At 52.0% G+C, this 65,392-nt stretch overlaps 1 protein-coding gene across 2 annotated transcripts; it reads left to right on the top strand.

The window, feature by feature from the left end:
* The first annotated feature begins 20,799 nt into the window (after positions 1-20,799).
* FGD3 (FYVE, RhoGEF and PH domain containing 3) lies at positions 20,800-63,874 on the top strand. Of its 2 annotated transcripts, XM_036302403.1 has the most exons (16): positions 20,801-21,233; positions 24,617-25,105; positions 36,069-36,158; positions 36,828-36,964; positions 38,609-38,765; positions 42,411-42,549; positions 43,019-43,077; positions 46,368-46,514; positions 46,634-46,726; positions 47,727-47,806; positions 48,772-48,802; positions 49,764-49,871; positions 50,570-50,632; positions 55,744-55,866; positions 59,924-60,064; positions 63,088-63,874. In XM_036302403.1, exons 2-16 carry the CDS (start codon positions 24,668-24,670, stop codon positions 63,211-63,213), a joined length of 1,932 nt encoding a protein of 643 aa, XP_036158296.1. In that variant the 5' UTR covers positions 20,801-21,233; positions 24,617-24,667; the 3' UTR covers positions 63,214-63,874. The 2 variants fall into 2 exon arrangements, with proteins under 2 accessions (XP_036158297.1, XP_036158296.1); XM_036302404.1 differs by lacking the exon at positions 46,634-46,726 and having other exon boundaries at positions 20,800-21,233.
* Positions 63,875-65,392: the final 1,518 nt, after the last annotated feature.

The raw sequence follows: 65,392 nt of genomic DNA, 5'->3' as shown, positions 1-65,392 counted from the left end.
CATGCCAATGGAACAAACTTTTCACTCTGCGCATAAAAGTTAATGGCTTTTAGAACTCCATGAGTTTCAATCAGATAGTTTTGTAGCTAACATTAAGTTGGCTTCTTGGATGGTTGACTTAGAATGCCGGCTACCCAACAGGATGATGCCAGTTCAAGTAGAAAACTGAAGTGATAATTACATTCATCAATAGCTACCTATGAATAAACTATAATTACAGAAAAAGGTATGATCTTTCTCTATCCTAGATGTATACTGAATGGGAAATATAAAAGTGTTATTGTTTCACAGTGGCTATTAATTTTATGAGCTATATTAATGTTTGAAAATATTACAGAGATAAATATAAAAAAGAAAAGGGTGTTTTTTTAATTTTTAAAGAAACTAAATAAAACATTTACTATTAAAATGTTTTAAAGAATATAACTTTATATTTTATAGCTTCTGTCTGTTCTAAAGCTTTTACTTTATTTTTTTCAATGACTTTAATGATAATTACATCTGATCTCATCAAATAACTTTATGAGAATCACATAGTCAATTTCCATCATACTTCCCAAAGGAGTTGTAAAACTTAGGCATCAGGTATTGTTGTTTCCACAGAAAACTGTTGAGCTGGTTTCTTTGTAACCCAAATGGCAAAAACAAGATACTGTGCAATTACTAACCTGTTTTAGAAGACAGTAAAGGACAGGCACTCAGAGTTAATCAACAGAAATATGACTAGATAAATACCATTTTAAAGAAACAAACTTAGGCAAAGTGGTGACTTGGTCATTCTGACACTGGATTAGGTGCCTGGAGGGTATAGAGAAACTTTAATAGGGACTAATAAAATAAAAATAAAAATGTGATATGACCAATACATGTTTTGTGTTTGTTTAAAATCAGTCTCTTTAATGCATAACATAAATTTTTTTAAAAAAAGACTACAATTTATAGGTGAGTTCTTTTGTTCTTGGATGGGTTGTTGGTACTTAACAAAAGAACAATCTCAGAAAATTATTTAATTTTTCAGTCAAACAAATTTTATTTTAGTATACATTTTATGTGTTGTGGAATCAGAAATGAGATTGTTAAATTAGTTGATAATATTTTTTTAAAAACCTGTTAAAAATAAAGCAAAAGTACTTCAAGAAAATGGCATTAAAATTATTTTATGTTACTTTTTTTTACTATCAATCAGTGCTCTACAATACTATTATTTACTTATATTTTTTTCTTTTTTTATTTATAAACAAAAGCTTTACATGATTAATCCTAAAAGAGGTAGGTTTCTATTAAAATTTAGTATCAGGATGGATGAGGATAGGACCCAGGGATAAATTACCCGTGATGAAAAGAAGGGGAAGATGGGCAAGAATCCCAGCAAAAGGAGTCAATGGGCCAGTAGGCCATTTTGAGGAGGACTGTGTGAAAAGCAGTAGAGTGGATCACATAAAACATTCTATAGTCAGATGAGTCGCTAGTAAGTGGAAGTCAGATTGAGATGTGCACTAAGGTTCAAAACCATCTGAGAGAAAGAGGAAGAGGAAGAAAAAGGAAAAGAGAGAGGGAGAGAAGGAGGGGAAGAAATGGAGAGAGAAGGAAAAGAGAGAAAGAAACCAGAATGTCACAAAAGCTAAACCACTAGAAAATCTCATTGATCCATGATTCTCTGACTAAGTGAGAAAAAAACAAATTGGGGGTTCAGGAGGTTGCCAACAGTTGCTATATGGAGCTGCTAGTACATTCATGATTTAGTGTAAATTATCTAGCCTAATTCTCAGACAGCCATGGGCCTTGATGTGTCTTCTTTAAGTAAAGAGCTTATTTTTCCTGGTCTATCTGAACATCAGATATTCAACTGTGTCACCTGGATTCCCCCATTCTAGGTTAACAATACCTTCAGACTTTACAGTCAAAGGGAAGCTTCACTGAGAATGGCTAAAACAATGTTTTGGAAGGAATTGTAAACACAATACCATGGAGGTAAAACACAATGAGCTGGGTTCCTTGGAGCAACAATTCATCACCGGCAATATAGCAAATATCCTAGAGAAGTGCTGGCAGGCAGTTGTTCCAGAGGAAGCTGCTGGTAGACTTGGGGCACATGAAGAGTAGGGGCAGTATGATTTGAAGGGCCAATTTCAGTGGTGTAGCAAACTATATGCAGACTCATATACATACACTGTATGTGTAGACTGCATTCACGTGGTGGACAAAAGTAGGTTTACAGTTGTGAGTACGTGACACACAGACTTTATTCTTATAGTATTATTATTATTTATTAATTATTGTATTATTTGCATATGAACCACTATAAACCAACTTTTGTGCACCTTTGTATAATCATAAACTGAAAATATATACATTTAAATTTGGCTATTAATTTTAACCCCTAGCCAAAATGGGATAACAAAATTCTTTCTATCATCTCCCTATTTAAATCACTTTTTCATCACCTTGGTTTTGCATTATTCATGTATCTGCTTCAATAATCCATATAGTTCCAACTTGTATTCTAATCATTACTATTTTGTTATCTCAGCTTTTATATATATATAACTTTTAGTGTCTTTGCCATCACTTGTTCATGATCACATTTTCACTGATCAACTAAATATCTGTAGCATTAGTTACCATTATTCTTAGGTTTCTACTGCACAGAACACTAATATTCCAGAAAGTGTGTATTCTTCTGATGTCTCTGCAAATACCAGCTATGTATATCAAAGAAATGATTGCCCAGCTACATTTGAAAACTCTCCTGTGTTTTATTTAAAACTAGTGACCCAGTGCACGGATTCATGCACATTGAAAGGAAATTAATTAGAAGGTGGCTGGCAGGGCGGTACGGGCAAGATGGGCCTGATGTGCCCTAGAGCCAACCTCCCACGGTCTCTCCCCTGCCGACCGTACCTGGGGTGGTGCCATGGCTCAAAGGGTGTCTGCAGAACAAGCAGGGTCCCTCCAGCAGGCGGGGTCCCTTGGCCTGGTCTGTGGGGATCGGGCCAAAGCCGGCTCTCCCAACATCCCCCGAGGGATCGCAGAGTGCAAGAATGCACTCTGCAAAGTTGCTGTGGTACAGGGTGTGGAACACAAACATAAGTGTGCGGTAAACCAGATTCGGGGCCGACAGTGCCCCAGCAACAACATAACCCACGACAAAGGTGGAATCACGTGGCCCTGCAAGGCATCAGGCTCCCTCCTCTCTGGTTTCAGGGTGAGACACCTGCGAACCACCACTGCCCAGTCACTGCAGCTCTGCAGCTCCTGCGTTGAGCATCTACCCCCTGGTGGTCAGTGTGCATCATAGCAACTGGTCAGATGAGCAGAGGGGCACTTAGCATATTAGCCTTTTATATATATCGACAATAGGGATGGATTTGCAGATCCTACTGCTGTCAACTAAACAACAACTATCTGATTGAGTACAATTCACAAAATGAAAAAATTCATTTGTACTGTGCAGGCATCATTAATTCTGTTTTTGCTCTTTGGCACTATAACACCTTCCATGCCTGCCACAAGATCAGGAGTCCTTAGGTTCCCCCCAACTTCTGACCAACTTGCTACGTATTTAGGAGTTCCCACAATTCCCTCAGGTTTGGATAGCACTGGAATGACTCACAGAACTCAGGAAAGTGCTATGGTTTTGACTACAGTTTTATTATGAAGGATACAAATCAGCACCAGCCAAAGAAAACACACATAAGGAGAGGCCTGGGGAAGCCCTGAGGGTCCTCTTCATGGAATCAGGACATGTCACCTGCACAGCATCCTGATATGTTCGCCAAGCAAAGAGCTCCCCTGAGCCTCGGTTTCCAGAGATTATATTGGAGTTTTATTATGTAGGCACCATTGATTGAATCACTGACCACATGATTGAACTCAATCTCTAGCCTCTCTCTTCTTCCCAGTGGTTGGGGTGATAGCAAAGCCCCAATCCTCTAGTCACAGGATTGGTCTTTCTGCCATGACCCCATCCTGAGTCAACTTGATAGCATAAACTAAGAATCCACCATAAATCATCTCATATGTAAAAACTCAGTAGTCATCCTGGGGACCCATCATGAACAACAAAGATATTCCTATCACTCAGAAAATTCTAAGGGTTTAGAGCCTCTATTCCGAGAATCTGGAACAAAGACCAGACAAATTCTTTCTTACACAATACACACACATATATGTATACATGTATGTGCTTATAGACATATTTGTTTAAATGTCAAACAGCTAAGTACTTGATACATTATATATACTTTTGTAGATACTGAGAAAATAAGAAATGGGCCCTGAACTTGAACTTGGAGTTTGATTACTGAGCTGAGTGAGTGCAGCATGATGCCAAGACTTCCAGTAATGTTAGGTTCTGGGAGGAAAAGGCAGGCATCGGAGACCATGAGCAACACAGCAGGAGCCACTGGTCTCGTCCTCACTCTTTCTCTAGCAGAAACCTACTCACAAAGGAGAATGAGGACAGAATTTCATTTTCCCGGTAGGTTTGCTCTCTTTAACTTAGTTTTTCTGCATAAGGCCAGAGAAATGATAACTCTTTGAAAATTTTGATTCACTTAGAAGACTGTATTATGATATAATTAATAGTTAGGAGGAACTTTACTAGACATTTTGGAATGAATAAGCTATTACCTAATTATCAGACTAAGAAATTCCTTTTTAAAAAAAAAAAAAAAACGCTTGGGTCTCCAAATCACTTAGGAAACTTAAAAAATACCATTTTAAATGAATTGTCGTGGTGTTTATATGTGGAAGCACTCCAAAAGATGTAAACTGGAAACAATAAGCCTAAAATGAATATTTTAAAACCATTAGCACAATGAGTTCCTTGTTAATTGTGCAATTTTATATATAGTGAAAATTTAGAACAGCTTATGTTTTGCATGAGATAAGCCCTTTTAAATTTAAAATTCGATTTTATTTCATTGCACTTTTAATTTATTGGTTAGTACTTTGTTAATATATCCATTTAGCTTTCAACATTTTTTGCAAATGCCTTTTATTTTTTAGTTCCCCAAGAATCTCTAAAACAAATGATGGTGCATAGGCAAGGCACTCCAGCGCCACTTGTCTAAGCACAGATGATAAAAGGCATTCAGCAGAGAAAATAATCATTAAAGGATCTTTTACAGTTGGCTGAGGGATTGTTATGATTGGGATGGGAGGGACATTAACTTACACATTACTCACAGCAAAGTATAATGACACGTTTACAAGTTAAAGAGGCTTTGCATTCTGACAAGATCATTTTCAACAATATGGGAGAAACAGCTGAGCAGTTGCAGAGTATCTCTTTTTAAAAACCTGTGTTGGATTTAAGCAAAACTGATTTCTAATGGGTGTTAGGTGGTAGACACAAATGTCCACCATCAATGCAGAACTTATTCAAATATGCCAGAACTGCAACCGCATGCCTCTGCTTGAATTGACCTGAGTCCTTAGACCAAAAGTCCTTACAGAGACACCTCCTTGATATTCTGGCACAGGGCAGCCCCAGTCAGTGGTAACAATCCCATCATAATCTCTTGGGGGGAGGAGGCTGAACAAGTAGGTGAGCAGTCAGGTGACTTATTGTTAAACCCCTCTTTGAATCCTGTTCGGTTCTCCAAAGCCACAAACAGAAAAGATGTATCGTCACAGTAAGTGGTTTTTGGCACATAATCCTTAAAAATATTGGGATAATTCAAACTTGGCAACTTCTTTTTTTTTCTGGTTCAAGAATATCCAGGGCTTCTCAAATATGATTGCTCATGGCCCTTGCAGTGCTCTTTTACACCTGCGTCACTCAAATATCCTGCTGGTTTATTTAGGAAATCAAAGTTCAGAGAGATAAAAGAAACCTGTTCAGTCATGGTTCCAGGAATGAATGAAGCTAGAAATTTAATTCACATTTTCTAACACCAAAGCCACTGTTCTTTCTCCTACACTAAGTTTCCATCCTGAAAGATTCACAGAATTGCACCTCATCTAAGGTTAATCTAACTTTGCAACCAGCAGACAAATGGGATCATCTTGCTTTATCTCTCAAGGTTCATTCTATTCTGATTGTGTTGTGGTTGGAAGGTTTTTATTACAGCTCTCCTGCTAGTTTCCCCCAGTTTGAAATAACTCAAGAAATCAGCCCTATATTCAGTTAATGAGCAAAGTTAAAGGAGTGCTTATTACATGCAAAACTCTACTCATTCTCAGTGGAGAGAAAGACATATTTATGAACAGAACCATCAATCTTACACTCATGCACAAGTCACATATACAAGGATGTCAGGCGTGGCACTGTAGTAGCATAGATTTGGAAGCACTTCAATAATTTCCTATGTACCAGCAGTCCTTTCCAATTCATCCTATAAGTTGTTGCAATTTTAATTTCTGAAAGCCTAGCTGTAGTCATTCCTAAACACGAAAACTGTGATTCTTTAATTCCTTTCCTCCTTTGATTCTCATCTTTTATTAAATAAGTATAAAACTCCTCATTTACCACCCAATGGGCAGTTGTTTGGGCCTTTAGAGATGTATGTACGTATGTCTATATCTCAATCCTGGATGAGGAGGAGGGTGATAATAGGCCAGTGATGTTTTGCATGGCCCCTCCCTATGGTTCAAGTTTCAAATATGTATCACTTTCCTGCCCAGGCAATTTAGGACCTATCAGAGAGGGTTAAAATATAGTTTATGTTTTAATCAGGAGCTTGTGGGGTTTTTTAATCCTCACCTGAGGATATGCTTACAGATGGAAAAGAGAGAGAATGAGAGAGGGACACCAATCAGAGGCCTCTCTTCCAAGCCCTGACCTGGGATAAAACCAAAAACCTAGACGTGCATGTGCCCTGACCAGGAATTAAACTCACAGGTGTACAGGACAATGCTCCAAACAACTGAGCCAGCCAGCCAGGGCAGGAGCTTCTTTGTAGTATGCCTTCTCAGATTTATTTTTCAAGATGGGTCAACAGATGAGAAAAAAATTCTAATTATGGTGATTTCTTTATGGGAGTTATGAAGTGGGAGAAAAAGTGGAACAGGCATTGCCCTCATTTAAACCTGGATTTTTAATGTTAATCATATATCCTCATTTTCAGCCCATAAGTCATGTTTCATTTGTCTGAATCACAACTGTGGCCAGGGATTCTATCCATGGTAATTCTGGGACCCACAGAAATCAGGGGATGTATACAGATCAACAGGTCAGGATTAGTATGTCCAGAACAAACGAAAATATTTGATGGTTCCATTTTCCGTACACAGGAGTAAGAGCCTGACTTTGAACTACAAAAGTGCCATCTTTTTATATCAAAATAACAAAGTCATGGAAATAGGCAAGTCATTAGAGGCCCAGAAGGAGGAGAGGAGAAAGGCATGTGACCTAACTCTATATCCCTGCATAGTCAAACCAGAGCAACCTGCTACCATAACACCTTACATTAGCATTACCCTTTATATTTCGCAAAGTATTTTATAGACATTATCTCACTTAGTCTGAATTTTTTTGTTTTTTGCAGTTTGATAGCACTATGATTTCAGAGAAGTCAGAATCCTAATTTCCAGAACCTGTGGCTACTTTCGGTCACACAGAAAAGGGCAATTTGTATTGCCAAAGGAACTGAGAAAGCTTACTTTGGATTATCCAGATGGGCTCAATGTGATTCCAAGGGTCCTTAAAAGTGGAAAAGGAAGGCAGAACAAGAGAGTCAGAGGGAAATAAGACGCTAATATAAGAGCATAAGAAACTGTAATGTCGATGGCTTTCAACATGGTAAAAGCTGGCAACAAGCCTAGAAATGTGGGTAGATATAGAAGTTAGGTAAGGTCAGCAAACATCCTCTATAGCCTCCGTGAGGGCACACAGCCCTGGCAGTGCCTTGATCATAATTCAGTGAGACTGACGTCACACTTCTGAACCATAGCCTGTAAATAATAAATGTGAGTTGTTTTGAGACAATACACTTATGGTCTTTGTTACAGGATTAATAGGAAACGCATACAACAGCCTTAAGAAATATTCCATCCACACCCCTTTTTATAGCATCTGTATTCACACCTTCTCCCCTCCACTGCATGAGTATTCCTTGAAGGCAGGGCTGCCTTAATCATTTGACATCTTTAAAGCTATAACATTTAGCACAGTATTTAATAAAGAAGCATATAATTGATATTACCTCATGCTTTTTAGTTTGTGAGTCAAACTTTCAGGATTTTGGTATTGTGCTTTGGTGTTTACATATCAACTCCCAATTTCTGTGAGTTCTGAGATGACCAAGTCCATGTTTCATTCGTCTAGTGCCTGGCATATAAAACAAACTTAAAATACATTTGATAAGGAAGAAAGATGAAGGAAGGAAGGGAAGAAGGAAGGAAGGAAGGAAGGAAGGAAGGAAGGAAGGAAGGAAGGAAGGAAGGAAGGAAGGAAGGAAGGGATTGTAAATATTTAAATTCAAGTTTAAGCTTCATAAAACAAGCAATGCCTGCCTAATTCACAGTAGATGTTCTTCATATATTTTTGTTAATAATGAACTAAATTTTAGTTTTTATTAAGTGAATGTATATCAAACTTTCTTAAGTTTATTTGATCAGCACATTCAGGAGTATGGCATATATTCAAAGTAGGAAATCACCTATGAGTTGTCAATTTGAGCATGAAAAATCCCAATAAAATGTGAATGATATGATGCCCTAAGATTTTGCGAGTAATTGCTTGTTTTTAACTTAACTTTAATATTATTAGCAATGATTAATAATGACCAAACTATTTTTAGACTTGGTACCTGAACTCCTTCCTGCCCCCTGACTTTACCACAGATGCTGATAAAAATACTTCAGGAAACTTAACTTAATAGGAGATTATGGAACCAAGTTGTTCCATTACTTGAAATTTTCCTGTTAGCCTCACTTCTTCTTGGGTGTGTTTTTTGTTCTGTTTTATTTTGTTTAGCATGCAACACTGATTTGTTCCTTTAAATCACTGATGTTTTTCACAAGATGATCTTACAACCAAGTTTTAAGATGTGTTTTAAAAATATTTTTATTGATTTTTGGAGAGAGAGGAAGGGAGAATGAGAGAGAAAAAGAGAAACATTGATATGAGAGTGAAACATCAATCGACTGCCTCCTGCATGCCTCCTGGATGCCTCCTACAGGACCTAGGAATGTGCCAAGATGGGAATTGAACCAGTCACTTTTCAGTGCCTGGGTTGATGCCCAACCAACTGAACCATACAAGCCAGGGCTGATCTAATGTTTTCATGAAACACAACTAGTTATTCACTAGCTGCTACTATATTTTCCTTTCTTAGTGGTTAAAAAAAACAAACAAATGTTGAGAGCCGTATATTCATTCTTGTCTAAGTTGTAATCTTTTGGGTTTTGGCCTTAGTCTCCTTGCTTCCAAACAAAAGGGAATGCTTCCAATATGTAGGTTTCCCTTCTAGTGAACCCTATAAAACCAAAGGGGACACTCACTTTTACAGGTGAATTTAGTTTAAAATTACCTTTCCAAAGTAGATAATTCTCCAGGCTTCCCCTTTAAATGATCTGCCAAGCCAGCCACTTTGTTAGCATCAGCATGGCATCTTGAATTTGAGAACTACAGATGCTGAAGGCATATAAACTTAGTGGTAGGAAAATCTGGCTCCTATCAGGATCACTAACCAGCAGGTAGGTATTATAAAAGTATTGCTCACTTGCTTTTTAATTGCAGGCACAACGTGCGACTTAAATGATTTACTAAAAGAAATCAACTCCTAGTTATACTTGTCCATTCTTGTCTGTTCAGCAGGTTCTGAACACTAAAAGAGAAAGTCTTTTTCTTTCTAAGTAGGTCACAGATCTGAATACTATTAATGAGTTGAGCATAAGGTATTTTCTATTAATAATTTATTTTATCACTGAGTTCCTTCATTCTTTTTACATCTCTGTTCTAGTTTCCCCTTTACAACTGTATTTACAGTACTCATAAGCAAAATTCTGCCTACCTACCTTCTTCTGTTTATAAGTCACAGTTTCCTGATTTTGCTATCTCTTGATTGAGCAGAAATAATCAATTGACCCTAAAAATGTTTAAATATTGGCTTCTAACACAACAATGAAAAAGAACTTTCTTATTAGGTTTGGAATTATGATTTCCATTTTTTTATTTTTTCCTATCTAATATTAGTTGCCAAACAAATGGTTTGACCTTCCTTAGTCTGTAACATTTTTAAAATAAACATAATATTTATTTTCATGTATTGCAAAAGAATTTAAAAAATAAATGTTGTCTAATTAACTAAGAATTAATTTATATTTTTTCATAAAATCAGTTTCTTCTAATGGGCATTTTCCCCCTCAAGGTTTAAAGCCAGTCACACTAAGATCTGAATATTTACTACAATGGGCATTTTTAGACCATCACTATTTATTTGAGAAAGTCAGTAAATCTTTTTGAATGGAGAAATTCATGCACGGGTAGGGTCCCTAGTGGCTGCCAGCTACCAGTCAGGGCCTCCCTTCCCTGGCTGCCAGATGCTGGCCGGGGCCTTCCTTCATTCCACACTACCCCCTGGTGGTCAGCACACATCATAGCGAGTGATCAAACTCCTGGTCAGTCGAGCTCCTGAGGGGACACTTTGCATATTAGATATATATTAAATCCTACTAATGACAGAGAAAAACATTCCAATAGAAAGTAGATTTTGTCACCAAGTTGATCTTTACTGTCACTTGCATGTTACTTTCCCCAGAATGGATTATATGGGGATGGGGGAAGGAGTGGAATAAATACCATGTTACAATATTGTTCAAAGACCTAAATATTTAAAAATCATTGTACCCCAGATGCACAAGCCCATAAATTCATGGGAGAATTAAATATGTAAACCACTTAGCATACCCTCCAAACATCTATATGCTTCTTTAAATTAAATAAAACAAAACACCTTTTAGATTTTAACAGTAAAACATGTCCATTTTAGAAATGCTGAGAGAATTTCATCCTCATAAAAACCCTAGAAATTAGGTACTTTAATTATTCCCAATTTATCTATGATTACGCTCCAGTACAAATGGAAAAGATAATTGGCTCAAAGTAAAAAGCCATAACTGGTAGAGTCATGGAACCTGAATTGTTATCACATTGTTCATTGCATTGTTTAAGATATCAAACAAAAGATACATATTTTGTCAGTCTGAATCTTGCTTTTACTTGGTAATATGTTCAATCCCATTATTAAATTTAAAATGAACTTTACTGTCCATAGTGCCTTACATCTCACCACTCACCATTTCCATCCCCATCAAGTAATCTTCTTCAATCTTTATGAACACATAGATAATTTTTTCCCATACACTATCTTTGCAATTCTCCTTCATTGAGCTCACCCTGGCATCTTCAGCACTTTGAAATGATATTTAAGTAGACAAAAATAATAGATACACAAGTACCATCTTATTTTACTTCATTTCGCCTTGTTAACAAGAGCTGTATTTTCAAATTTTAATTTATGAACATTTCATGTACAGTTGGATACGTCATGTAAAAACAACTAGTGGAGTATATTTCTACACTTCATTCAGACTGGCCATTTGCAGGTCATTTTACTTTTTAGTTAAGCTTACTGTCTTTATGGTTAGACAAATATGAATTAAAATACTGTTCTACACCTTAATAACTCTGAAACATTCTGTGTATTATTTAATCTCTCTCTGAAGTTGTGACCTTGCCCTTAAAATGGGGATATTTTATTCCCTCTGGGGTTTCTTGGGAGCATTAAATGATATAATGGACAGAAAGCACTGAATTCAATACCCAGTTCATGGGTCTAGTTCAATTATCATATTATGTCATACATATAGCTTAAACGTTCCTAAATAAAGACTTCTTCCTACCAGGGAGATCATCGCTTACTTTAGATGGTGCCATTTAATGCAAAGAACACAAATGTCTAGATTTGAAAGGCCTCTCATCACTCCCAAGATGGATAACCTTAGATAAAACACATAGCCTTCGCTCTAAGTGCTGCTAAAGCTTTTTCAGATAAAGGCCCACAGAAATTAATGGAGTTTTTATGGCTCACTAGGGTAAAAAGAAGAAACTATTTGTAGCCAGCCAGCCAAGTCTTACCTTGCTGCTCCCTCTGAGGATGGAAATCAGCATCTCAGCACACTGTTAGCCTGTCTGCATGGGCTGCAACATGACCATAAGAAAGAGCTACAATCTATCACAAATCCTGGCATGTAATGGGCATTCTCTATATACTGGTAAAATGAAGCTGAATTCGTTTTTGCCTACCTCTCTCAATTATATTGCTCTTTTACTTAATCTCTTGAGGCCTCCTGCTTTTCAGAACTCAGGACCTAGTTGACTTTCCCTAGCCATTTTGCTACCTATCTGGCTAGCTGTTGGTCAGTGCATGTCATAGCCACTGGTCAACTGGTTGTTCTGGTTGTTCTGTCATAACGGTTGCTTAGGCTTTTATATATAGACTATGGCCCCGTGCACGAAATTTGTGCATGGGGCTGGGGGGTGTCCCTCAGCCCGGCCTGCACCCTCTCCAATCTGGAACACCGGCAGTCATACATCCCTCTCGCAATCCAGGACCCCTGGCTCCTAACCACTCACCTGCCTGCCTGCCTGATCGCCTCTAACCACTCTGCCTGCCAGCCTGATCACCCCCAACTGTCCCCCCTGCCAGCCTGATTGCCTCCAACTGCCCCCGCTGCCAGTCTGATTACCCCCAACTGGCCCCCCCCCACCACCGGCCTGCTCACTCCCAACTGCCCCCCTGCTGGCCTGCTTGCCCCAACTGGCCCCCCTGCCAGCCTGCTCACCCCCAAGTGCCCCCCACCCCCGGGTTGATCACCCCCAACTGCCTGCCCCTCCTGGCCTGATTGCCCCTAACTGCCTCTGCCTCAGCCCCACCACCATGGCTTTGTCTGGAAGGACATCCGGAAGGTCTCCCAGTCTAATTAGCATATTACACTTTTATTAGTATAGATAGATTATATTATTTTTCATACAAACAACTGTAAACCTACTTTTGCCCTATCTTGTATAGTCAATGGAATATTATGCCATGATTAAAAAAAAAAAGAAAGAAAGAAAGAAAGAAATCTTAAGCCCTGACCAGGTGGCTCAGTCAGTTGGAGCATTATCACATACACCAAAAGGGGTTTTGAATCCAGGTCAGGGCACATACCTAGGTTTTGGGTTCAATCCCTGGTCCCAGCATATATGGGAGGCAACTGACTGATGTTTCTCTCTCGCTCGCTCAAAAAAAAAAAAAATCAATAAACACATGCTGGGGTGAAGATAAGAAAAAAGAAATCTTGCCATTTGCAACAACATGGATGAATCTGAGCAGCGGTTCTGAACCTGTGGGTCGCGACCCCTTTGGCGGTCGAACGACCCTTTCACAGGGGTCGCCTAAGACCATCCTGCATATCAGATATTTACATGACGATTCATAACAGTAGCAACATTACAGTTATGAAGTAGCAACGAAAATAATGTTATGGTTGGGTCACAACATGAGGAACTGTATTTAAAGGGCCAGAAGGTTGAGAACCACTGAATTCTAGAGGGTATTATACTAAATGAAATAAGTCAGGCAGAGAAAGACAAATTTTGCATGGTTTTACTTATGTAAAATCTAAAAACAAAACAAAAACAGAATCATAGAATCAGAGACCAAGGGATGGTTACCAAAAGAGAGGGGTTGGGGAATTGGTGAAAAGTTTATATAGTGACTAGAGGCCCGGTGCACAAAGTTCATGCACAGAGGGGAGGGGTGTCCCTCAGCCCAGCCTGCACCCTCTCCAACCTGGGACCCACTGGGATCGGGCCTAAACGGGCAGCTGGACATCCCTCTCACAATCCAGGACTGCTGGCTCCCAACCACTTGCCTAGCTTCCTTCCAGATTGCCCCTAACCCCTCCCCTGCCAGCCTGATCAATGCCTAACTACTCCCCTGCCAGTCCAATTGCCCCTAACTGCCCTCACCTGCCAGCCCGGTCACCCCTAACTGCCCTCGCCTGCCAGCCCGGTCACCCCTAACTGCCCTCCCCTGCTGGCCTGATTTCCCCTAACTGCCCTCCCTTGCTGGCCTGATTTCCCCTAACTGCCCTCCCCTGCTGGCCTGATTTCCCCTAACTGCCCTCGCCTGCTGGCCTGATTTCCCCTAACTGCCCTCCCCTGCTGGCCTGATTTCCCCTAACTGCCCTCCCCTGCTGGCCTGATTTCCCCTAACTGCCCTTGCCTGCCAGCCCGGTCACCCCTAACTGCCCTCGCCTGCCAGCCCGGTCACCCCTAACTGCCCTCCCCTGCTGGCCTGATTTCCCCTAACTGCCCTCCCTTGCTGGCCTGATTTCCCCTAACTGCCCTCCCCTGCTGGCCTGATTTCCCCTAACTGCCCTCGCCTGCCAGCCCGGTCACCCCTAACTGCCCTCCCCTGCTGGCCTGATTTCCCCTAACTGCCCTCCCTTGCTGGCCTGATTTCCCCTAACTGCCCTCCCCTGCTGGCCTGATTTCCCCTAACTGCCCTCGCCTGCCAGCCCGGTCACCCCTAACTGCCCTCCCCTGCTGGCCATCTTGTGTCCACATGGGGGCGGCCACCTTGTGTGTTGGAGTGATGGTTAATTTGCATACTACTCTTTTATTAGATAGGATGGCTGGTTGCTGAAATTAGTGGGGTGATCTTGCAAGGCATAGAGATGTTGGATCACTATGTTGTACACCTGAAACTAATGTAACCAATATAAAATTGTATGCCAACTACACTTAAACAATTTTTAAAAAATTTTAAGAAAGAGGAGAGAATGACTCCAAAGAAATTTTCATGGTCAGCTGTTCTGAAATTGAGAAGTTTCTAAAAGAAATTGTTGTAGTGTGCCAAAATTCAGAGAATAGGGGGTACAGTACATATTCCAGATGAAGGCAAAATATGCTGTAATGGTGTCCATAAGAATCGGCTTAAGAAAGAGTGCACCTTTGCCCTGGCTGGGTGTCTCAGTTGGTTGGAGTATCATCCTGTACACCAAATGTTGAGTCAAATGTTGACCCATTCTGGGTCAGGACACATATCTAGGTTTCAGGTTAAGTCCCTGGTCAATCCCTGGTCATGGCACATGGGGGAGGCAAATGATTGATGCTTGATGCTTCTCTCCCCCCCCCCACCCCGCTCTTTCTCTCTCTCCTCCCCCCTCCCCTCCCTCCCTTCCTTCCTTTTTAAAATTCAATAAAAACATATCCTCCTGTGAGGATTAAAAAAAAGAGAGAGAGTACAGCTCTGGCATTAAATTCTGGCATAAACCCCACACAGTTACAGAGACTTATCAGAATGCCTTTATTCATTAGTCCAACAGAGAGAGAACAAAATATCCACTAGCCATCCATTTTTGCAAACAGAGCTTAAGTGTTTTTCAACAAAGTTCTTTTTCTATGCATAATGTCAACTAGAGACATTTTGGCTCCTATCACAACATTGTCACAAAATGCTTTCAGTTAAACATTTTTTCTTTCTCTTGGCTAAAAATAGTTTTAGTTCCTAAAAAGTAGAATTTCTTTTAAAATATGTCTCCAAATTGTTGAAATCTTTATACATAGAAATTTTTAAATGTCAATGATTCTGAAGCCAGAAATCAGAGCCCATGAGATTTTTCTGTGTTCTTAAGAAAGACTCAAGTCCATGTGAATGCCTCATATTTCAATAAAGTTATAGTTCCTTCAATTTCCCTTTAGGCTTTAGTGGATGGGATAGAATAATTGTAACTAAGAAGAAAAAGATCAGTGAGCTTGATTCACTGGTAGCTGAATAAGTCTTAGCCAGAAAGTTATTTTTCTAAACTTTGAATAAACATTCTATAAAATACCAAATAATCTATACCTATACTAATAAAAGGATAATATGCTAATTAGACCAGACATCTTCCGAACGACCTTCTGGACATCCTTCCTAACAAAGCCGGGCCCGGGTGAAGTTGCTCTGCCCCCATTCCTGGTCCCGGGCACCTGCAGCTGCAGCTCGGGGAATACTGTCCCTCCCCTGGTCCCAGTCCAGGTCCCAGACCTGGGCTCCTGTGGCTGTGGCCCAGGCAAAGTTGCCCCACCCATGGTCCTGGTCCCGGATCCCAGGCACCTGTGGCTGTGGCTGCAGCTGGGCGAAGCCGCCCCACCCCCCATCCCGGTCCCAATCCTGATCCCAGTCCTGGTCCCGGTCCCTGGCACCTGTGACTGTGGCCTGGGTGAAGCCACCCCAGTCCGGATTGTGAGAAGCATGTCCAACTGCCGGTTTAGGCCCGATCCCTGTGGGGTCCTGGACTGGAGACATCCCCTGAGAGGTCCCAGATTGGAGAGGGTGCAGGCCAGGTTGAGAGACACCCCTCCCCCCCCCCCCCCCCCCCGCCGCACAAATTTCATGCACTGGGCCTTTAGTATATATATAAAAGCCTAAGTGACTGTCCAACAATCTGATCATTCAACCTTTTGACTGTTCAGCTGGTAGCTATGATGCACACTGACCACCAGGGGACAAATGCTCAATGCACAGGCATGGAAATATGGAAAAGACTGATGAATCTCACAGGGAAGCGGGGAGGGGAAGGGCGGGAAGAGATTAACCAAAGATCTTATATACATACTAGAGGCCAGGTGCATGGATTCATGCACGGGTGAGGTCCCTCAGCCTGGACTGCGGGGAAAGGGCAGAAACTGGCAGTCTGACATCCCCCAAGGGGTCCCAGATTGCAAGAGGGCGCAGGCCAGGCCAAGGGACCCCACACCGGGCCTCTTGTGTTCTTATAAAGACCAGATACTTCTTCCTAAGAAGCTCATGGTATCTACGAGAAAAGTTTCTATATTGACAATTATCAAAAGACAATGAAATGGTGATCACAAATCACTCTTCTGGGTATTCCAAAATGAGTGTATCTACTGTTATATGACTAGTGGTCAGGGCCGAGATCAGGATGTCAAGAAGAGCCACTGTTTGGGGTCAAAGTGATTATAGAACTGACTGTTCAGGAGCTAATTTACAGGCAAACATGTCTTTTTACTGCAGTGGGCTATTTCTGAGTTCTCTGCATTCCTAAAGTTCCTCTTGGTCACAGTATTGGCTACATGAGGGAAGCAAAAAGGGGAAAAATTAGGTTAGGGGAACAAGGACCTATCACCTCATACTCCAAAAGCATGAGTGCTCACTCATATAGTTATATATTGGGCTCCTATATGATTCCTTTTCTTAAAAATATAGTTTTGATTGCAGAGAGGATGGGAGAGGGAGAGAGAGAGAGAGAGAGATAGAAACATCAATGATGAGAAGGAATCATTGATCAGCTGCCTCCTGCATGCCCCCTCACTGGGGATCAAACCCACAACTTGGGCAAGTGCCCTGACTGGGAATCGAACTGATGACCTCCTGGTTCATAGGTCTATGCCTAACCACTGAGCCAGGCCAGCCAGGCCCATATGATTCTGTTAAAAAGGGCTTCCACTAGCCGGAAGAGTGAGGGTGAGTATATAGGATCAATGTTAAAACTTTGGCTCTGCAACACAGCTCCCATTCAGCTTGTCATCCCCAGATTCGGCCTCCCCACCTCACTGCAATCAGATAATGGACCTGCTTTCACATCTCAAATGACTCAACAGGTCTCCTCCACTCTGAACATGCAGTGGAACTTACATGCCCCTACCGGCCCCAATCTTCAGGCAAGGTAGAAAAGACAAATTCCTTAATTCAGTTTCACCTAAATTAACTAAATTAACTCACAAAACTAAAGAGCCTTAAACTACTCTCCTACCTCTAGCCCTTATGCACATCAAGGCAACCCGCCCCCCCACACACACACACACACACACATCATGCACCCTCCTTTCTTAGTCCCTTCGAACTCATGTATGGAAGACCCTCCTATTAGGAAACTTCCCTTCCACAGGGACCCTTCTAAGGGCTATGTCCCCATTTTAAACCTCATCATACAATTACTGAAGGACATGCTGGCCGGGCCTTCCTTCGGAGACCCTGACAGAGGGGCACGCACCCCGAGGGAAAGTAGGCTGTGCTCGCCGGACACCTGCTCTCCAGAGCATATTAAAAGTCTCATTCTCACCACACGTCTGCTTCTGAGTCTGTTATTTGAATTCAGACAGGCGAGCATTTCTCACAGTCATAGAGCATTCCATGAACTTGAACCTGAGTTCAGCTGAGGCGTCCCTGTGTCTGTTTCTCTGTTTTTAGCCGATGGTGCAGAGAAATTACAGTTTCTACCTTGAGAGGAGCCCAAAGCTGACAGAGTGGCCCGGCGGGGGGGGGGGGGGGGGGGGGGCGGGCCTGGTAGAGCAGGGCTGGAAGGGCATTGGTGTCCAAGGGATGGGCATCTAAAATGGGGTGCGGGTGACACTGTACCTGGTTGGGTGTGGCTGCCACAAGCTGGCTATTTGGCTCAGATAGTCTGGCTAATCCTGGTCACTGGGTGAAATTAGGGTTGCTTAGTACAATATAGGGTGCCCAGTTAGATCAGAATTTCAGATACACATTCAATAATTTTGTTAACCTAAGAATGCCCCAAATGTTGCCCTGGCCAGGGGGCTCAGTGATTGGGCATCATCCCATGCACCGAAAGGTCACATTTCATTCCCAGTCAGGGCACATGCCTGGGTTTTGGGCTTGATCCCCCGGAGGGGACGTGCAGGAGGCAGCCGATAGACATTTCTCTCTATCATTGATGTTTCTCTCTCTCTTCCTCTCCCACGTCCTCCCCTGTGAGGCTGAGCTGGGCAGGAGCCTCCCCTTGGGATGTGGGCTCCCCTGGCTCAGCCTTCTCCTGCCCAGGGTTTCTTGCCTGTCCGGGCCCTCCCGTCGGGTCAGTGCTAAGTGGAGCGACTGGCGCCCCCAGTTGAAGGGCCGCTGTGCACCTGCTTTTCCGGCTCTGGCCCCACACAGGCGTTGAGGCCTGCAGGAGGGGGCTGGCCGGACAAGGCCGCCTGCCCGCCCGCGGGAGGTCCCTCTCCAGCGGAGCTGCCGCCCCGCAGCAGGCTGGGGAGGAGGAAGCAGCCCCGCAGCTGGCGCTGAGCGGGCGGGGGCAGAACAGGGGGGAGACCTTATCGAGAGCGAACAGCACAAGTGGACCTTCACCATTGTCACCAGGAAACCCTTCAGGGATGAGGACCCGGTTTGGACCAGTGAGTCAGCGATGAAGTAATTGGACAGAGAAATAGGAATGTGTGCCAGTAATTCCCTGTGGACACTTCTCCACTGTGGGCTGATGCTCCCCCGTCCTTAGATCACCCCTTGCTCCTTTTTTTTCTGATAACCATGTTATATCACCTACCACTGCATAACAAATTATCCAAGATTTAGTAAACACTTATCAACTCAGTTAGTTTGGGCAGGTCAGGAATTTGGGTGCAGAGTGGCTCTAACTCGAGGTCTCCCTTAGGCTGGGGTCCAATGTTGGCCCGGGGCTGAGAGCTCATCTGAAGTTTGACTGAGGCCAGGGATCCACTTCCACATGATTCACTCCCTCATGGCCAGCAGGTGCAGGCTGGGGGCCTCCTCACACGGGGCTCTCCTCACAACAAGGCAGCTGGCTCCCTAGAACGAGTGACTCAGGAGAGAAAGGTTGAAGCTGCAATGTGATGCCTGGCCTGGTCTTGGAGGTCACCACTCGTTTCTGCAGTGTCCTACTGGCTCCATTCCAGGTCAGCCGTATTCGAGGTGGGCATGGCTTCACTGGTTCGGGTCACCAGCTCTTCTTGGAAAGCGTCGCCTCCCTGGTGGAGACACCCCACAGGCTGAGAGGACTTTCGAGCCCAGTCTGCTTTCCAGCCACACCCCTCATTTAACTCCACCTTCTGTAGTCACTGCCAAGACCCCTCACCTTCCAGGTCATTACACCAGGCCTGCTTTCGTGCTGCCAACACTCCCATCTGCCTTCTTAGGCCATTTTAAAAAGTATTTTACTGTTTAAAATTGTTACTGATTTTAAAGAGAGAGCGAGAGAAACGTCAACTTGTTGTTCCGCTTACTTATGCCTTCATTGGTTGATTCTAGGATGTGTCCTGACCAGGACTGGAACCCACAACCTTGGCCTATCAGGATGACGCTCTAACCAACTGTGCTGCCCGGCCGGGGCCTCCAGGCCGTTTCTGATCGGTAGGTCCTGCGGCCGGCCTCCGGCTCAGCAGTGTTCGTGGGCCCTTGCGGGATGGCTGCGGTGCTGTGCTCCCACAGGCCGGGCGCCGCGTTCTCTCCGTTTCACAGAGCGACCGGGCCAAGAGGCTCAGTGCTGTGCATGTTGGAAGCTCTGGAAGGTGGACTCAGGGGCCTCTGAGACGCGGCCACAGTCCGCTGCTGCCCGCTGTGGGTGGTCTGAGTCCCCAGCGATGGTGGCGGCCAGCGGGCCAGGAGACGTGTCCGCACTCTGTCCTGCGGATTCCTGGGTGAAGTCCCACGGAGAGCTGGTTCCGGGTGGGTGGTGGGGCTCACTGACCGGCTAGGAGGGCACAGCGACCTGTTTGCGGAACCCTTCAGGTCTTGGGATGGAGGGAAGTCTGTCGGGAGGGGAGCGGGCCGCATCTCCCAGCGCACAGCCTCGGCACCATTGGTCAATATTTGGAGGAACCGAGGGAGGGAGCAGCCGCCCAGCTGCTGTGAGCCTCACTCAGGATGTGGGGGAACTGGGGCCCCAGGGAGCCCGAAGCGGTGAAGGAACCGGCGAGGCCCTTGTGGACTTCAGCTGTCACTCAGTTCCCTGTGTGCGGCGCTGGGGGGGGCGGGGGGGCCTCCACGTGACCCGTGACCCGTGTGACATGAGGAAGCCGGAGCGCAGGAAATGACTGTGTTTTGTGAAAGGCCTGTGAGGCTGGGTGACGAAACCACCGTTCCAGCTGGGTAGGGGTTTGTGGCCTAAGCCTCGCAGGCCCGGGTGGTTCTGTGCGCGTACTGGCTCCCAGTGGGCGCTGGGAGGCAAGTCTGGCTGGAGGGCTGGCGTCACCCCTGGAAATAAGCATTTTCAGGGGCCTCTCGAGTTCCCACCCCTCTGTGCATGGTCACCGTTCCTGCCCAGAAGGGCCCTGTGTCCGGCCCTCGCGCCACGCGGCCGGCGCCCTGCGGGCCGTGCTGAGTGCCCCCGGGGCGGTCTGCTAGGAAATGAAGCCCTCGGGCGGCGGGCGGGCCTGGGTGTGACCGCGGAAACGCACCCTTGTCGCCGTGACGGCACCGGAACCACAGGAGGAAGTGCCCTTCCCGAGGCCGGAGCAGCCGCCCAGGCAGGTGAGTGGTGGGGGCTCGGGTCCGGCAGGGCGCTTCGGGCCGGGAGCATTCGGAGCAGGACGGGGGCGCCTCGCAGCGGGCGCGGCCCCTGGTGAAGGTGTCCCTAGTGGAAGCTTTGTCTGGCCAGGTTGGGGCTGACTTCCTCCTCCCAGGCCACACTGCTCCCCTGAGAAACGTCCCGTCTCAAACACTGACCAGCTCCCAGCTCGCGCCGCATCGGGGCGCTGCCAGGGAGGCACTGTGGTGTCCGGCTGTGTCCGTGCGCCCAGGCCACTGCGCCTGAGTGGACAGTCGCGTCACTGTGCAGAGGCGAGCGTGCGGGTCCCTGGGGGACGCCGAGAGCGGGGACAGCGCTGGGCCGTCGGGTGTCTCCGTCTCCAGGAAAGGTGATCTGAGCCCAGGAGCGGCCAGCCCCACTCCCGCCGGGCTTCCAGGCCTGAGCCAGAAACGGGGGGGGGGGGGGGGGGTCCCCACACACAGTTCTGGGGCTGGGCCCTCCACACCCTTGGCCCGGAGCCTGCAGCTTTGTCTGGGTGGTGCCTCGGGAAGAGGGTGAGCCGCAGGCCTCCCAGGGCCCACGGTGTGCGGACATGGGGACGTGGAGCGGGCAGCAGGCCCGGTGAGCAGCTGGCTCTGGGGTGGGGCCGCGGGGCCAGCCCCGCTGTGAGCCAGGGCAAGGCCAGCGCTCAGACCCTGCAGTTCTTGCCGGAGAGAAGGCGCGCACACAGCACCCCACTGCCTGCTCCTGACCCCCCACTCCAAGCCTCCCGAGTCTGACAGCTCGCAGGGCTGGGTGGGACGGGCGCAGAGGAAGTGGTTGTCCCCAGCTGGGGAGTCGCAGGGGCCCAAGGCCCTGGTTCCGCTCAGAGGGAGGGGTCGGGGCGGGGGCGGGGCTGACAGGCCTCTGACCACAACCAGCCCCTCCTCACGCAGCGGCTCCTCAAGCTGCCCAGGCTGCACCCGCACCCGCACCTGCACCCACACCCGGAGGCCTGGGTCGCGGGTCCTTCCAGCTGGGAGTGGAGAGGCGGAGCTCCGTGAGTCCGCAGGGCCAGGCCGGCCTTGCTGTCCTGCGCCCACTGTGAGCCCAGGCCCCCGCATCCCCACTGCAGAATAGTGACCACAGCGCGGGGCACCCACCTCCTGCAGCCTCTCCACCTGCACCAGGTGGGCTCTGGCGGCCACCACACGGCATTTGAAGAAACAGAGGCTCCGACATAAAGGGGATGAGCTTGGGGCAGCCCTGACCGCAGGGCAGATGTGAGACACAGACCTGCGTCTGCTGGTCTGAATGAAATGTCACTCAGCTCACATCCTGTCTGCCTGGGACACCGTTCCCTCTGCCTGGCACCCCGTCCCCTCTGCCTGGGACACCGTTCCCTCTGCCTGGGACGCCGTGCCCTCTGCCTGGGACGCCGTGCCCTCTGCCTGGGATGCCATTCCCTCTGCCTGGGACGCCGTGCCCTCTGCCTGGGACGCCGTGCCCTCTGCCTGGGACGCCATTCCCTCTGCCTGGGATGCCGTCCCCTCTGCCTGGGACGCCGTGCCCTCTGCCTGGGACGCCGTTCCCTCTGCCTGGGACAAGATCCCTTGGGCGCTGTGTATGCATGCACACATGTGTGCTGTGGAGGGGTGTGTGTATGTGGGAGCTCATGTCCACATGTGAGTGCCCTTCCCAAGCCCACTGCCCCCTGAGCTGTGTGGAGGGAAGCGGGGCAGCCTGGCCTGCCCTGGTGCTCACTTTGACCTGGGGAACGCTGCAGCTGGGAAGTCCACCCTTAGTTGAGTGAGGCCATGGCTGCATCCCTCAGCTTCCTGATCTGATCCGGTGGTCTCGGCTGTTCCCCACCAGGACCTATCCCTGGTCTGCTCCGCCTGCGCCAGGGCTCCCCTGTCTGGCCCAGCATCATGGCTGCCCTGGCATTAAAGTCCTGGAAGATGAGATGATCATGGTTCCAGGCTCCACTGGAAAGGCGCATGCCTATCCTTGGGAAGGGACGTCCACACGCCTGTCCTTGGGACGGGACGTCCACACGCCTGTCCTTGGGACGGGACGTCCACACGCCTGTCCTTGGGAAGGGACGTCCACACGCCTGACCTTGGGAAGGGACGTCCACACGCCTGTCCTTGGGAAGGGGCGTCCACACGCCTGTCCTTGGGAAGGGACGTCCACACGCCTGTCCTTGGGAAGGGGCGTCCACACGCCTGTCCTTGGGAAGGGGCGTCCACACGCCTGTCCTTGGGAAGGAACGTCCACATGCCTGTCCTTGGGGAGGGACGTCCACATGCCTTTCCTTGGGTAGGGACGTTGCACGCCTGTCCTTGGGAAGGGATGTTGCACGCCTGTCCTTGGGAAGGGACGTTGCATGCCTGTCCTTGGGAAGGGACGTTGCACGCCTGTCCTTGGGAAGGGACGTTGCATGCCTGTCCTTGGGAATGGACGTTGCACGCTTGTCCTTGGGAATGGACATTGCATGCCTGTCCTTGGGAAGGGTTGTCCACACGCCTGTCCTTGGGTAGGGACGTTGCATGCCTCACCTCATGCTCTGGACATCAGCGCCCTCTGTAACATGAACGCTGACACTAAGGATGCCAGCTGCTGGCCAGGCCCCCACATCCAGAGGCATCCTCTGCTCTGAGGTATAACTGACACATCATTCATGGTCCAGTGGACACTCAGTGTTTTGACTACATGTACGCCATGAAGCCGTCCACCCAGCCCCGCCCGCGAAGGCTCTGCTGCAGCCCGCCCCCTACCTGCAGTCCCCACTCCAGGTAGCCCCGCTGCCAGACACTGCACTCAGCAGGCTTTTCCTCCCTGTGAGGGGCAGAGTATGAGCGCAAGGTGTGTCTGAGGGGCAGTGAGGTGCTCAGGTGCCCCGCCTGCACCCTGGGTGAACTCTGCACACTCCAGGGGACCCGGCCGCTCGGGCAGGCGCCGCCTGTGGCCAGGGACCAGCTCAGTTCTGGCCTGAGTGTCCAGATGGCCCCAGGCACTGCCCACACCAGGGGACTCTGCTTCAGCGCTTGGGGCTGGGAAGGCAGCCTGCCCGCCCTCCCTGCAGGCCTCTCCGCTGGCCGGTGCTCCCACGGCCTCGCTGTTGTTCTGCGCGTATATTTTGAATTCACTGGGCGGCAGGTAGCTTCTACTGTAGGATGTCCTCCTCCCAGCACCTCCCTTTCTTCCTCACTCTCTCCCTCCTCTCTGCCTTTCTTCCGTGTTTATGTCGAAGAGATTCAGTTTCCATCTGCCATTGCCCCAAAGCCCCAGGCAAGGAGCGGAGGCCACGGAGGCTGACCCCGGGGAGGCATCCTGGGTGCTGCGTCGGGCCCGGGGGCGGGCCCAGGCCCAGCGGCATTGACCTCGCTCCTTTCTCCGACAGGAAGCCCCCGCCCCCCAGCCCCTCCGTTTGTCAGAGAGCTCAGCCCTGAGGATGGAGGCAGGAGGAGGGGTCTCCACAGCCCCGGCCCCCCGCGCCGCCCCCGAGGGGCCAGAAGATGGGCCTGGCGGCTGCTCCCCAGAGCTGCCCGGCACAGACCCAGGGAAACTGCAGGCGCTGCCCATCGGGCCCGGAGCCCCCCGTGCGGCCCCTGCCCCGAGGAGCCCTGGCGGCCAGGCTGCTGTGAGCCCCGCCAAGATCCCTAACCGGGACAGCGGGATCGACAGCCCGACCCGCAGCGCGCCCGCCGGGCCCTTCTCCTGCCAGGAGGGCAGCGAGGCGGGGGGCCCCACCCTCCCGGCACTGCACCCCGAGGCGGCCCCAGGCAGCAACACCACCCGGAAGGAGGCCAACAGCGACATGGGCCAGGACGGCGGCCAGGAGCCAGCGTTGGAGAGCAGCCCCCCGGGGGCCTGTGCAGACCTGGCCAAGGTGGGTTGCCCTTCTGCCCAGGACGGGGCTCCTCCAGGGGGTCTGTCTGAGGTGGCAGTGGCCTCACTCCCCGCTCAGTGCCAGTAGTTGGGTGCCTGCTCAGACACCACGCTCGCAGAGGCCCCTGGACGGGTTGGGGGGGGGGGGGACACACCCAGTCGGCCCTGGTCTGGAGCCTGGCTGCCTGTCTCAGCAGGAGCCGTGCCACCGCCAGCGCCCTGGGCTTGCTGTCCACCTTGCAGGGCTGCGAGGAAGGCACACACACGGGTCATCGGATGGGGTGGGGCGGGAAGGGAGCCGGTGGGGCGGGTGGAGCACCGAGCAGCAGCCTGGGGAGCTGCTGTGTCCATGGCAGGGAGCACAGGGCTGGCCTCACAGAAAGCTCTTCTGCGTCCCGTTAGCATCCCGGGCTCTGACGCATAAGGACAGAAGCAGAGCAGACACCCTGCAAGGGAGGCCCTGTGCTGGAAGGGCCAGCGCTGCTCCCTAGAGAAGCGGGGTGTCTGACGGGCAAGGCCGGGCCCCTGGCTGTGTGCTGGCTGCTGTGGCAGCACCAGGAGACAGGCCTGGGGCCAAGGGCAGCTGCCAGCCTCACCGCCCAGAACCAGCCTCTGGGGGCTGCTGGCCCGGCTGTAATCCAGGTCTCATTATCCTTTGAGTGTGATGAGGCCACAGGTCAGGAGATGACAGCCACTGAGAAACAGTGTGACTCCCAGTTCTCAGGACAGCGCCACCCAGAGGCCCCAGGGGAAGCTGCAGGGCCGCTGGGGGAGGCAGGGGGGTGGGGGAGGGCAAGAGGCTTTCCTGTAACTTCTGAGGGAAGGACCAGGTGAGGCAATGAGCACATTTAGGACTGGCCAGGTGGTCATCCCAGCGGGCTGAGGCACAGCTGTCCCTGATGTCTGGTACGGCCCAGGGTGATTAGAGCGGGGGTGGGGGAGGGCAGGGGGGATGGGGAGAGGCGGGGACCAGCAAACAGGGTGAGCAAGGCCCCAAAATGCCAAAACATCGTAAAATAAAAATAAATAAATGCTGTGTTTACTGTGGGCCCCACCACCTGGGCCTCTCCAGGGAAGCTGACTGCCTGTCCCAGGTCCTGGGCACGTGCAGGCTCAGGGTGGCCCTCTGCCCACCCAGCCTCCGGTGCTCCCGGGGCAGGCTCTGTGTCTGCGACATGAAAGTGGCATGCCACATGGCCACGCGGGGAACGGTCCACGTTCTTCATCATGGGATTCTGATTTGTCGTACGTCGGCCCATTTATTGCACACAGGCCCAACCCTCAGGGCGGGGCTCTGGACCAGGGGCCGGGACCCTGTGCTCAAGTTCCCACCCAGCGGGGACGAAGGGGTGCTGGCATGGGGGGGCCACCCAGGCGTACATCCATGTCAGATTGGCCTGTATTATGTGGAATTAGTTTCCTTCTTCTAGTCCTAATTTGTTGATTGTTCTTGTCACAAAAGGATATTGCATCTTGTCAAATGATTTTTCTGTGACAATTTTCCCTTCATTCTGTATTACATTGATTGACTTTCATCTAGTGAACCATTCTTGTATTCCAGAAATAAAGTCCACTTGGTCATGGTAGATGATCCTTTAATTTTTTATTTTTTTAAAACATGTTTTTACTGATTTCAGAGAGGAAGGGAGAGAAAAAGAGGGATAGAAACATCAACAATGAGAGAATCATCAATCGGCTGCCTCCTGCCCGCCCCACACTGGTGATCGAGCCCACAACCTGGGCATGTTCCCTAACCGGGAATCAAACCGTGATCTCCTGGTTCATGGGTTGACAGTCAACCATTGAGCCACACTGGCCAGGCTGATCCTTTTAATATGCTACTGAGTACAATTTGCTAATATTTTGATGAGGATTTTTGCATCAATATTCATCAGGGATAATGACGGATAGTTTTCTTTTCTTGTGACATCTTTGTGTGGCTTTGGTATAAGGGTAGTGCTTGTCTTACAGAATAAACTTGGACATGACTCTTCAACTTTTTAGAAGTATCTGAGACAAATGGTTCTCCAGTGTTATTAATTCTCTAGTGAAGCCACTTGGGTTTTTTCTGTTGGAAAGTCTTTAATTGCTTATTCAATCTCTTTACTCATTACTGGTCTGTTCAGATTTTCAGTTTCTTTGTGATTCAGTCTTGGTAGGTTTTGTGTTTCAAAGAATTTATCCATTTCTTCTACGGTATCCAATTATTCATAGTATTCTCTTATAGTCCTTTTTATTTCTGTGGCATCAATTGTCATGTTTTCTCTTTCAATTTCTGATATTAGTTATTTGAGTCTTCTCTTTTCTTCTTAATTTAACTAAGGGTTTGTCAATTTAATTGATTCTTTTCAAAAAAACAACTCTTAATTGTGTTGATTTGTGTCATAGTTTTTCTATTCTGTTTCACTTATACTCTAATCTCTACTGTTCTCTCCTTTGGAGCTGCTTTGGGTTTCGTTCTCGTTCTTCCAGCTTCGTGAGGTGTTGGGCGGGGCTGTTGGCTGAGGCCTCTCCTTCCTCCCACGTGCACTTGCAGCTCTAAGCGGTCCTCTCGGCGGCTCGGCGCCGTCCACACAGGGGATGCTGTGCTCTTACTCCCACTTTCCTCAAGGCACTTTCTAGTTTCCTTTGTGACTTTTTGTTTGTTTGTTAGTTAATCCTCACCTGAGGATATTTTTTCCATTGACTTTTTAGAGAGAGTGGAAAGGAGAGAGAGAAGAGAGAGCGAGAGCGAGAGTGAGAAAGAGAGAGAGAGAGAGAGACATTGATGTGAGAGGGAACATTGATTGGTTGCCTCCCACATGTACCCCGACTGGGACTGGGGATCGAACTACAACCCAGGAATGTGCCCTTGACTGGGAATCGAACCTGTGACCCTGTGGTGGGCCAACACTCTAACCACTGATCCACATCAGCCAGGGCTATTGATTTCCTTTTAGTCTATTGTGATTAACAAAGATATTTTACTTTTAAAATTCATTATTTTTCATTTTTTTTCAATTACGGTTGACATACAATATTATATTAGTTTCATGTTTACACCCCAATGATTAGACATAAAATTTGTTAAATGATCATCCCTATAAATATCATACCCTTCTAACACCATCCACAGTGATTTGGAACTAGAGGCCTGGTGCACCAGGTGGGGTCCAGCTGGCCCGCCTCGGGGCTGATCAAGCTGGGTGGGCCATGGGGAAGGGCCACGGGCGGTTGGCAGGCCGGTCGAGGGGACAACTTGCATATTAGCCTTTTATTATATAGGATTGCCATTTTATTGTTTATATATACATACATATATTTAAATCTTTATTGTTGAAAATATAACATATTTCCCCTTTTTTCCACCATTGACCACCTCTAGCCCACTCCCACCCTGCCCCAAGCCTCACCACCCCACTGTCTGTGTCCATGGGCCATGCATATATGCATACAAGTTCTTTGGTTGATTACCTCCCACCCCCCACCCTCCCTGCCTTCCCTCCAAGATCCTGCACTCTGTTCCATGCTTCCATGTCTGTGGATCCACTCTGTTCACTTTATTTTGTTACGTAGATTCCACATATGAGTGGGATCATGTGATACTTGTCTTTCTCTGACTGACCTATTTCACTTAGCATAATACTCAGGTCCCTCCATGCTGTCTCAAAGGGTAAGAGAGCCTTCTTTTTTACTGCTGCATAGTATTCCATGGTGTAAATGTACCACAGCTTTTTTATCTACCCATCTACTGATGGGCACTTGGGCTGTTTCCAGATCTTAGCTATTGTAAATTGTGCTGCTATGAACATAGGGTTGCATACATTCTTCTGATTGGTGTTTTGGGATTCTTAGGATATATTCCTAGAAGTGGGGTCACTGGGTCAAATGGCAGTTCCATATTTAATTTTTTGAGGAAACTCCATACTGTTCTCCACAGTGGCTGCACCAGTCTTCATTCCACCAGCAGTGCATGAGGGTTCCCTCTTCTCCACATCCTCGCCAGCACTTGTCATTTGTTGATTTGTTGATGGTAGCCATTCTGACAGGTGTGAGGTGATACCTCATTGTTGTTTTAGTTTGCATCTCTCTGATGTTCAATGACTTTGAGCATTTTTTTCATGTGTCTCTTGGCTGTTTGTATGTCTACTTTGGAGAAGTGTCTATTTAGGTTCTTTGCCCATTTTTTAATTGGATTGTTCAGTTGTATAAGTTCCTTATATATTTTGGATATTAACCCTTTAGCAGCTGTATCATTGCCAAATATTTTCTTCCATGCAGTGGGCTCCCTTTTTGTTTTGTTGATGGTTTCTGTTGCTGTGCAGAAGCCTTTTATTTTGATGTGGTCCATTTGTTTATTTTCTCCTTAGTTTCTTTTTTCCTAAGACAGTGGTCACCAACTGGTGGTCCATGGGCCACTGACGGTCTGTGAGGCCCGAAAGGTTGGCGACCGCTGCCCTAGGAGATGTATCTGTAAACATATTGCTACAAAAGATGTTTGAGATTTTGCTGCCTGTGGTTTCTTCCAGGATTTTTATGGTTTCACAACTTACATTTAAGTCCTTTATCCATTTTTAGTTTATTTTTGTGTATGGTGTAAGTTGGTGGTCTAGTTTCATTTTTTTGCATGTATCTGTCCAATTATTCCAACACCATTTATTGAAGAGACTGTCTTGATTCCATTGTATGCTCTTGCCTCCTTTGTCAAATATTAATTGAGCATAATGACTTGGGTTGATTTCTGGAGTCTCTCTTCTATTCCATTGATCTATATGCCTGTTCTTGTGCCAGTACCAGGCTGTTTTGATTATAGTGGCTTTGTAGTATAACTTAATATCTGGCATTGTGATCCCTCCAATTTTGTTCTTCTTTCTCAAGGTTGCTGTGGCTATTTGGGGTCTTTTTTGGTTCCATATAAATTTTTGGAGTATTTGTTCTAGATCTGTGAAATATACTGTTGGTATTTTAATAGGGATTGCATTGAATCTATAGATTGCCTTAGGTAGTATGGACATTTTAATGATGTTGATTCTACCAATCCATGAACACAGAATATTCTTCCACTTGTTTATATCTCCTTCTATCTCTTTTTTCCCCCAACGTCCTGTAGTTTTTTGAGAATGTCTTTTACCTAAGTATCTTAATTTTTTGGTTGCAATGACAAATGGGATTGTTTGTTTAGTTTCTCTTTCTGAGAATTCATTATTGGTGTATAAAAAAGCCATTCATTTTTGGGTGTTGATTTTGTATCCTGCTACATTGCCAAATTCATTTATTAAATGTAGTAGTTTTTGGTGGAGTCTTTAGGGTTTTCTATGTATAATATCATGCCATCTGCAAATAATGAGAGTTTTACTTCCTACTTTCCAATCTGGATGCCTTTTATTTCTTCTTCTTGTCTGATCGCTGTGGCTAGGACTTCCAGTACTATGTTGAATGAGACATCCCTGTCTTGTTCCTGTTCTTAGGGGAAATGGTTTTAGTTTTTACCTGTTGAGTAGGCTGTGTGCTGTAGGTTTGTCATATATGGCCTTTATCATGTTGCGATATACTCCCTCTATTCCCACTTTGCTGAGAGTTTTTATCAAAAAAATGGGTGTTGGATTTTGTTGAATGCTTTTCCTGTGTCTATTGATATGATCATGTGATTTTTGTCTTTCAATTTGTTTATGTGATGTACCACGTTTATTGATTTGTGAATATTGTACCATCCTTGCATCCCTGGAATAAATCCCACTCTATCGTGTTGTTTGATCTTTTTAATATATTGCTGGATGCAATTTGCTAGCATTTTGTTGAGAATTTTGGCATCTATGTTCATCAGGGATATTGGCCTGTACTTCTCTTTTTTTTGTAGTGTCTTTATTTGGTTTTGAAATTAGGATAATGCTGGCCTCGTAAAAAGAGCTTGGAAGTGTTCCATCTTCTTGGAGTTTTTGGAATAATTTGAGGAGGATGGGTGTTAGTTCCTCTTTGAATGTTTGAATGTTTTCTTTCTTCTACTTTTCTTGTTGTTCTCTTTCTGCTCTTTAAGTAGTAGGGTTAAATAGTTTATTGTTACTTTTTCTTGGTTTTTGAAGTATGCCTGTAATGCTATGAACTTCCCTCTCAGGACTGCTTTTTCTGTGTCCCAGATGTTTTTGTTGATTGCGTGTTCATTTGTTTCCAGGAAGTTTTTAATTTCTTTCTTGATCTCATAAGTAAGTGATTCATTGTTTAATAACATGCTATTTAGCCTCCATGTGTTTGAATGTTTCTGGGTGTTTTTACTGTAGTTGATTTCTAATTTGATTCTACTGTGATCTGAGAAGATACTTGATATGATTTCCATCTTCTTGAACTTGTAGAGACTTGTTTTGTGTCCTAACATGTGGTCTGTCTTTGTGAATGACCCATGTGCACTCGAGAAGAATGTTTATTCTGCAGCTTTGGGGTGAAAAGCCCTATAAATGTCTGTTAAATCCTCCTGATCCAGTGTGTCCTTTAAGGACCCTGTTTCCTTGTTAAGTTTTTGTCTGGAAGATCTATCCAGTGGAGTCAGTGGGGTATTAACATCCCCTACTATGACTGTATTGTTGTTGATCTCTCCCTTAACGTCCTCTAGAAGTTTTTTTATATATTTAGGTACTCCTATTTGGGGTGCATATATGTTTACCAAGGTTATATCCTCCCGTTGGATTGATCCCTTTAGTATTATGTAATGACTTTTGTTGTCTCTTGTGATGGCCTTCATTTTGAAGTCTATTTTGTTGGATATGAATATTGCTACCCCAGCTTTTTTTTTCTTTTCCATTTGCATGGAGAATTTTTTCCATCCCTTCACTCTCATTCTGTGTGAGTCTTTTGTTCTAAGGTGGATCTCTTATAGACAGCATATAGTTGGGTCATGTTTTTATAGCCATTCAACTACCCTATGCCTTTTGATTGGAGAATTTAATCCATTTACATTTAAGTTTATTATTGATAAGTACTTACTTATTGCCATTTTAATTCTGTATGTCTAGGTTTCTTCTCATTACAACAGTCCCTTTAGCACATCTTGTAATGCTGACTTGGTAGTGATGTACACTTTTAGCCTTTTTTGTCTGGGAAGCTCTTTATCACCATCTATTTTGAATGATAGCCTTGATAGATATAGTAATTTTGGTTTCAGATGTTTGCTTTCCATTATCTTGAGCACTTCATGCCATTCCCTTCTGGCCTATAGAGTTTCTGATGGGAGCTCCTTTGTTGGTAACAGTTTGCTTTTCTCTTACTGCCTTTAAGATACTCTCTTTGTCTTCAATTTTTGGCATTTTAATTACCATGTGACTGGGCATGGGCCTGTTTGGGTTCTTCCTGCTTGGCACTCTCTGTGCTGCCCTAATTTGTGTGACTTTTTCCTTCACCAGGTGAGGGAAGTTTTCTGCCATTATTTCATCAAACACATTCTCTATCCCCTTTTCCCTTTCTGCCTCTTCTGGCACACCTGCTATGTGAATATTGTTACATTTCACATTGTCCCACAGCTCCCTTAAGCTGTCCTCCTGTTTGTTTGTTTGTTTGTTTGTTTGTTTGTTTGATCCTCACCAGAGGATATTTTTCCATTGATTTTTAGAGAGAGTGTAAGAGAGGGAAAGACAGTAATATTAGCACCACGCTCTAACCAACTGAGCTAACCGGCCGCCCTAGACAGTAATATTGATGTGAGAGAAGCACATTGATTGGTTGCCTCCTGCATGAGCCCCAACCAGAGCCCAGGCCGGGGAGGAGCCTGCAACTGAGTTACATGCCCTTGACTGGAATTGAACCTGGGACCTTTTGGTCCAGAGGCTGATGTTCTGTCCACTGAGCCAAACGGGCTCAGGCTGTCCTGTTTTTTAATTATTTTTTTCTTTTTGGTTCTCTAATTGAATGATTTTTTCAACTCTGTCTTCTATTTTACTGATCCTGCTTCTATTTTACTGATCCTATCCTCAGCTTCCCCTAATCTGCTGTGTATTCCTTCCAATTTGTTCTTTATTTGTGCTATGTCATTCTTTATTTGTGTTTAATAGTTACTATATCTTTTCTCATGCTGTTGAGCATCTTTACCATCATTATTCTGAACTCTGCATCAGATAAATTTCTTATCTCTGTTTCATTTATCTTGTCTTCTGGAGAATTCTCTTGTTATTTCATCTGGGGGTTGTTTCTTTGTATACTCCTTTTGGCTGCCTGTTTGGGTTTGTGACTATGTAATAGGTAGATCTAATGTGCCTCTCAATCTCCTGTGCAGGGCAGTGCCAAATGCTTGCTGACTAATTAGATCAGGCAAAGACTCAAAGCTTCCAGTGTCCACTTATGTTTGCAGACTGATTGGATTTAGCCTTGACTAGCCTGCCATCAATTGTCCACAGGTGTGAAGAGAGTTTTTTTCCTAACAGGGTTGGGTGATTGCTTCTGCCTGGAGGCTAATTGTTATTCTTAGTCTCTTAATGGGACTCAGCACCTTCACACCATGGGGCAAGGTGTTTTCCAATAGGGTGGGTCAGCTGTCCGCCCCCCCAAGTCCCCCAACCCCCCACCCCCCCTGCCCCCGGCAACACTGCCTGGATAGCAATTGTCAGTCTCTATGGGGTCTCCACTTTTGGTCCTCAGTTATCAGGATTCTCTCCAGCAAGTCTCCAGTTGATTATTCAGAAAGTTTTTCGGTATTTTAATTGTCATTCCAGTTTGGTCCTGGAGCGTGTCCATGCAGCATCTACTTACTCTGTCGCCATTTTTAATCCATCCTGGATGCTATTTTTTCAATCCATTCATCCAATTTATGTCTTTTGATTTAGGAGTATAATCCATTTTCAAGTAATTACTGATAAGAAAGGAATTATGGTTGCTTTTTGTCCCTCTCTCACTGCCTTCCTTTGTTTCACTGAATTTTGTCCTTATGTGCTTTGATTTCGTCTCATTTCTTTTTGTGTACATTTTATAGCTATTTTCTTTATAGTTACTATTGCAATTATATAAAATATATTAAAGTTATACATTTCATTTTGAACTGATAACTTGAATTGCATATAAAAATTCTACTCCTTTACAGCTCTCTTTCTTCCCCACTCTGTTATGTCAGAAATTACATATTTATACATTGTATTCTCATTAATAAATATTTATAGTTTTAAAATATTCTTATCATTTAAATTTTATGTACCAAAATTACAACAGGGCATGTTACTATATTTACCCATGCATTACCTTTACTGAGAACCTTATATTTTTGTACAGTTTATGTTGCTTTCTAGCATCTTCACAATTTCAGGACTCGTTAAACATTTCTTGTAGAGCAGCTCTAGTGGTAATGAACTCTTCATCTTTAGTTTATTTGGGAAGGTCATAATTTCTTCATTTTAAGGCAGCTTTCCTGAATACAGAAAAGCTGTTGACAGTTTTTTTCTCTTAGCATATTAAGTATATCATCTCATTATTTTATTATTATTACTAGAGGCCCAGTGCACGAATTTGTGTATGGGTAGGGTCTCTCGCTCTGGCCAGTGATCGGGGCCAATCAGGGCCAGCCGGCTAGTGGGAGGGGCTGTGGGGGGTTGGCTGGCTGTGGGAGGTTGGCTGGCTGTGGGAGGTTGGCTGTGGGAGTGCACTGACCACCAGGATTCAGCTTCTGCATTGAGTATCTGCCTCCTGGTGGTCAGTGCATGTCATAGCTACCGGCCAGTCGTCCGGTTGTAACAGTCGCTTAGGTTTATATAGAGAGAGAGAGAGTAGAGGCCCAGTGCATGAATTTGTGCATGGGTGGGATCCAGCCAGCCTGGCCCCAATCAGGGAAGATGGGGGATGGGCCTGTGGGGAGGAGGAGCTGGTGGGAGGTTGGCCAGCCAGCCTGCCCCTATCGGGACACAATCAGGGCTGGGCCAGCTGTGGGGAAGGGCCACGGGCGATTGGCCAAGGGGGTGGGGGGGGCCAATTGGGGGCAGGGCCGGCCATGGGGAGGTGTTGTGGGTGGTGGGCCAGCCAGCCCCACACCAGAATGGGGTGGTGGGGCCAATTGGGGGCCAGGGGAGTGGCAGTGGGAGCTTGGCCGGCCAGCTCCACCCCTGATTGGTGTGGGGGTGGCCGATTGGGGACAGAGCTGGCTGGGGGGTGGTCTGCAGGCTGATTGGGGTGGTGGGGGCCCATTGGGGGCGGGGATGGCTGGGGGGAGGGGTTGTAGGAGGTTGGCCGGCCGGCCCCACCCCCTGATTGGGCCAGTTTGCTGGCCACAGTGGGCATCATAGTGACCAGTCATTCAGGTCATTCTGGCGTTCCGGTCATTGGCTTTTTATATATATAGATAATGGATCTCATATATGTTTTAGTTTTTTAATCCTCACCCAACTATATATTTTAGAGGAGAGGAAATGAGAGAGAGGAAGAGAGAGAAAAATAGCAATGTGAGAGAGAAACATTGATCAGTTGCCTCCCATACACACCCTGACAGAGGATCAAACCTGCAACCTTTTTGGTGTACGGGACGATGCTCCAGCCAACTGTACCACCTGGCCAGAGCTCATTCATTTTAGATACAACCTAGTTGAAGTTTCTTGAGCTTCTCAAATTTGTATGTCCATTTCTTTACTCAGATTTAGGGAGTTTTCCGCCATTATTTCCTCAAATAAGCTCTGTTCTCCTGTTAGGATTTTCATCATGAATATATTAGTCTTTCTGTTAGTGTTCCATAAGTTCCTTAGGTTCTCTTTGTTTTTATTCATTCCTTTTTCTCTTTGCTACTGTGACTTGATGATTTCAAATGACCTATCTTCAAGTTTGCTGAATCTTCTGCCTGATAAAATCTGATATTAAATTCCTCTTTTTTATAGTTTCTGTGTCCTTGTTAATATTCTGCACCTTCCAATCCCAGAAGCCTCCTTTGGCCTCACAGCACCCCTAGTCTTCCCTGGTGCAGAGCGGCCCTTGTCAGATCTGTTCTCCAAGGCTCCCCTTCCCCAGCTCATCTCTGGCTCTTCTCTCCCCAGCGCTCCAGGTCCCAGGAGCTACTCCACATCGCCCAGGAGCTCCTGCACACCGAGGAGACCTACGTGAGGCGGCTGCACCTGCTAGACCAGGTAGCCTTCTGGCTGGGGCATGCCTTTGTCTGCGTTCATAGTTTCATGGGCAGTTTCACAGGCAAACTCCCCATCTTAACATTGGCTAGGCCATATATTTGGAATACAAATGACTATACTAAAACTCAGACAAATTTAAGTACCCTCCAGAAACTTATACTTTTTGCTTTTAGAGCTTGTGGCTGTGGGGCAAAGGTCTTGCCTGGTCCCCTTGCGGGTTTTTACTCCTTATTCCTGGCAGTCACATTATATGAGCATGTGAACAGTCTCTGGACATCTTTCTGAATAAACAGTGGGGTCTGTGGGTGGCACTTTCTCTGTCCATGTGACAACATGGGATTTATGAGCTCAGGCAGTAACTCCAAAGGACACACAGGGTGTTACAGGTGTTGCCTCTGTTTGGACCTCACAAGTAGAGAAAGGAAATTGGGACCTTCCGTTTCCCATGAAGGTAGATGGAAGAAGGATGGTCTGTCCCCATCTGCCTCATCCCCGTCCTTAGCCATAAGGAAGCTTGCTGTAAGACACAAAGGTTATTGGAGCCACTTTGCTGAAATGGGAGGTTTATTAGGGAAAGGAGAGGCGTCACAGCCTCTCCTGGGCACCCGCACCCACAGAAGAAACGTGACTGCACCACGTGACCACCCTCAGTGACCATTGTGTGCCCAGGTCTTCTGCACCCGGCTGACAGAAGCAGGGGTCCCTCCGGAAGTCACCACAGGCGTCTTCTCTAACATCTCCTCCATCTACCGCTTCCACGGGCAGTTCCTCCTGCCCGAGCTGCAGACGAGGATCACAGAGGAGTGGTGAGTGCGGCCTCTCCAGGGAGCTTGGCTCTGCACCGCTGACAGTTGACTGTCCTGGTGATTGTGTCATGGTGCTGTTGTTTCTTAATTCTCTTTGCCAAGTGGCTTCTAAATCTGGAGTTTTTATGTCTTAAAAAGCCAGGAGGGCCGAAACCGGTTTGGCTCAGTGGATAGAGCGTCGGCCTGCGGACTGAAGGGTCCCAGGTTCGATTCCGGTCAAGGGCATGTACCTTGGTTGCAGGCGCGTCCCCAGTCGGGGGTGTGCAGGAGGCAGCTGATCGATGTTTCTCTCTCATCGATGTTTCTAACTCTCTATCTCTCTCCCTTCCTCTCTGTAAAAAATCAATAAAATATATAAAAAAAAAAAAAAAAGCCAGGAGGCACTTGGGCCTGCTTCCCAGCTCTGACCTCAGCGACCCACGGCTGCTAGTGTCTCCCAGCCTTAGCTTCTTCATCTGAAAGGGACCTGCTAAGGGCTTCATGGGATAAGTGGGGTTAGACATCTGCAAGCACCCCAGCAGCCAGCAAACCGAGCCTTTTTCCTCCTAGGGACACTCCACCTTTGCCTTAAAATATTAGGCTTCCCCTCAGTGTACACCTTGGGTCCTCCTCTGGGGCAGGGCCTTTCCCTCTGCCACTTCTGTGCATTCTCAGTGGGGCTGCAAGTCATAGTCACAAAACATCCAGCACAGCGCCACCAGCCCTCCCCACCGGCCCCCCAGCCGGCCCTCCCCCCCACCGGCCCAGCTTTCTCCTCTTCTGCTTTGGTCTGTGGCTTCCCGCTGCTGCCCTTTGCTGGCCCTCGGAGCCAGTGTCCTGGCCCCTCTGGCTGCAGCCAGGCCCAGGCTCCCCCCACCAGGACCAGCTGGACACGGGGTCACTATGTCAATCTTCAGAGGTACAGGCTGCACCTATGGAGCAGGCGCCCAGGCCTTTGGGCTCAAGCTCAGGGCTGGGCTGGCTGACTCGTCCTTCTGGAGAGAAAGGGGTTTTCTCCTCCAGGCCCGTGAGAAGCCGTCCGCACGGTGCCCGCTGCTGCTGGGCGATAGCAGTGCAGGGGCAGCGCCTGCGGCCACCTTCCCGGCTGGGCCTTGCCTGAACCCCCGGGCACATTTCCGGTGAGGCCGCAGTGGCTGGTTTTGTCTGTGTGCCCTTTTCCTTCTTTTCGATGATTTATTTAGGATCAATTCCCCCACAGTTCTAAGATCAAAGAATATTAATTTACGTTTATGCTTTTTGCGGCTTATTTCTCAATCCCTGGCCCAGTCATGGTCAGGGGTGTGCAGTGCCGCGTCGTCCATGCTCAGCTTTGCTCCTGGGAGGGGTGCAGTGCGGTTCCTCGCGTCTCTTTGAGGCCGCGGCATCATGACAGTGGCTCCCGCCTGGGTGTGAGCGCGGCTCTGTGCCTGCCCTGGTGACGGTTCAGGCACCTGCGTTTGCCATCGGGCATCTGCTATTTTCTCCTCCCTGTGAGTCGGGGAAGGAGACGGAGGCTCCGGATGGCGGATGGTGACAGTTTGCCTCCCGCCACACAGAGGGGGTCAGGCCGACGCCCCACCCCCTCCTCGCCCCCCAATGAAGTCCCTCTCACCTGACCCCTTGCCAAGTGGTTTCTCTGATGATCTCACATACCCCCCCCCAAAGGGACATGAACCCTCGGTTCGGGGACATCCTGCAGAAGCTGGCCCCGTTCCTCAAGATGTACGGCGAGTACGTCAAGAACTTTGACCGGGCGGTGGAGCTGGTGAGCACCTGGACCCAGCGCTCGCCCCTGTTCCGGGACGTGGTGCACAGCATCCAGGTAGGGCCTGCGAGCCCTGGGGGGGCGGCGGGGGGTGGGGGGAGGCGGGGTGCTGGTCTCCACGTGGAGGACTCGGGGCCATGGCAGGATGTGTCCAGATGTGCTGTGGACACTTTGATTCACAGACTAACTCCCAGAGACATACCATCCTTCTTATGCCCCCAGTGGGGACACCGTGGCTAGAGAGGTGTGCTATCTGTTCTGTGTCCGGCTGCTGTGGACAGACCTGAGCCCGGGGCTGTGGGCCTCGGGCGGCTAGCCAGGCAGTTAGGAAGGTGCTGCTAAGCGTTTCCTCTCCTGCAAAGTCTGTTCGCCTCTGGCTGCTGCTGTCTCCTGCTGTGTCGCCTTTTTTGTGTGGATTCATGAGGTTTCTATGTTAAGAATGTTAACTGCCATCTGTCATATGTGTTACAAATGATTTTTTCCTATTGATTTTTAAAAACTTTTTAGCTTTTTGATGTTTTCTATACAAAAGTTTTGGTTTTTAATTAGCCATATTTGCCAATTTTTAAAAATAAAGTAATGCTTTTAAAAGTCTTTAAAGTAATGCTTATAAATGCATTTTTCACCTCCCAACGTTATAGAAATTGTTTTCTTCCAATGTATGGCTTCATTTTAAAAATTAAAAAATGCTATTTCACGCCAATCAGAAAGGGTATATGCACCCCTATGTTCATAGCAGCACAATTCACCATAGCTAAGATCTGGAAACAGCCTAAGTGCCTATCAGCAGATGAATGGATTAGAAAACTGTGGTACACCTACACGATGGAATACTATGCTGCTCTAAAAAGGAAGGAACTCTTGCCTTTTGCAACAGCATGGATGGAACTGGAGAGCATTATGCTAAGTGAAATAAGCCAGTCAGAGAAAGATAAATACCACATGATCTCACTCATTTGTGAATTATAGAGAACAACATAGACTGATGAAAAGGGACAGACCCAAAAACTGAGAAACAGCGATCAGGCTATCAATCCCCAGAAGGAAAGTAGGGGAGGGCGGGGGTAAGGGGAAGAGATCAACCGAAGGACTTGTATACATGTATATAAGCCAAACCAATGGACATGGACAACAGGGGGATGGGAGCATGAGTGTGCGGGGCGGGGGAGGTTGGGGGTTAATGGGGGGGATGAGGACACATTTGTAATACCTTAACTAATAATAATTTTTTAAAAAAGAATTAAATGCAAAAAAAAAAAATGCTATTTCAGAACAATTTCCCGGTGGACTGTGGGAGGAGGTACGAATCTAGTTTTATTTTTGTGAAGTTAGCTGCTTACCCTAACATCACTAGCGCGCGCGCGCGCGCACACACACACACACACACACACACACACACACATGCTTTAGTATGTCCTGGAGGGTTAATGGGCCCAGAGACCCTTCGTGCAAAGGCTTGGAGACCAGACTCGGGTCTGGCCTGGCTCTTCCACACTTTCTGCATTTCCCAGACCCTCTGTCAGCGTGACTTCCCGTGTGGAGTCCCTGAGCCTCCCGTGTCCCTCAGCACCCTGGCCCTCTCCAGAGGGGGGGCTTGGACCCGACTGCTTCCTTCTCCCATCCACCCCCCCTTACCCCCCTCCCCTCACTATGTCTGGGTGCTCTCAGCTTTCCCCACGGAGGTTTCTCTGCCTCCCTGAGCTGTGCCTGGGTCTGACCCACAGCCCCGAGGGTCTCGTGCTGCCAGGGCCTGCAGGCCCAGTCACCCTGTGGCAGGGCGGGTTGGGGTTGGCCCAAGCAGGGCCCCCCAAGGGTGGAGGTCTAGGTGGTGTGAGTGCCGTGGCTCTGCACCTGTCGAGGCCAACAGACGGAGAACAAACCCCACTTCCTGGGACACAAATCACAGCGCGCTCTCCTGCCCTGTGTGCCCCTGTGGCCTCGCCAGCAGTCACTGTCCGGCTGACCGCTGTCCGGCAGCATCGTAGTTGCCAGAAGAGCTGTGGGCTCACCCCCAGCCTCACAGACCCAAACTCCCGGGGCTCCACTGCCCTCACAGCCCAGACGCCTGTGTTTGTTAGTTTTCTCTTCTCTTCCTACATCTCTTCTTCTTCTTCTTAATAATAATAATAATGATAATAACAATAAAGCTATAATTGAGGAAGTTGAAACCTGTCTAATTTGCATTGGGCAGTCGGTATCTGATTGGTTATCCTGAGGAAGCAGAGAAGAAAAGGCAGCATGGGCTCCATCTGGCGCAGCTCCCCGCTAAGGCCAGGCCTCGCCGCCTCTAGGCTCTGGGCTGTGGTGGCCGGGCCCTGGGCGATGCCTAGGGCGCCCTCCTGGCTGGGGCAGCTCACCCCGCAGGCCAGGTCCTGGGTCTGCAGCCTCGGGGGTGGGATGACCAATGTGTTGTCACAGGCAGACATGGTCCGGGTCACAGCCGGGCTGGACACTGCACCCCACACCCTGGACAGACCTGGGCCCTGGGTGGTGCGCGGTGGGGGCTCCATCACAGAGCAGCATGGTCTGCGGCCCTCAGAGGCCACCCGCCCCCAGGCCCTGTGGCGTGGCACCTTCGTGGGTGAGGCTGGGGTGTTCTGGAGGCCTGGGCACAGGGAGCCCCCAGCTGAGAACCCGTGTGGACAAACCAGGGAAGGCGTGGCCTTTGGAGGGTCCCTTGGTCCCATCCAAAACATAGTCTAAATTTTTGGAACTTTTATTTTGAAATAATTTCACATCTTTACAAGAAGGTTGCGAAAATAGGGAACTTCACATTTTGTCTTGTTTACTTTACAGTCTTTCCAACCACACACATGGGGTCATTAGTTTTGAACCTTTAGACCAAGTAGCAGCTGTGTAGCCAGTGTGTGAGCACGGCGCGTCCTGCTCGCCGGCCCGCGGCACAGCCATGCTGTCCCCCAGCCCTGCAGACGTCACCTGTTGTCCGTGTGCTCCATTCTCTGGCCCACATGCCAGCCCGGGACCACGTCGCCTTTGCTACCATGTCTCCGTCTCGTCTCAGCCGCGGCCCTGTCACTTCTGCAGGAGACAGCAGCCGTGTGTGCGCACTGTCTCTCCGTCTGTGTTTGTCCGCGGGTTCTCCACGCCATGAGCACCCTGTCCTGCCTGGGGACAATCTCCAACTGCCCACTGCTGGGGTGCTCCTGCAATTCAGGTGCTGCCAGCCCCCCAGGGTGCCGGCCTCCAAGCTCCTTTCCACGTGGGGGGTGGCGGGGGGGGCGGGGCCGGGGGGGGGGGGGAGGGGGGCGGGAGTGCAGGTGCCCGGGACAGCCAGAGGACAGCGCTCACACTTGTGGTTGGTCTGGAGGAGGTGCTGAGGCCAGAGGGAGGGTTGTGTTGAGGAAAGAGAGGGGGAGCCAGGGAGCACCTCGTCCCACCCACACAGCGTCCGTGGGGAGGAGGCCAGGCCGGACCCCGGGCTTCCCTCGGGGGGTGGGGAAGCTCCTGACTTCCTGGGGGGGGGGGAGGGCGGGGCTCAGTCAGGCCCGGAGAATGTGGTGGGGCGGCACTCAGAGGGAAAGTGGGGTCTCTGTCCCGTCGAGCATCCTCCCCCAGGGCGAGGTGCAGGAGCCAGGTGGCGGCCTGGGTCGTCCTGGCACCACTGCTCCGCCTCTCCAGGCCTCGGGCAGCTCCTGGAGGCGGTGGGGGCCCCTGCCCCACGTGGTGCCCTCTGTCCCACAGAAGCAAGACGTGTGCGGGAGCCTGACGCTGCAACACCACATGCTGGAGCCCGTGCAGAGGGTCCCCCGCTACGAGCTGCTGCTCAAGGACTATCTGAAGCGGCTCCCGGCAGATGCCCCGGACCGGCGGGACGCGGAGAGTGAGCAAGCCCTGAGGCCACGGGTCCTGGGCGGCGGGGAGAGACAGCCACAGGGACACAGACAGACTGGGAGGGAGAGAGCTCCAAGTGCCCCGGAACATTTGGGAGGCGACCGAGGGTCTTGGAGATGGAGGCGGCCCCTGCTGTGCGCAGTGTGGGGGAGACAGGGTCCTGGGAGGCGCTAAGTGCCTGGGCTCAGGGAGGGCCTCGCTGGGGGCCGGTCACTCCTGGCCCGAGCACAACGGCCGGCACACAACACAGGGCAGGGCGCACCCATGGGACGAGGTGCGCCCCCAGGCCCAGCAAGCCAGGTCTGTCTGCAGGGCCGCATCCCTGCCTCCCCAGGAGCCAGGCCTCTAGAGCAGGCCCCACCTGTGGGACAGGCAGGGCAGGGCAGGGCAGGTCTACAGCCTCGCGGGTCCAGGGGGTGTGGAGCCGCTGGCGCCCTGAGCCACGCTTCCTCCTGCAGAGTCCTTGGAGCTCATCTCCACAGCCGCCAGCCACTCCAACGCTGCCATCCGGAAAACGGTGAGTGGGAAGAGACCCCAGAGGGTGTGAGGGCCCCTCAATGTGAGTCAGGGAGAAGTGGGGGGGCAGTGCCATCGGCGAGCACACACACCTGTCCCCAGGTGGGCTCCATCAGTGAGCACACACACAGAAACACACACACACACACACACACACACCTGTCCCCAGGTGGGCTCCATCAGTGAGCACACACACAGAAACACACACACACACACACACCTGTCCCCAGGTGGGCTCCATCAGTGAGCACACACAGACACACACACACACACACACACACCTGTCCCCAGGTGGGCTCCATCAGTGAGCACACACACAGAAACACACACACACACACCTGTCCCCAGGTGGGCCCCATCAGTGAGCACACACATGCACACACACACACCTGTCCCCAGGTGGGCTCCATCACTGAGCGCACACACACACACACACACACCTGTCCCCAGGTGGGCTCCATCACTGTGCACACACACACACACACACCTGTCCCCAGGTGGGCTCCATCAGTGAGCGCACACACACACACACACACACACCTGTCCCCAGGTGGGCTCCATCAGTTAGCGCACACACACACACACACACACACCTGTCCCCACAAGGGCTCCATCAGTGAGCGCACACACACACACACACACACACACACACCTGTCCCCAGGTGGGCTCCATCAGTGAGCGCACACACACACACCTGTCCCCAGGTGGGCTCCATCAGTGAGCGCACACATGCACACACACACACCTGTCCCCAGGTGGGCTCCATCAGTGAGTGCACACACACACACACACACACACACCTGTCCCCACATGGGCTCCATCAGTGAGCGCACACACACACACACACACACACACACACCTGTCCCCAGGTGGGCTCCATCAGTGAGCGCACACACACACACCTGTCCCCAGGTGGGCTCCATCAGTGAGCGCACACATGCACGCACACACACCTGTCCCCAGGTGGGCTCCATCAGTGAGCACACACATGCACACACACACACGCACACACCTGTCCCCAGGGGGTTTCATCAGCATGCACACGCTCCCACATGTCCCTCAGGGCAGACCGGGCCCTGCTGAGCACTAACTAGACAGGCTGCCCGTGAGCTCGGTGATCATCGGTAGGTGTTCAGCGCTCCGTGCCTTAGTCTATGAAACACAGTCACTGGCAGACCTGTCTCACTGGGCTGTTCGGGGGCTAAATCACGATGGGAAGGAGAACAGGGCCGGGCACAGGTTCCCTCACTTCCTTTCACTCACTCGTCCACTCACCTGCCGGCCAGGTCAGGGGCTGTGACAAACCCACAGACGGGGCAGCTCACACAGCACACGTCTCGCACTCTGGAGGCCCAGATCCAGGTGCCAGGGCTCGGCCTGGCTCCCAGCAGCTGCCTCTGCACTGTGTCCTCCCGGCCGAGGGAGCAACCAGTGCCCTGGGGTCTCCTCTCAGGCTCCAACCCCGTCCCGGGCTCTGCCCCAGGGTGACCTTTCCTCCACATGCAGCCTTGCTGAGCGAGCACCTCTGTGTAACGGGCTCGCGGGGCGTGGAGCCCTCACCGACCCTGGGACTCGCGGCTCTGTCCCATTTGGCCCGCACACCGCGCTCTCCGGCGGCCGCGTCCCACCCAGCCCCGTGCCTGTGTTCCACCCCTGAGTCCTGGCTGCGTGCACTGCTGCTGCGCTTGTTCTTTCAGTCAGTTTACAGTCAATACTATTCTGCAGGGCACTGTTGTTTTTTGAGAGAAAAAAGAAAGTGAAATACCTTTTTTAATCCCAGTTTTCTCAAAGGTGAGATTGAGGGTGGGCGGCTTGGGTTGGGACAGCTCTGTGTGTGGTCTACTTCCTGCATCCTCATTCCCCATCTGCTCCCAGGTCTGGGCCTGGGGCCAGGTCCCTGGAGGGTGCCCATGACAACCATCAACAGGCCATAATTTACTCTGGGGCTTTTAAAATCTAACCCCCCTTTTCCTACCCAAAACTGAGTCTAGGGAAGGGGGAAGCTGCTCTGCAGAATTGACTGTGGACAGCGGGCAGCTTCCTGGGCCTACATCTCGGAGGGGGATGGACAAGCCCTCCCTTTTGGGTGGCCTCCGTCCCACCTGCTGTGGGGCCTCCGTCCCACCTGTGGCACGCCTGCTGCATGGCATCTCTCCCCCCAAGTCCAGGGAGGCCTCCTCCCACCAGGTGTGAGCACGGGAGGCTCCGGTGGAGGCCCAGTGAGCTCCCAGGGGTGGCACTAGGGAATGATCAGTGTGTGCTCACTGGGCTCCTCATGCTTTCATCCCTCCCTGCCTACCCTCAGCCTCAGCCACAGACCTCCCCAGGCCTCCCCAAGCCACCAGTCAGCCCCCTGGCCTCTGGCCCACCCTTCTCCACTCAGAGATTTCCCAGGGGCACCTATGTTGTCATTCTTTGTTCAGAACCCTCCTGGCCTGCAACTGCCTCCCAGGTGCGCACCCAGCCCCCAGCACACCCAGGTGCGCACCCAGCCCCCAGTACACCCAGGTGCGCACCCAGCCCCAGTACACCCAGGTGCGCACCCAGCCCCAGTACACCCAGGTGCGCACCCAGCCCCCCGGTCCATACAAAGCCCTTCAGCCCTACCCTCCTTGTCCTCCTCGCTCTCAATGCCAGTTCCCTTCTGTCCCTGCACCCACATGTACCATCTGTTTCTGTACCAAAAGCACAAGGGCTGGCCAACCAGTCTGCTCCTGAAGTTTGCAGGCTGAGATGACTCCGGCTCGAGGGCAGAGGCTGCTGCAGTGTGTGGGTCAGCACTGCGTGTGGGTCGGGGTCCCTCGGGTGCTGCTGCCTCTACTGCACTCCCCTTTTATTCCTGGCTCAGGCCCCTTGGGAGTGACAGGTCAGGCCCCTCACTCCTGGCTCAGGCCCCGTGGGAGTGACAGGCCAGGGCCCCTCCCTCCTGGCTCAGGCCCCTTGGGAGTGACAGGTCAGGCCCCTCACTCCTGGCTCAGGCCCCGTGGGAGTGACAGGCCAGGGCCCCTCACTCCTGGCTCAGGCCCCGTGGGAGTGACAGGTCAGGGCCCCTCACTCCTGGCTCAGGCCCCGTGGGAGTGACAGGTCAGGCCCAGGGCCTCTTGGCTCAGAGCTGGGGCACAGTCGCCGACTCTCCCGTCGCACCCCTGGGGCACTGGTTGGTCATGCTGCCACCAGCCAGCCGTGGGCCAGCGGGAGATGGGCGGCAGGCAGAGGGCGGCCGGGCTCTCGGACTCGCGGAGGGGGCAGCGCAGCCTTGCTGGCCGCACAGCCGCCTGCCTATCCCGCAGGAGAAAATGCACAGGCTTCTGGAAGTGTACGAGCAGCTGGGCGGGGAGGAGGCCGTGGTCAACCCAGCCAACGAGCTGGTCAAGGAGGGCCCCATCCAGAAGCTGTCGGCCAAGACGGGCGCCGCCCAGGACCGCCACCTCTTCCTGGTGAGCCCGCCCGCCTCCCCACCCCGTCCCCCACCCTGCTCGCCAGCCCTGCCCCTGCCCAGCCTTCTCTGAGGGCCCCCGGCAGCAGCCTGCCCCTCACCCTGCTGTCCCTGTGGAAGTTCAACAGCATGGTCCTCTACTGCGTGCCCAAACCGCGGCTCCTGGGCCAGAAGTTCAGTGTCCGGGAAAAGATGGACATTTCCGACCTCCAGGTGGGTAAGCCCCCACCTACGCCCTCCCTGGAGGCACAGAGCAGGCTTGGGGACATGGCTCTGGTCCCCGCTGTGCAGCCAGCACTGGCCCGCTTCTGTAGCCTCTGCTCAGGCTGCTGCCGAGCTGCCTGGCCTGGCGTCCTGGGCCCGTGGGCAGGATCCCGTCCCTCTGCTTGGCCCACCTGCCAGGGTAGGTCCTGTGGGGCTCACGCTCACAGCTGAAGGATGGCCCAGGACCTTGGCTGGACCCTGGCCCCTGTGCGGTCAGTGCCCCCTGACAGCACCACAGGTGAAGCCGAGGTGGGTGCCTGACCCGTCCACGCTCCCGTCTCCTGCCCCAGCTCGGGGCCCCGTGAGGCTCCAGGGCCTGCGCCTGAGCCGGGGCGGCAGCGCAAGGCTGTGGATCGGTAGGAGCTCAAACATACTGGCCAAATCCAAGTATTTGATCCGTTCTAGAAAGGGAAGCTTCGCCCTAGTGGTACAAAAGAATTCTTCTTACTTTGAAATTCTCTGAATCCAGGTTTAAGAAATACCATTCAAAGTAATGACTAACTAATGACCATAGTTAGAAGAAACTAGTTTTCTAGTGTTTCCCTGTAAAAAAAGAAAAGAAAGAAAAAGAAAGTCAGTGTGTGTGATCCACTGGGTGTGTTAGAGCAGCGGTCCCCTGTGCGGCCCCCTGAGCAGCCCGGCCCTGCCCCGAGGGCAGGCCCTGCTCTGCGGGTCACGCTGAGGGCCCCCCGGAGCCAGGCACTCCTGCCGGCATGGGCACCCTCCCCCTCTCCTCCTGCTGTGGGTTCCTTGGTGGGGATGGGCTCAGCTGGTCCAGGGCGCGGGGCAGGCAGGCTGCGGGGGAGAGGTCCTGGCTCGCCCTCCGCTGCGGTGGCAGCCTTCGCTCATGGGACCCCGAGGGCGCCTCCTCAGAAGGCCTCCGTGGGGGAGAGCGGGGTGAGTGCAGGCCCTCGGTGACGGCTCCATTCTGTCCTCGGCGGTCCTGTAGGTGCAGGACACCAGCAAGCCGCCAGCAGCCCCCACGTTCGCCCTCACGGGAAGGAGCCGGGCCCTGGAGCTGCGCGCCCGGTAGGCTCAGCTGCGCAGCCTTCGCTGCCGTGTGAACGCAGTCCTTGGCCGGGAATTTCGGCCCGCCGCTTCTCTTTCCAAACCAGACCACCTTGCCGTGTGTTTCTATTTATTCATTTATTTGTGGTTTAGGCTGTACCTGAATGAGGGGAGTCCATGCAGGATAAGCCCCCTCCCCACCCCCCAGGGGTCACCCTTCCCACCCCTCACACGCCCGCAGGGTCTCTGTGCTCACACACGTGTATCTACTTTTAAAGTCACAGATGGCTGTTTACTGTATAACCTGTTCTGCATCTTGCCTTTTTCACTTAATTTATCAGAAATCATCTCAGTCAGAGCACCTTTCCTAAAGGGCGTAATGCTTCCCAATGGTCACTGACTGGCTCTCTGGCGAGCCCCAGGCTCCACGGGGTCTGGCCACAACACCTGCCCCAGGTGAGGTGCAGGTGCGCTAGGCCTGCCAGGTGGGCTCCTGACACAGAACTGTGGGCCATAGGGCAGCACGTCTGCTTTCGGGGCCGGTAGCTATTGTCACACCACCGTGGAGGGCCGTGCCAGGCTGTGCTCTGACTGGTGACAAAGTGTGGGAGACCCTTCCTCCCACCCAGGGCCTTGGGGATAATCCACTGTGTCCAGGAGGCATTGCCTCACCTCCACTGCAGAGGCCTCTGCACTCCACACCTGCCCACCCCAGCCACTCCTGACCCCATGTGACCCATGTGACTATCCCTGACCCCACCTGTTCACACCTGACCCCATCTGACCCACGTGACTCTACCTGACCCCACCTGGCTGCACCTGACCCCCTCTGGCCAGTGTCCTGGAGCCCTGCGGGCCGTCTTCTGGGTCTGAAACTGCCCTTGGAGACAGTGTGCGGCTCGGGCATGGCGGCAGGGTGGGGAGGAATCAGGCAGTTACTCAGGATCCAAAGCTGAAGTCATAAAACCTGTTTCTGTTTCTCCTAGGACGGAAGAGGAGAAGAAAGAATGGATTCAGGTGAAGCTCCTAAAGTCACCTAATTCTTGAGCAGTATGGCCATTTCCTGTTGGAACAAAGGCTTGAGTAGCCCCAGGCCGTGCCCTACCTGTCTGCCTTGAAGTGGTGGAGTGACCAAGTTCATAAGCACCTTTAGACACCGCGAGCCTTTCAATGTGCTTGCTTGGCCCCCCGGTAAATAGAGAAACATAAAGAGCTGGCCAGCGTGGCTCCGTGGTTGAGCATCGACCTATGAACCAGGAGGTCATGGTTCCATCCCAGGTTGCTGGCTCCATCCCCAGTGTGGGGCATGCAGGAGGCAGCTGACCAATGATTCTCTCTCATCATGGATGTTTTTCTCTCCCTCTCCCTCTCCCTTCCTCTCTGAAATCAATGAAAAACATACATCCGCCTGCCCCGTGCCCTGGGTGTGCCTGGAGGTGGGCAGACAGGGAGGTGCCCTCCCCTGGGGGTGGACGTCTGCTGTCTGCTGGCTCTGGGGAGGGGCCACACTGCCCTCTCCACAGCCTGGCAGGCAGGGCAGGACGAGGGGTGGGGCTCACAGGGTGGAGCCTGTGCTTCCAGGGGCGACGGCTGGGAGGTGGGCAGCACCCGGGGCAGCACAGGGAGCCCGGAGTGGCCAGGCCAGGCCAAACCCTAATTGTTAGAGACTGTGGCTTCCAAAATGCGTAGAAGAGTATCTGGGTGGGAGAGAAGGCAAGTCAGAGATCAAGTGGAAATGGACTGCAGGAAAGGGAGCAGGCCTCACACCCACAGAGAACATCCGTGGCTGGGAGCACCATGCGAGGAGCCCGCTGCACTGTGGCACCGGACGGTGCAGGTGGAAGGCCCGGCTGCTATCGGTCACATCCCAGGGCCTTACTTCCTACTGTCAGGGGGCGCTTCCCGTGTGCAGGGTCAGGGGACGTGGGCACACAGGATGCTGTGGGCACCGCTGAGGCCTGTGCCCTGCCTGCTCCAGGTCATCGAAGCCACCATCTCAAAGCACAAACAGAACAGCCAGACCTTCAAGGCCTTCAGCGCCGCCTTCAGCCAAGACGAGGACCCCTCCCAGACTCCAGAGCCCCCTGTGAGTGCCCGAGCCGGGGGCTGTGCGGGAGGCGCCTGGGTGGGCATGAGGCTGCGGGAGCCAGTGCCCAGCACACTGCCCAGCCTGCATGCAGGGCTGGCGTCAGGAAGGGAGGCTGCCCCCATCCGGAGTTATCCTCATGCCCAGGGCCAGGGCTGGTGGACAGCTGACGTCTGCCCACTCTCTACCGAGTACCTCCGGGGACCACTGTGCCTCCAGGCCAGGTGGCCCCGGTGGGGCCGCAGCGGGAGGCAGCGCTGTGGACTGCTCACTGTCCCACCCAGGACGCCCTTGGGGGCCACCTGGGGCTTCGGCACAGCCTCTGTCTGGGCTGCAGAGTGAGGCTGCTCCCCGGGTGTCTGAAGCTGCCGGGTGCCCCGCCAGCCTGGCCAGCAGCCCCGAGACCCAGACGCCAGGTGGCACCCTTTTCTGCGGCCAAACTTCGGCCTGCAGGCCACCTCGCTATCTGCTTAATATTTGCATTAAATCTGCTCACTTTTTTCTGCTTTCTGGATTATTTTGAAAGAAAACGGGCAGGTGCAGAGCTCTCTACAAGGACACCTGAGGGAGGAGCTGGGACCAGGGCTGCTCACTGCAGGGCTGATGGTCAGGTGCAGGTCTGGGCTGATCCCAATGCTGCCCTGGACTTTGGCATGTGGCCGAGCCTCCACTCTGCCAACTGTCTCTGTCCCTTTCAGACGACGAGTGCCGGCTTTGAGGAGCCTGTGGTGGCCGCCGACAGCAGAGGGTATGCTGCAGGGGTGAGTGACCCCAGCAGAGGCAGGAGGTGGACACGTGGGTCTAACTAGGGTGGCCTGAAGGGTGAGTTCAGACCATAGTGACCTGTGTGTGAGCAGGTCCCCACAGTGATGATCCTGGCCTGTTGGGGGAGGGTTGGGGGGCCACTGGGACCTGAATGTGCATGTCCTCGGGTGGGTGGAGGTCCCAGCTGAGGTCTGGAGACCTGAGCTCTTCTCCTCGTGTGATATGTGCTGAATCAATCTGAAACGAGGCAGTTCCACCCTAAAGGGCTCCACCGTCCAGAGAGGAAAGGCCATCCCATGGACAGTGATTTCGGGCAGGCAGGGGCCCTGTCAGGAGGGCCTGAGGGGTGCTATCAGGGAAGGCTTCTTGGAGGTGGCATCTGACCAGTCTGTTGGGCCCAGGAGGATGGGTCCAGGCAGGCATGTGCCCAAGACCCCTATCCTGAGCCTGCTCACCTTCCTCAGCCCGGGCAGTGCAGGCAGGAGGCACTGCCAGGCTCCTTCCTGGAAAGCTACAGCAGTTATCAACCTGTGGGTCACGACCCCTTTGGCGGTCAAACGACCCTTTCAGAGGAGTCGCCTAAGACTATCCTGCATATCAGATATTTACATTACGATTCATAACAGTAGCAATATTACAGTTATGAAGTAGCAACAAAAATAATTTTATGGTTGGGTCACAACATGTGGAACTGTATTTAAAGGGCCAGGTGGCTGCACAGGGGCTGAGCCCTGGATGTGGTGCAGTACAGCCCGTGGGCTGCGTGTCAGGGGGACCCAAGGCGCGGAGAGAGGAGCAAGAGGTGGGTGGGGTGTGTGGGGCCCCCTCAGAGAATGTTCTAGGAGGAAGGGACCCCTCCAATTGGCCGCCCCCCTCCTTTGATGGGTGAGAAGGTGGGTCTGCCTGAGCCAGGCTTTGACCAGTAGAGCTGTGGGGCGATGGCCATGCTGGGCCAGTGGCGCACAGGCTCCGCCTCCTCCTGTCCGGGGCTCAGCCTTCCAGGGGCTCCAGGTCGCAGTCCAGTCCTCCTTGTTCCGGGCGCTTTACCCACCCAATTTGGGGCTGGGCCGATGGCCCACATGCAGCCGACGGCCTGTGGGGCCAGCTTCGCATGGCCCGGCTGCGTGTGGCCCGGCTGCACGTGGCCCGACTGCGTGTGGCCCGGCTGCACGTGGCCCGACTGCACGGGGCACGGCTGCGTGTGGCCCGGCTGCACGTGGCCCAACTGCGTGTGGCCCGGCTGCATGTGACCCTACTGCGTGTGGCCCGGCTGCACGTGGCCCAGCCACGGTGTGCAGCTCTGCGTCTCGGGGCAAGACTCAGTGACGTTGTAGGAGGCACTCAAAAGTGGGCCTTAATTCTGACACCCAAAAAAGAATGATCTTTGCTACAAGATGCCAGGCATAAGCTTTTTCTTAGCATATTTGGAGAGAAAGAGTAAGCTCATTTGTGGGGTGCTGGTCTGATTCTGGGGTTCTCAGACACAGTCCCTGCAAGCTCCTCTCTCCTACGAGAAGTTAAGACCCACCAGGAAGCCCCGCAGGGGGCCTGAGCCAGAGCCTTCTCGCTCTGTGCTCTGTGCAGGAGCATAGAAACATCCCCTCCCAGGCCAGACCCCCTGTGGGCGCAGGGCCTCTTCCCGGTGCTGCTGCTGTGTGAGCCCCTCCCCTAGCATCCCAAACAGCCTGGCTGCCTCCACCCTCTTCCTTTCCCTGGGGCTCACCCCTCCTTCCCGCTCCGCACCACGGGCCCCAGCAGTTCTGAGAGACGTCTCCAGGGAAGGAGCCCTGATAGCGGAGGGCTCAGTGTGGCTGGCAGACAAGGCCAGAGGTGGCTGGGGAGGACACCCACAGGCCTTCGCCACCCTATTGTCTGTGTCTGTAGGTAATGCATATATGCATATAAGATCTTTGTTTAATCTCTTCCTGACCCCCCAACCCTCTTCCCTTTGAGATTCATCAGTCTGTTCTATTTCCATGCCTCTAATTCTATTTTATTTACCAGTTTATCCTGTTCATTAGATTTCTTATTTGTTTATTTAGATTTTTAGATTCAATTATTGATAGATAAATATCAATATTGCCTTTTTATTGTTCATATTTTTTATCTTTATCTTTTTCTTCTCCTTCTTCCTCTTCTTAAAGAATACCCATCAGCATTTCATGTAATACTGGTTTGGTGGTGATGAACTCCTTTAGCTTTTTCTTGTCTGTGAAGCTCTTTATCTGACCTTCAATTCTAAATGATAGCTTTGCTAGGTAGAGCAATCTTGGTTATAGGTCCTTGCTATTCACCACTTTGAATACTTCTTGCCACTCCCTTCTGGCCTATATAGTTTCTGCTGAGAAAGCTGACAGTTGTATGGGCACTCCCTTGTAGGTAGCTAACTGCTTTTCTCTTGCTGCTTTTAAGATTCTCTCTTTGTCTTTAGCCCTTGGCATTTTAATTGTAATGTTTCTTGGTGTTGGTCTCTTTTGGGTTTCTCTTGTTTGGGACTCTGTGCTTTCACCAGGTAGGGAACATTTTCTGTCATTATTTCTTTAAAAAGGTTTTCAATATCTTGCTCTCTCTTCTCCTTCTGGCACCCCCATGCGAATGTCGGTACACTTGAAGTTGTCCCAGAAGCTCCTTACACTTTCTTCATATTTTTGGGTTCTTTTTTCTTTTTGCTCTTCTGATTGGATGTTTTTTGCTTCTTCATATTTCAAATTGTTGATTTCATTCCCAGAATCCTCTACTCTATTGTTGAATCCCTGTAAATTATTCTTTATTTCAGTCAGTGAATGCTGAATTTCTGACTGGTTCTTTTCCTTTTCTTTTTTTCATTCTCACTAAGATCCTTGAAAGTCTCACTAAGTCCCTTGAAGCTCTCATTAAGATCCTTGAAACCTTATAACTATGGTTTTTGCACTCTATATCTAGTAGTTTGCTTTCTGCCATTTCTTTCATTTGTGACATGTTTCTTTGTCTCTGTATTTTGGCTGCTTCCCTGTGTTTGTTTCTGTGTATTGGATAGAGCTGCTATGTCTCCTTGAGTTGGTAGAGTGGCCTTGTGTAGCAGGTGTCTTTTAGGGACCAGTGGCTCAGCCTCCACAATCACCTGAGGTGGGCACTAGGTGCACCCCTTTGTGGGCTGTGTGCACAGTCTTGTAGTTGAGCCTTGATTGTTGTTCGTGTCACTGTGAGGAATTGACCTCCAGGCCAATTGGCTGTGAGGACCAGCTGTGACTACAGTGGGAGAGCTACTTGGCAGGGAACACCCCTATGGAGCAAGACTTGCTTCAGTGGCGCTTTGGTGCTCACTGAGTCTGGCCCTTGAGTGTGTCACTTATGGATGTGTAGAGTTGTAATCTGGTGTGGTCTGAAACTGACCACTGGGTGCACTGGCTCTTGAGTCTCCAGGGAGGTGCAAAGTCAGCCACTGCCTGGGGCCACCTGTCAGGAGCTACAGAGGGATCTGCAGACGGCTGCTATTTACTATTTATATTGGGCTTGGAGGTGCCCAGGTGAGGCCTGGCTGTGAAGCAAAGCAGGCTGGTGCTAATGCCAGGTCTTGGACCTTTTATTGATACGTTTGGGGCATGCTGTCACCAGCTGCAGCTTGTTTGAGAGATTTTAACAAAGTCTGAAGTGTGAGCAATGACAGACCATTAATATGCAAAAGCCACTACAAACAGCTTGGATGGGGCTGCAAATTGGATGGGTCAGGGTCTCAGGGAATTCCCAGGGCAGAGCAAACAGTGTGCTCCAGGCTGATGGAGACTCATATATGACTGCTAGTCAGTTCTGTGACACAGGAGGTCCCAGCACAAGAACAATGACCCCTGCGAGCACCCTTGTCTGGGAGAAAGCCACTCCCAAGTCCCCGCCCTAATGTCGCCTCATATGTATCTGGATCCCCCAGAGCTTTGCCCTGGTGCTGGAGTTCAGAGGAAGATACCTTGTAAGTGCGCTATCCCTTTAAGAGAAACACCTGGGTCTCTGAGCCTCAATCCCCATTGGTTTTTACAGCCTGAAGCTATGGGGGCTTCTCTTCTCAGCTCTGGGACCCTGGGCTGGGGTCTGGGACCCCTTGCTCCTCATGGGGGGAGAGGAGGAGCTCTGCGTACATGCTCTCCCTCCCAATTAAAAAAGTGGCACATGTGGGTGCCAGACCAGCTCGGTCCAAGCAACCACTCCTCCTATCACCCTCCATGTGCTTTCTTCTTTCTCTAGTTGTAAGACTTCCATTCAGTCAGCTTTCAGGCACTTCTGCATGATGGTCTTCTGTATGTTAGTTGTAATTTTGATGTGGTTGTGGGAGGTGGTGAGTACCGGCGTTTACCTACACCGCCATCTTGGTTGTTCTGAGAAGCATTGGTTTTCCTTACAGTGGTTGTGATGCCCATTCTCCCCTTAGCAGGGCCTCTGTGGGATAAAGTGAGAGGGGCCCAGGGCTGTCTGACTCGCAGTGTCCATGGGGCAGGGGGTTATGACATGGAGGGAAGCTGAGCCTAGGAGGAGCCAGCCTGCCCCTGGGCACCTTGTGCCATTCTGTGCGAGCATCACATGGTGTGGCCCATGGGGGCTGGTGAGTGGGGGCCACACAGCTGGGAAGCACAGTCAAAATTTGAACCCAGGTCTCAGTATTAGTCAGCTCAAGCTCTGAAACAAAATACCACAGACCTGTGACCTACACAGGCATTCATTCTCCCGGCTCTGGAGGCTGGAAGTCCACTTGTCAGCCCCAGGGATTGCATTGTCACGCGTGTGCCGTGAGGAGTGTGTGCCAAGCTCCAGGGCCCAATGAAGATAGAGTAGGGGCGTGAGTGCTGTGTAGCCGATGCTCAGGACAGACACCCAGTCCTTGACTGGGACCTCTGTGCAGACAGCCACCATCTCTCTCAGCATGGCCTCTGGTGGCAGAGTCCCTGGCCAGCATCCCAGCATGGAGTCCGGATCACTGAAAGCCTCACTGTGTGACAGGGGAGAGGCGGGCAGCCATGGCCACGGGCTCCTGCTTCCTTCCCTTGTCTACATCAGTGTTTTCCCCTGTGGGTGCTGCCCATGCATCATACAGCCCCCACTACGTGTGCTGGGGGCTGACTGCGCCGTGTGTCGCCCACAGCTCGAGCCCAAGAGGGGGTCCTCCAAGATCAGGCGGGACAAGGAGAAGCAGAGCTGCAAGGGCTGTGGCGAGACGTTCAACTCCATCACCAAGAGGAGGCACCACTGCAAGCTGTGTGGGGCGGTGAGCTGGGCAGTGGGGCCGGGCAGCCATGCTCACACCTCCTCCCAGACCTCCTCTGTGACAACTCCTCCCAGCCCTCCTCTGTGACAACTCCTCCCAGCCCTCCTCCCAGACCTCCTCTGTGACGACTCCTTCCAGCCCTCCTCTGTGACGACTCCTCCCAGACCTCCTCCCAGACCTCCTCCCAGCCCTCCTCTGTGATGACTCCTCCCAGACCTCCTCCCAGACCTCCTCTGTGACGACTCCTCCCAGTCCTCCTCCCAGCCCTCCTCTGTGACGACTCCTCCCAGCCCTCCTCCCAGACCTCCTCTGTGACGACTCCTCCCAGACCTCCTCCCAGAACTCCTCCCAGACCTCCTCTGTGACGACTCCTCCCAGCCCTCCTCTGTGATGACTCCTCCCAGTCCTCCTCCCAGACCTCCTCTGTGATGACTCCTCCCAGTCTTCCTCCCAGTCCTCCTCTGTGATGACTCCTCCCAGCCCTCCTCCCAGTCCTCCTCTGTGACGACTCCTCCCAGTCCTCCTCCCAGACCTCCTCTGTGACGACTCCTTCCAGCCCTCCTCTGTGATGACTCCTCCCGGACCTCCTCCCAGACCTCCTCTGTGATGACTCCTCCCAGACCTCCTCTGTGACGACTCCTCCCAGCCCTCCTCTGTGATGACTCCTCCCAGTCCTCCTCCCAGACCTCCTCTGTGATGACTCCTCCCAGTCCTCCTCCCAGCCCTCCTCTGTGACGACTCCTCCCAGCCCTCCTCCCAGACCTCCTCTGTGATGACTCCTCCCAGTCCTCCTCCCAGACCTCCTCTGTGACGACTCCTTCCAGCCCTCCTCTGTGACGACTCCTCCCAGACCTCCTCCCAGACCTCCTCTGTGACGACTCCTCCCAGACCTCCTCCCAGACCTCCTCTGTGACGACTCCTCCCAGACCTCCTCCCAGAACTCCTCCCAGACCTCCTCTGTGACGACTCCTCCCAGCCCTCCTCTGTGATGACTCCTCCCAGTCCTCCTCCCAGACCTCCTCTGTGATGACTCCTCCCAGTCTTCCTCCCAGTCCTCCTCTGTGATGACTCCTCCCAGCCCTCCTCCCAGTCCTCCTCTGTGACGACTCCTCCCAGTCCTCCTCCCAGCCCTCCTCTGTGACGACTCCTTCCAGCCCTCCTCTGTGATGACTCCTCCCTGACCTCCTCCCAGACCTCCTCTGTGATGACTCCTCCCAGACCTCCTCTGTGACGACTCCTCCCAGCCCTCCTCTGTGATGACTCCTCCCAGTCCTCCTCCCAGACCTCCTCTGTGATGACTCCTCCCAGTCCTCCTCCCAGCCCTCCTCTGTGACGACTCCTCCCAGCCCTCCTCCCAGACCTCCTCTGTGATGACTCCTCCCAGTCCTCCTCCCAGACCTCCTCTGTGACGACTCCTTCCAGCCCTCCTCTGTGACGACTCCTCCCAGACCTCCTCCCAGACCTCCTCTGTGACGACTCCTCCCAGACCTCCTCCCAGCCCTCCTCTGTGATGACTCCTCCCAGTCCTCCTCCCAGTCCTCCTCTGTGATGACTCCTCCCAGCCCTCCTCCCAGACCTCCTCTGTGATGACTCCTCCCAGACCTCCTCCCAGCCCTCCTCTGTGATGACTCCTCCCAGACCTCCTCTGTGACGACTCCTCCCAGACCTCCTCTGTGATGACTCCTCCCAGTCCTCCTCCCAGACCTCCTCTGTGATGACTCCTCCCAGTCCTCCTCCCAGCCCTCCTCTGTGACGACTCCTCCCAGCCCTCCTCCCAGACCTCCTCTGTGATGACTCCTCCCAGTCCTCCTCCCAGACCTCCTCTGTGACGACTCCTTCCAGCCCTCCTCTCTGACGACTCCTCCCAGACCTCCTCCCAGACCTCCTCTGTGACGACTCCTCCCAGACCTCCTCCCAGACCTCCTCTGTGACGACTCCTCCCAGACCTCCTCCCAGAACTCCTCCCAGACCTCCTCTGTGACGACTCCTCCCAGCCCTCCTCTGTGATGACTCCTCCCAGTCCTCCTCCCAGACCTCCTCTGTGATGACTCCTCCCAGTCTTCCTCCCAGTCCTCCTCTGTGATGACTCCTCCCAGCCCTCCTCCCAGACCTCCTCTGTGACGACTCCTCCCAGTCCTCCTCCCAGACCTCCTCTGTGACGACTCCTTCCAGCCCTCCTCTGTGATGACTCCTCCCGGACCTCCTCCCAGACCTCCTCTGTGATGACTCCTCCCAGACCTCCTCTGTGACGACTCCTCCCAGCCCTCCTCTGTGATGACTCCTCCCAGTCCTCCTCCCAGACCTCCTCTGTGATGACTCCTCCCAGTCCTCCTCCCAGCCCTCCTCTGTGACGACTCCTCCCAGCCCTCCTCCCAGACCTCCTCTGTGATGACTCCTCCCAGTCCTCCTCCCAGACCTCCTCTGTGACGACTCCTTCCAGCCCTCCTCTGTGACGACTCCTCCCAGACCTCCTCCCAGACCTCCTCTGTGACGACTCCTCCCAGACCTCCTCCCAGCCCTCCTCTGTGATGACTCCTCCCAGACCTCCTCCCAGTCCTCCTCTGTGATGACTCCTCCCAGCCCTCGTCCCAGACCTCCTCTGTGATGACTCCTCCCAGACCTCCTCCCAGCCCTCCTCTGTGATGACTCCTCCCAGCCCTCCTCCCAGACCTCCTCTGTGATGACTCCTCCCAGCCCTCCTCTGTTACGACTCCTCCCAGACCTCCTCCCAGCCCTCCTCTGTGATGACTCCTCCCAGACCTCCTCCCAGACCTCCTCCCAGCCCTCCTCTGTGATGACTCCTCCCAGTCCTCTTCCCAGACCTCCTCTGTGATGACTCCTCCCAGTCCTCCTCCCAGTCCTCCTCTGTGACGACTCCTCCCAGCCTCCCTCCCAGACCTCCTCTGTGACGACTCCTCCCAGTCCTCCTCCCAGACCTCCTCTGTGACGACTCCTTCCAGCCCTCCTCTGTGACGACTCCTCCCAGACCTCCTCCCAGACCTCCTCTGTGATGACTCCTCCCAGTCCTCCTCCCAGCCCTCCTCTGTGATGACTCCTCCCAGCCCTCCTCCCAGACCTCCTCTGTGATGACTCCTCCCAGACCTCCTCCCAGCCCTCCTCTGTGATGACTCCTCCCAGCCCTCTTCCCAGACCTCCTCTGTGATGACTCCTCCCAGCCCTCCTCTGTTACGACTCCTCCCGGACCTCCTCCCAGACCTCCTCCCAGCCCTCCTCTGTGACGACTCCTCCCAGCCCTCCTCTGTAACGACTCCTCCCAGACCTCCTCCCAGCCCTCCTCTGTGATGACTCCTCCCAGACCTCCTCCCAGCCCTCCTCTGTGACGACTCCTCCCGGACCTCCTCCCAGACCTCCTCTGTGACGACTCCTCCCAGTCCTCCTCCCAGACCTCCTCTGTGACGACTCCTCCCAGTCCTCCTCCCAGCCCTCCTCTGTGACGACTCCTCCCAGCCCTCCTCCCAGACCTCCTCTGTGACGACTCCTTCCAGCCCTCCTCTCTGACGACTCCTCCCAGACCTCCTCCCAGACCTCCTCCCAGACCTCCTCTGTGACAACTCCTCCCAGCCCTCCTCTCTGATGACTCCTCCCAGACCTCCTCCCAGACCTCCTCTGTGATGACTCCTCCCAGCCCTCCTCTGTGATAACTCCTCCCAGTCCTCCTCCCAGACCTCCTCTGTGACGACTCCTCCCAGTCCTCCTCCCAGTCCTCCTCTGTGACGACTCCTCCCAGTCCTCCTCCCAGACCTCCTCTGTGACGACTCCTTCCAGCCCTCCTCTGTGACGACTCCTCCCAGACCTCCTCCCAGACCTCCTCTGTGATGACTCCTCCCAGACCTCCTCCCAGCCCTCCTCTGTGATGCAGACTCCCGGCCCCCAGCCTTGGTCTCTGCCTTCCCCAGGCTCCTGGCCCCCAGGGCCTGCAGAGGCCCCCCCTCCCCCGTTGCCCGCCTGTTCCGTCTCCTGGCCGTGGCCCTTCCCGCCTCTTCCAGGACAGGCCTCTCTCCGCGGGAGGGAGGGTCATGGTGCCTCTGTCTGGCAGGTCATTTGTGGGAAGTGCTCCGAGTTCAAGGCAGAGAGTGGCAGGCAGAGCCGAGTCTGTGGAGAGTGTTTCCTGACACAGCCAGTGGCCCCTGCGAGCACCAGCCCCAGGGCACCTGCCGAGCCCCAGCAGAGCGTGGAGGTGGGTGTCCCTGAGCCTGTAGCACGAGCTGCCACCTGGCAGCCTGGGCAGCCTGGGCAGCCTGGGCTCCTGGGCAGCCAGCTTCCCCGGGACCAGGACTGACGGGCTTGGAGGCCTGCAGGTGGCTGAGCAGCGGCACTGGAAGGTCAAGCATCCTGCCTGTGCAGCAGGCTCCCCAGGGTCCTCCCAGCTGAGTGCTGGGAGCCATGTGCCCCCATGGTCAGGCCGCTGTTAGCAGCCCAGGCTGGGACAGACCCTCCAGGCCAAGGTGCCTGTCTCAGGCCTAGGAGGGGAGTCCAAGGCCCAGGTGTGGGCGGTGGGTCCCCTGCGGCCTCGCCACGGCTTGCAGATGCCGTCTTCTCCGCCCTCATCTCCGTGTGAGAACACCAATCACATTGGCGAGGGTCCACCCTAGTGATCTCACGGGACACAATTACCTCCCTAAAGGCCCCTTTCCAAATATAGTGGCACAGAGGGTTAGGGGTGCAGCACATGGATTTGGGGGCACACAATTCAGCTGAAGCAGATGGGGACCAGTGCATCTTCATTCACGATCACTGTGATTGGAGACCTGGAGGGGAGACCTGCTGTGCCCCCAAAGCCGTTGAGGGCCCCACCCTCCTCCCCTCCGCCCTCCTGAGGTTGCCACGCCCCTGCGGCTCCCCTTCAAGGACAGGCCTGAGTTTATGGAGTGCAGGGAAGATGGAAAAGAGAAATGGGGCTTTCTCCAAAAGTGCGTTTTCCCGTTCTCTGCACATAATGGTCTATGGCTCTGAAGCCAGATTCCTGCTGGAGCCTCCTGGGAAGCTATTTATGATATTGGGGTCCCTCCCTAGATATTGCAGGCGTGGTCGAGTGGGCCCCGCTGTGGCAGGGCCCCTGAGTGTCTATCACAGACGTCGAATGGTACGTATATGAGAACCAAGTGTAGAAGATGTGAGCGCGACCCTGCGCTCTCAGCACCGGTGCCTGGAAGGCCCAGTCCGAGCAGGGACCAGCCTGCCAGGGGTGTCTGAGGGGCTTCCAAATGGCACTGAGCTTGTGTCCATGGCTGCTCTAAGCATGCCAGAGCGAGGAGGTGTGGTATGTGTGGTGGATGGTGTGTGTGTGTGTGTGTGTGTGTGTGTGTGCGCGCGCGAGTGTGTGTGTAGGTGTGTATGAGTGTGTATGTGAGTGTGTGAATGTGTGTGTTTATGTGAGTAAATGTGAATGAGTGTTCATGTGAGTGCATGTGTATATGTGAGTGTGAATGGGTATATGCATGTCTGAGTGTGTATGTATGTGCATGTGTGTGAGTGTGCGTATGTGCGTATCTGTTCATGTGTATGTGGGTATGTATGTAAGTGTGTATGTGTGTATGTGAGTGGGTATGTGTGTATATGAGCATGTGTTTGTAAGTGTATGCATGTACATGTATATGTGTGTGTGACTATGTGTGTGGATATGTATATGTCAGTGTGTGTGCCTGTGTGCCTGTGTGTGTATGTTAATGTGTGGGGAGGTGTGTATGGATATGTATGTGTGTATGCATCTGTATGTGAATGTGTGTGTTAATGTGTATGTGCATGCATGTATGTGCAGGAGTGTGCATATGGGGGTGTGTATGTGTGAGTTTGTATATGCCTATTATGTGTGCATGCATGAGCATGTGTGCATGTATGTGGGGGTGCACTTGAATGTGAGTGTGTGTGTGGTCAACCAATGGTCATTGTAACCCATTCAATGCCAACAGGAATCCCCAGTTTGGGGCTCAGCGAGGAAAGAAACCACTGAGTGCAAACAGCTCAATTGTGACATGCAGGGCTGTCACCATAGTGTGTGCGTGACAGCAGCACTGGCTGCCGAAGAGCCCAGCTGTGGGCTCAGCTCGGGTGCGCTGTCCCGGTGGGAAGGGGAAGTCACTCCCAGAACCACAGGGGAGCTGCTTATATAGACAGATGCCGCCCCTGGTCCCTATAGTCTGTCCTCAGGCAAATGAGAACGCCAAATCCTTGCAGTTTGATTGTCCAAAAGCCACTGTACTGATTGGTCAGAATAGAGCCACTCTGGGTGGTCCGAGCTGCGCGGCTCTGACTGGATGGGGAAAGCCTCAGTCCTGTTGGTTGAAATGGATTCCAGGACCTCCTTTATAAGGCCCAGCTCAGGCGGCAGAAACAGCGCAGGCAGGCGGTTCGATGCAGCTTCTCCCTGTGCAGAAATGGCTGCCTGGCTCTGTTTTGTTTTTGTTTTTTAATTTAAGCCCAGTTAGCCACCAGGAGCCCTTCTTAGTAGGTGTCTTTTTTCTCAGGTCCACAGTGTGCGTGTGTGTGCGCATGCGTGTGTGCGTGTGTGAGTGCATGTGTGTGCGTGTGTGTGTGTGTGTGTGTGTGCGTGTGTGTGCGCGTGTGTGCATGCGTGTGTGTGTGACGAGCGAACAGCTGGATCACTCCCGGCCCCTCCTTGCTGAGCCGCGCTCTGGCTCTTGCTGGTTCACTCCTTTCCTGTTTTATATCTGTCCTGACCCCACGGTGGCTTCCTTCCCGAGGGGGTACGGCCCATCCAAATGCCCTTGCAGTGACCCTAGGAAGTGTCAGCAGGCCCAGCCCTTGTCTTGGTCCTCTACCCCCCACTCAGGCCCCACGGCACCTGCAGGGAGACAGAGCACTTGGCCCCGCTCTGTGGACCCGCCCGCCCGCCTGCCCGTGTGGCCTCTGTGGCATCCGATGGCGGCCTGGCCTGGAGTAAGGTACCGGCGGCCACTCCCGCGTCGGCCTTCTCAAACGTGCTGTGCCAGGAGGCTTCCCTGGCAGCCAAGCCGCAGGCCGCACCGAGGAGCCCAGGCCATGCCGCCTGGGACCAAGCCCTTGCGGCCCAGCTGTGGGCAATGGCAGCTGGTGATGCCAGGACTCGGGAGGCGGTGCTGACTCTCCTCCCCTCTTCTCTCCTCCCCTCCCCTCCCCTCCCCTCCCCTCCCCTCCCCTCCCCTCCCCGCTTCTCCCCTCCCCTCCCCTCTCCTCCCCTCCCCTCCCCTCTCCTCACTGCAGGACAGTGGGCCGCCGCCGGCCCTCCCCTCTGGCTGCACAGTGAGTGCCGGACCTGCGGAGACGCTGCTGGCACCGGGACTGTGTGGCAGGCCTGGCAGGCCTGTGCCTGAGCATCCCAGCCACTGAGCTGCAGCCGAGGTGGCTGGGAGCCCTGAGCATGGTCGCCGTGGGGACCCAGCCGGGCCAGCCCGGGGCCTGCAGCCCTGGCCCATGGACCGGGAGCTGAGTCTTGGCCATGGCCCTGCTCTGCAGTCGCCCCTGCGGGGCCCGTGCTCACCTGAAGGTGGCCCCGAAGATGAAGTGTGCCCACTGCAGAGGGGCTGGCGCCGCAGGAGGGTGGCCACCTGCCCAGAGTCACCTGGCACATCTCGGGAAAGAGCCCGGCCTCCGCCCTCAGGCCAGCGGCGAGGCCCAGGAAGGACGCAGGGCGACTGTGCGCGGGGCGCTGGCAGGAGAGGGGAGGCCGGACAGGGCCTGGGGACTCCTGGTGGACGTGCAGTCGTGCATCCCTCTGGCCCCTGCCCTCCTGTCAACACCGTCTGCACATGGGAGCTGAGCCGCCACCAGCCCGACTCCACTCCTCCTCTGCGCACCCCGGCTCCCAGGTGCCCGTGCCCCACCGCCCCGTGTGGAGCCGCTGGTGGGGCCAGCCCGCCAGGAGGGGTGCGCTCCTGAGCAGCCTCATGAGAAACTCACGGGGGCCCTCCTGTGCCACACGGGCGCCTGAGAGTGGTTCCTGGAGGGGTGGGCAGAGCTTGTCTGGGTGAATAAATGCTGGCAGCCAGCAGGTGAGCAGTCTTGGTTTAGAGTCACTGGGTGGGCCTCTGGTGGCTGGGTGGGTGACGAGGGTGACAGAAGGGCCCAGTGACCCAGCCTGTGGGGCATAAGCACGGGCACCTGGAGACCTGCTCTGTCCCTGCCCATGCGGGTGAGGCGGTTGGGCCCATGTCCCGTGGGGAGCAGGAGCACGGATGTGGGGTTCACAAAGAAGCTAGGAGGTCAGGCTGGGAGGTCCTGTTTGTGCTACAGCTCCAAGGGCCTTAGGAGAGAGAGGAAGGAGTTAGGGGCCAATGACCAAATGGACCCCCATCTCTCTAATGTCCTCGTGGCTCCCTGGGGGCATGCCGCTGCTGCCCAGCCATGGCACACTCTCCGTGCCTATCTGAGGTACTGAGAGGGCAGCGTCGGGGCCAGAAATGGGCATCAGATCATGGGTGAGGTGGGAGCAGGGCACAGGTGAGGGGCACACATGTGATGGGGGGCCCAGCTGAAGTGGGAGTGGGTTCCAGGGGAGGTGGGTGGGGCCCAGATGAAGGGGACAGGGTACAAGTGAGGTAAGCACAAATGTGACACCACCCATGAGGCAGGCGGGCACAGAGGAGGTGGGTGAAGGCTCAGGTTCGGTGGGACACAGTGAAGTAGGGGCCCAGGAGTGGCTGGCAGGGCATAGGTGAGCTTATGCATGAGCCAGTGCCCCCCACGTGGGCCCACCCAGTTGTCTACACCAGTGATGGCGAACCTTTTGAGCTCGGCGTGTCAGCATTTTGAAAAACCCTAACTTAACTCTGGTGCCGTGTCACATATAGAAATTTTTTGATCTTTGCAACCATAGTAAAACAAAGATGTATATTTTTGATATTTATTTCATATATTTAAATGCCATTTAACAAAGAAAAATCAACCAAAAAAAGAGTTTGCGTGTCACCTCTGACACGCATGTCAGAGGTTCGCCATCACTGCTCTAGATGCTGCTGCCTCAGTCCCGAGTCCCTGGGAAGCGAGGCCGCCTCCCCCAGCCCTGGCCAGGCCCCTGCAAATGCAGGAGACAGAAAGCCCTGCAGAGCCGGCAGGGGCAGGGCAGGGCAGGGCAGGGGCAAGGGCAGGGCAGGGGCAGGGCAGGGCAGGGGCAGGGCAGGGCAGGGGCAGGGGCAGGGGCAGGGGCAGGGGCAGGGCAGGGGCAGGGGCAGGGGCAGGGCAGGGCAGGACAGGGCAGGGGCGACGGAGGCCCCACTTGCCAGTCTCATCACAAGCCCAGGGTGCTCCCCCTTGACAGCTGCGGAGACTGGGTCAGAGTCCTACAGCTTCAGAGTGGGAAGCTGGAATCGACGCCGCAGCACGAGGGGTCTTCCAGGGGAAGCTGGGCACCCCACCGAGGCCCACATCTGGGCTCCCCGGGGCTCTGGACCACGGGGGCCCCAGCCTCTCCTGTCTGCCCATCCTGCCCCCCGCCCCCCACACACATGCCCACAGTGCTTGCGGGGCCCTTTTCTTCTGCGGGGGGTGGGGGGGTGTATAGCTAGGGGCC

Source organism: Myotis myotis, unplaced genomic scaffold (assembly GCF_014108235.1).
Source record: "Myotis myotis isolate mMyoMyo1 unplaced genomic scaffold, mMyoMyo1.p scaffold_m19_p_31, whole genome shotgun sequence".
NCBI classification, from domain to species: Eukaryota; Metazoa; Chordata; class Mammalia; order Chiroptera; family Vespertilionidae; genus Myotis; species Myotis myotis.
The sequence above is the reverse complement of the archived record's forward strand: the minus strand, read 5'-3'. Positions and strand labels throughout refer to the sequence as shown.

What these genes read in the sequence shown, in the direction of transcription:
- FGD3 (XM_036302403.1), top strand. Translation starts at nt 24,668, where the DNA reads ATGGAGGCAGGAGGAGGGGTCTCCACAGCCCCGGCCCCCCGCGCCGCC. An exon ending in GCCCTGGAGCTGCGCGCCCG is followed by an intron (nt 47,807 to 48,771) that starts GTAGGCTCAGCT and finishes TGTTTCTCCTAG; the next exon opens with GACGGAAGAGGAGAAGAAAG. An exon ending in ACTGCAAGCTGTGTGGGGCG is followed by an intron (nt 55,867 to 59,923) that starts GTGAGCTGGGCA and finishes TCTGTCTGGCAG; the next exon opens with GTCATTTGTGGGAAGTGCTC.